Genomic DNA, 72,089 nt, shown 5'->3' with positions numbered 1-72,089 from the left:
CTTGGTGGCAGACCTAAAGAAAACTATCTACAGCAGATGAACAGTATCTGAAGGTCATATCCTTAAGAAGTGAAAAAAAAGAAATCCAGCAAAGACCTGACCTGGCCTGATACTGCTGAAGCCTCATCAGAAATGGTTTCAACTGAAGGGTGTCTATCACGAAGCCACTGAGGTATGTCAAATTACAAATATTTTCAATATTTTGGTCTACTTATGCTAAACAACAAATTTCTACTTTTGTCTTGTCTTTGGATTTAAACTATGTTTTCTAGTTCTGTACATGTAAACAAACCAAAGATATATATTTTTGATTCCAAAACTTTGCTTTTGTGGTCCTGACAATGATTTTACAAGTTTGCAATTTTCCCATATAATACCAGCTACTAGTGGTTCTCATTTAAGTTTGAACCTTTTCTCAAGCAGTTTTCTTCATTTTTAATGTTATAAATTTGTATCAAAAGTTTCAAAAATAAATAAATCTTTGTGTCTTTTGAATTATGTTTGCTGTGGCAGGCAAGTAGGACCCCAAAGCAGGACTCCAGAGGCAGGGACAGAACTTGGTAAGTGCTTGGTCTTTCGCTTTAACAGCTTGAGCGCAATACAAAGCTGGAGCTAACACAACAACACCAAACACACTTGAACTAGTGATGGGTCGGTCGCAAACAATCCAGCTCTAAGAGCCGGGTGATGAGTTTCTTTATTCTTTTTGTTCTTTTTTTTTTTTTTTTTTGTGGAAGCCGCATGTGATTGGTTAAGATGTGTGGCAAAATCTGCATGTCTACACGGAGCAACAGGGTGGGGGCAGAGACACACCACACAGTGAGTCCACACAGATCAAACACAGAGGGAGCGTCTCCTGCAAAGTTTGCTCAGAGACCGGAAAGAGCAAGAGGAAGTTGCGCTTTGCATAGAGGCTACATGGAGGAATGGTGAGTAAAAGTAATTAATTTTACACATTACAACTGCAATCTGAGGAGCCATTTGGGAGCCGAAAGAGCCGGCTCTTCTTTGGGAGCCGAGCCAAAAGAGCCGGCTCTCTGAAAAGAGCCGAACTTCCCATCACTAACTTGAACCTAACTTGACTGGAGCATGAACATATTAAGGGTTGGATTCGGAACAACTTAGTTTTTCAGCATGACAGTGATCCCAAATACACTGCCAGTGCATTCAAAGCATACCTGGATAGAAAATGGGTGACTTAAGACTATTCCACAGTACTGTATCTAGAAGCTATGAGATGGCTTATCTGTATATTTCAAATCTAATTTAAGGTTTAAGTTGAATGAACATGTGTTGTATAATCTGCTGAACACATTCCAGATTTTGTCTCGACAGCGGCCTTGCAGATGTTTGGAAGATTCATCACACGTTCACACAAGGTTGCAGTACAATCACTTTGTGAAATCTTCCCAGTTTTCTAATTCCCTCTCCTTCTAGAACTGGCATATTTAGCAATAACCTTAAGATTATTGTTTTTTTTTTTTTTTTCTTCTTTTCCCTCCATTTGTAAAAATTATTTATCACCAGAACAGCCCAAGGAATTGTGAAGCCAGGTGTTAGCAGATGCAATGTGCAGTGGCTATGCAGCTGTCCCAGGGAGAGAGAAAATTCTTTCACGCGATAACAGATATGGGGAAGCATTTAGGTGTCAAATGTGACACTCTTTTTCATACCCTGTGGCAGATGTTGCTCAGGTATACACAAAGAGTGGGAGCAAGGCTGCACAGTGAACAGAACAACTAGGACACTTTCAACTATTTCACCCTGTTGGCACATGGTTGCAAAGAGACTGAAATAGTACAGAACAGAGAATAAAAAAAAAAAGGGTGCATGCATTCATTCTCCACTATTTACTGGAATAAATGTAACAGCTGAGCTGACAGAGGGGTCAGCTGTTGTATATGTGTTCCTCTCTTCAGCACTTTTGACTAGAGCAATAGTAACATCACCATGCTGACTAGCTGGCCTGCACTAACACAGAATTCCTGGTATGTTGCCCTGAGGATATATTCATACCCAGAAGATAATGTGAGCAGTCTGCAGCTGCAGAACTTCGGGCCAGGAGAATAGACAGCAACAGTGACCCATGCCAGATGGGCTGAATAATTAGAGAGACTGTTCTGAAATGGAAAGGTCACATTTTTTTTCTGTTTCTTTGGGCATACAAACTGTTTTCAAATTTACAATTACATCTTGGATAAACAAGTTTGTTAAGAAAAGAAAAGACCACAAAAATTGATTTGATTTGACCACAGACATGCAGATACATGAGAGTCAACCCTGACTATTATTGGTAGATATTGACCCAACACAGCTTATTTCAGCATATACTGTACATTGTATGATACCTGTACTGTAAATATCCTAGGATTGAGATAATCAGTCCAACCAGATACTGACTCTGGATGGCATTACGTTGGCCTGTGAGGACTCTCTGACCAGATACATCCTTTTATCCACATATTAAACAAATATGTAGGACTGTTTTCTTGCTTTTGTGCAATATCTCTAAATTTAGAAACATCCTGTCTCAGAGTGATACTGAAAAAGTAGTTCATGCATTTGTTACTTCTAGGCTGCAATATGCTGGTTGCTGGGGGCTTCCTGTGATGCACTGTGTTTGCATTTAATCACTTTTTCTCCCACAGTGTATTTTCTTCTTCATCCTTCCTCACCCTCACCCCCAACTTATCACAGGAGATGGCTGCCCCCTCCCTGCGCCTGGTTCTGCTTCAGGTTTCTTCCTGTAAAAAAGGGAGTTTTTCCTTCCCACTGTCACCAAGTGCTTGCTCATAGGGCATCTTCTGATTGTTAGAGTAGAGTCTTTATCTTACAATATATTTAATATTTGGTCCCATGGATCATTCTTGTATGCTGCCAGTAAAGGTTACTTGTTGCCTATTACTAATGTAAATTCATTCATAGTTCCTAATGAGTATAACTTGGTTTGAGGAATTTGTGAAATGGTGGAAGCTTGGGCCAGGAAGTAACAACTGACACACTCTCCAAATGGTTTGTTTACCGCCTGTGTTAGATACAGCAGTTTTAGGGGTGCTACTACTTTAAAAAAAAAAAAAAAAATGGTTTAAGTGTCCTCCACATGCCCAGCACGTCTGGTTTTCTTCTTAGTTTAAAACCCTCAAATCAAAAACAAACTCATGAACTCCCACTAAACCTCTTCCTTCTATTTAGTTAATGTTATTCCCCTTCCCCTATCCAGCTGGTGTTATTATATCATGCAGCGTGAATCATTAAAAATGATGTATGGTTTCTAGATAAAACTTCCTTTGAATTAGTAAATTAATTTTGATATATGTTGGCCAAATAATTCATCGTTAGCCACACTGACACATACACACACAGCACAACTGGATCTGTAAATTTGTTGTGATAAAACAGATTTAGCTCATTCACCAATACTTCCCTGCTTTCCTGACCATCATGATAGTGTCTTGCCCAACAACATTTTAACCACCTACCTCGCAATTAGCGGATGAGCAGCTCTGCTTCATGGGGTCATAAAAATGCCATCAAACTGACAGAAAACAAAGCAAAGCAACAAGACAACATATAACAAAGATTGGGAAATATTACCTAGCAGCTCACACAGATTCTCCGTAGGACTAATTAAGGCAGCTGATCAACGAGGGAGCCAGAGAGCTCAGATCACCTTCAAATAAACACCAAATTACTATCATGAGGAATGGCAATGCCTGTGTTTAAAACAATGAATGCTAATTGCTTGTTGTCCGTTACAAAACTTAGCTTTCATTATGATCTTAAATCAGGCGGTGCAGTAAATAACATTGTATCCTCTGTTTAAGGTTTAATTGTTACTTTGGTAGCTGGTTATTACTTTGTGTGTTTTAGTTTTCAGTCGTCTGCCAGTTAATATGTGCTGCAGTGCAAATTTAAGAGAACACATTGTTTTGGGGGGAAATTGCAAATTTTCTTCTGTTAGCTGAGGGAAAACTTAAAAAGGTCACCATCACTGACAAATTATTTTCCCAACTTTTAGTTGTCTTATGATTTTCCTTTCCTGAAAGCTTGGCCTATTATTATTCTAATGCAAGTGCTATGACTTTTCTAACTCATATATTCTTGAATAAGCGCACACACACACACACACACACACACACACACATGCTTCGGAAATTAATCATGCCTATTTGCTTTTTCTGCCTTTTGTTGTTTTGCAGTTTGTATGTTTATTCATTTGAAAAGTAAAGGAAATGTATCAATTGTGGCTTTGACATTCTAAGTTGTATCATTGTCAAGCACCCAGTAAACATTCTGGTGCTGAGTTGAATTCCTGACAGCTGGCGGTCTACTCATGGTTAAAATGAAATGATGTCACTCCGAGGTACTTCTTAACCATCGCCTGGATGGCATTATTAGACTTTCTACCAAGAGAAGGTTTGTGTTCAAGAATTGTTTCCTACAATAAAATGAAATAAAATATAAAAATATATGAAGAATGAGGGGAAAAAAATGATTTGATCCCACAAACTTACACTTTTTAGCCAGTCATAAATCCTACTGAGCTAATTGACTTCACACCTGATTAAAAAGCACTCCTTGAATTTATGATAATGGTATCACAGATTGAGAGGTGATTTGATAAGTTCAACATATAACAAATGAAACAGAAATAATTTGTACAAAATCTTTAATATCTTAAAGGTGTTAGCTATTAAAAAATAAATAAATAAATAAAACATGCTCCAGTAATACTAGTCTGTGTACATGTGGAGGATGTTATCTCTAATTTCTCACTTTGCAAGAGACGACCTGACTGAACCTCTATACTGAGTGAAAACAGCACCCATCCATCCGTTGTTCAGCTTTTGGCATTGCACTGTAACCAGTTTTGACCAGGGACAGGACAGTGAGGGATTCAACCATGTTTGCTGGTCAGCAGTCGTTAATGGTGCAGGGCATTTTCCATCCTTCTTTTCTGAAGAGCTAGTGCCACTGATGACAGAATACCTGGTGTGAATCTATCGCAACAAGGTGCCACTAGCAGCATGATTATAGTGCAATAGTAGTAACACAGCATAAGTCAAATGTAAACACGAAAGCAGCCTAGGTAGTGTTTTCCCTGGAATCTTTAAGTATAAAGCAACTTAATCATGTAACACCACAGGAGCCTGCACAATATGCTGCATCTTAGGTCAGGTTTTTGAAGCTCCTCTTACCCACTGTGTAACTGCATCAGTAATTTTTATCCACCGTTTGCTCTTCCTGCCACATGGAAGGCAGCGAGCGAGTGCTCCACGCTCGGTCGAGTCTTTTGGGTCACACATCACCAGCTGCTGGTGTCTCCCCCTCACATGCCTTCATAGCCATAGACAGTGTGCTTTTGTTAAGTAGTGAAACGGGTTTGTTGCCTCCACCTTTAAGTGGTCATCGCAGACGGACACGCTGCTTTAAGAGGTGTCTGGACTTTTATGTGCACGCTAAGAAAAAATGACTGCATAAATTGTTTACGGTAATACTTGAAATGCACCATTTTAATTATCAGTGCATTGTTGTTTCTCTGAAGTAGTGCTAAAGGTTAAGCAAATGCAATCATGGATAAGATACTGCAACTTTTTGAGGCCTCTTTTTAACCTGAAAAAAGAGATGATGAACTTGGAAAATCTGAAAACTGTCAGCTCCTTTTTTTTTTTTTTTTTTTTTTTTTTTTTTTGAAGCTGCTCCCATCTTTCTCAATAATTTAATTCTGCCATGCAGCCAAATTAAGATATAAAGTGACCCAGGGTTAGCAGAGTATTTTCTTGCAGAACAGATTAGAAAAACAATCTCTGATGTGTCTTGGGGCCAATTTAAGTTTAAATTAGCACACTCCTAGTGGTTTAATAAGCAACTGTGGTGTTAATTTGGTGTAACTTCTAAGCTGAAACGTGTCATAAAATTGATATTGGATTTCATCGGAGTTCACAAAACAAAGTTACTCCAGTATTTGCCATATATTTCATTTACATTTTTCTTCATTAGGCAGAGGAACAGTGTGCCAGTTGCGTTATCTCATAAAATAAAGACATAAAGGGAAGCTTCGAAGCACACACCTTTAGTACCCCCTTTTGGTAGCTGATAATAAAAACAAATTATTCTGTCTGTGTTTGGCAGCCCACTTGGGACATGGTATCTGCACGTCAGTGGGTTCAGAACGGAGGAGCTCGAGTCCTCTAAGAGCCTTTCATTATTATAATTGCCATGTCTGTCCATCACATAGGCACTCCCAAAAGAACATTATCTCACATTGTACAACTATATGAGACTTAACTTGAGGAAAAATGCACATTTCCATTTGAAGCTCGAGTCACGTCATGCATAAAAGATTAACATACAGCTTCCGTGTGGTCCATGTTGTTGAAGGGAAAACAAAACACACACTTTCTTTAATATATTTTCCATTCAGCTTTCTGCTCAATCAGGGTCACATAAGGATAATCACTTGGCTTATAATGGAACAACCTGATACACTAAGCTCTGCAGTACATTATTGAACATTGGCTACTCCAACTGTTCAACAGCTTGGTCTTTGTCAAAAGCTGTGCCTTCAGCTGCTCTTTTGATATCTTTCATAAATACCATGTTAATTATCTGTTCTTTCATATGCAAACTGAATACACTGACTCTTCATAGCGAATTCCATATCACCCATATCACATCATGTCAAATTTTTTAATGGCATTTTGATGTATTCTTTATTGTATCCGTTGGTCAGTTGAGCTTGTTATGACCTCGTTACAGAGCTCAGATAGAATTCAGCAATTAAACCACATCAAAACTGAAAATATGTATATAAAGATGTGCAAAAATTCAAATGCCAAATGGATCGTGTCTCCTTGGCGTGATGGTAACTGTGGCTTCGAGTTAGACAGCTTACCAAGAGTGTAAATGAATGCTGCAGGTGGGACTGATCAAGAGAAAGAGAGAGCAGGCTCCAGAAACAACTGTGTAAGGACCTTTCAGTTAAAATGCTGGGATTTCAGTCCTACAGCAGAGAATGATTTTGTTGTGATTTGGTGATTCACCCGTTTGATTTCATTGTCCAATGCAAGTATTTGGAAATGGAGCTTTTAGATTAACAGTAGCTAAAAGAGGAGCAAATGAGTGCATCCATGTGATGCTTCTTTGAATGCAATCTACCTGAGTAGGTGATTGTATTGAAGAGCGGGACCATTAGTAAGAATGACTACTACTATGCACAAAAAAAGGCAACCCTAAAGTGGATTTTAAAAAAAATATAATTATAGCATCAAGAAGAGAAACTGCATTTGATAAACTCTCATATTCATGGCAACAAAGTGTCAAAGCAAACCACTACACGCCCACTATTACACCCTTTGGTGGTATTAGAGATAGATAGTTGTATGCATACAAAGTGTATTGAAAGCCAGCATTTAATTGGGTTTATTTGGTAGACATTCTTGTAAGATGAGATTTGGTCAGTGCACTTTCAGTGTGCGTACCTATTTAAATGCAGACATGAAGCAACCCGCATTTCTGCAGGCAAGAGATTCAGTATAACACGGGTTATTGTCAGTGAAGAGTAACCCCTTTCTCCTTGATACGATGGCCTAATTAATGGCAAGGATAATTAACTGAGTCCCATTTCATTGGACACAAAGTGCAAGGCAACAGCCCCATTATCCTGTTGATAACTGAAGTGTCCTTCCTTTCATCTCCACTCTTAATGCCATCAAATACCATTACTGATTGTCCAATTTACAGAGTGCTCAGGGATCTCACTGCTTGTTGAAGCGCAGAAGTGCATCACAAATAGGAGGTGAATGCTCAGTGAGGTGCAGTGAGTAGTGGGCATAACATAGCGATGCATTCCAACTTACTTTTTAAAGATGGCCTCGGGAGGTTAGATGTAGCAAAAAGGCACTATAGGATACTATATCCGATGCCCCGAATTTTTCACACCTAATGGTGTGGTGTGGAAAAGGTGAGTTTATCAGAGATTAGCCCATGCTGGGAGTCACCCACATTAAATTATTTCAGTGTGTAGCATCGGTGATGATGAATTCCAAAGAAAGCTACTGTGTCGGGATGGCAGCAGGGGCAATATCCACATACAAAAGATAGTAGAAATGGAGGTCAGAGTCAGATAACCTTGGTGGCTCAGGTAAATGAACCACGAACTACTAAGAGTTTCCTGCTGCAGTGACATATCACTGTCCAACGTAACTTTTTCCCCCCACCAACTTGCCAGGGGGCTAGTTGATGAGACTTTTACTGGCTACTTTTATTGGTTTAGGAGGAATAAGAAAAAAATCAATATTTCTCTGTTGCTTTTGCAGTTTAGGTAATTAATTATGAGTTGGGAGTTTGTTGCAGTCCCCTTTTCAGTCTTGGTCTTGTTATTTTAAGGGGAAACCTTGAGTCTGATGGCCCATTGTGTGGTGTGTTCAAGGTCTTCTCCTTCTTTGGTTTTTTTTTTCTGGGGCTTCCATCGCTCTGATTCATGTTTGGTCATTGTAAATCTTTTTGTAGCACTAAAAATTATTTGAAATGCAATAGCGTTGATGGTTTTATGAGTTATTTTTTTTAACTGAGAATATATTCATAGATTTATGTTTTTACATCAAATTAAATTAAGAGCACACAAAATCTGCAAGATTTTATAACTAAAGTTTAAAAAAGGAAGACACAGAAATACTTGAATAAATATGTTGCTGCTGTCAACCTGCAAATAAAATTGATTGATTTAAGCTTGTTCCTAATAATTCATATTAGCTTAACATTATCATATCACAAGTACACTATGGTTCTGTCAAACATGCTTGCAAAAGGATCGCAAAATCAGCCTTTGTACCGCAAAACACCCTAAGCTGTTTGAGTGGAATGTTTCTTGCTCGTGCTCATAAATATATTTTTGTAGGTAAAAAGCACAAAAGCAAGTGACATCACAGGTAAACTTGTGACTGCGACTAGCTGAGACACTCACCTGCTCTCATGGGAACACAGGATGTCCAATCTACCTGCCAGACATGCTTTTAAAAAAAAAAGATTATGTCCACTGAACCCTGCACACATGCCTCCCAAAAACTCACTTTAGGTTGAGATTCCACCGCCTACCTAATTAATTCACCAATTACTGTAATACACTTCAACTTACATATGTCTTCAAATATTTACGAGTCTTTGAGTGTTGTTCTCTGCGTGCTTGGCTGTCCAGGAAATTAAGCCAGAAATGGAGTTCTAATTGTGCAGAAAAATTCTATTTTAATTCAAAAACTTTATCAACTAAAAGCTTGAAATTACTGTAGCTGCTTTTTGAGGCATTCAACTGTGGATTCTTTTATTCTGCAAGAGTTGAAACCTTGGGATGAGGTCTCATTTGCTACAGTGGATTTTGTATTCTGTACCTCATGGTTACTGTTATCTGGGCCATTACATGCACAAATACATCACCCCACGCTATTCCTTTTTTTTTTTTCTTTTAAATTAAATATTCCAATATCACTCCAGAGCTGTATGACATGTCCAATAGCTTATTGTGTATGACCTGACAAAAACAATTGCCACCGACAATAAAAATGTGTTTGCTTGGCATTAGCTGTAGACTGCACATCATTTGTGTCCTGTAACATAATGTGTGTGTGTGTGTGTGATTGTTAGCTCTAATTTTTCCAGCATTGACAGGATTAAAAGGCAAGTAACTTGTTGCCCAATGCCAGATATAAAGAGCTTTTGATGTTTTTATTAATAATATAAAAAGATGGGCTCAGCATAAACAATTGCTCTTTTTATTGTTGTTGATGAAACAGTTGTGACAGTCGTGGAAGAATTACCAGTGTGGGTTTTTTTATGTTCTTTGGGGATTATGTGGAATCAACACAGCTGCAGTGAAGGAGGTGTTAACAGAAGCAGATGTTATTTGTTTTAATACTTAGTGAAGGGGGGGGGGGGGGGGGGGGGGGGTTCCTGCTGCAGGCATCTTTGCAGACTCATTCTTTAATTCCTGCACTGCCTTTATATGTCCATTAACCAAACTTCTTCGTAAACACCCATGTTTGAGGTGCAGATTTAAAATTTTTAAAGTTAGGCCTTCATTTACATATACTAATCTCTCATAAACCCCACAGTGTGTTTTATTGACTTTTATTGAATAAGATATTTTTTCTTCTTATATTTTCAGTTAAGGTATAAACTGAGTGCGCTGCGTCAGTCAGAGAGGTATTAAAACTCCAAAAAGAAAAAAAAAAAGTGTGTCCCTATCTTGTATGTGGATCAAACGCCGTATTGTAGTAAGGACAATATGTCTTCAAACATTTTGCATGCACATAAATACTGCCAGATTCTCATCTAGGGCATTTTATGCTAGCTAAAAACAAGATATCATTAGATTGATAGTGCACAAGAAAACACAATACATTACTGAGACCTTGGCTGTACGCATTAGCATTCGTAATCTGTCCACGTGTGTCACTTGGCCCTGAGATGAATACACTTCTCCAGCTTGGGTACGTCTCATCTCCGTGAATATAAAGGTGACCAGATTACTCGTGTTTTGATTACTTCAAGAGATAACATATGCATTAAAGGAGCATTTCTGAAACTTTCAGCAAGGTCAAACTTTAACTACAGAGCATGTTGCAGGTTCATAAAATTGCACCTGCGGTTTAATATCTAACAAGCAATTTGATGTGGTTAGAGATAAGTGGGACATGATGTATAGCATATGCCAAGTCACATCATTTGACTTATTTGTTGCACCACATTTATATCCTGTTTCCAATAAATCTTATATTGGCACGGCCTTATCGTGCTCAACCTGAAACACACATGCTTTTATTGAAAGAGACACTTGAAGCAGCATCACATGGGCGGAAAATACAGCCCGAGTGCTTGTAAACATTAAATGAGCAAACCCAACCTGCACCTTATTCTGCAGAGATTCAGGGGTGGGTGGGGGGTGGGAGGTGGGGCATCTTTGCTCTTTCAGAAGTGCTGATCCGGTTGTAATAATGGCAGGTGCTGAGCCAGGAGAGGTCTTCAGGTCTGACACATTAAGGTCATATTACCTTCCTCTATAGCCGCTCAGCCTGTGTGATTGAGCCGAGTGCTAAAGATAGCAGTTTGCCAATACAAAAGCCCAACTTTTGTCATGTTGACGATTAAAAATTCATGAATCTTTAATGTTAAACATGAAAAAGGACAGTGACACAGTATAGGTTTGAGACATTTGTCTTTAAAACCAAAGTAAAATCATTTAACAACCTGCTAGTCTGTCAGTGCTATAATACATTAATACTTTGCTGGATTTAAAATTGAGTTTTAATGTTGATGTTGCTGAAAACAAATGCTGTGATTTCAAATATTCCTGTTAAGTTTGGACAGACAATATCTTATTGAAGTGTCAGGCCAAAATTCAATATGTCTTCTTGGCATATAAATAATGCATTGTGGGCTCTTAGGGTAAAAAGGAGAGGAGGTTATAAATATGAAACATATGAGTTGTATTGACACAGCCTAGCCAAGCTGGCACCCATCACCAGCAGGAGAGCATCCCATGTAACAACAGACAAGTGTCCTCTACCATCTCCGCCCTTGATTGCACCTCTGGAGGTCACAGTAGTATGCATATTTTGTGAAGGTGAAATCTGCTCATGCTGGGCCTGCTGTAATTGCTGTAAAATATGTTCACTGTATTTTCTGACACACACACATGCACAAAAGAGAAAATCTTTGGCTTTAAGTTTGCTTTCTCAACAACCGCTATCATAGAATGATCTAAGTAATAAAATTCCTTCTCCTGACAGAGTTGTCCTGTGTCTATGTTAATTTTGTTTTGCTTAAAAAAAAAAAAAAAACTGCCTGATTTCGTTCTCATCCTGACATTCAAACACTAGGTTCAATATTTTATTAATTGGGAAGGGAATAGGACTCTATTTGAATCCGAGGAGCTGCCATAGTTTGAGCTGCCTTCAAGAGATAATTGTTACCTGAATCAATGATATTTTGTTGCTCAGCCCACACAATTCCAGTCACAGAAGCAAAGATTCAGTTCACTCATTGGGCTACATGCAAAGCCATATTGATAGTTCACAAACCAGCTCGAGTTAAGGAGCTCAAGGCCTTGGTGGGGGTGGGGAGAAAAGGAACTGCCTGTTCTATAAATCAACAATGCTGATAGTCACTTTATAAAATTATATTATAAAAACACAAAACACGATCGCTTTTCATTACATTTCACTGAATTTTAAAGCATGCACCATAGAAAAAGTGCACGTGTTACTGCAGTCAGGGTTAGAGGAAACTAAAATACTCTCTACACTAACTGTATGAAGCTGTACACTGAGCAGAGCACAATCCATCTACAGTACCGCATACTGTGTGGCAAAGTCGGAACAGCAGCGTGTCATCAAGGTGCAGCTTCCGACTGAAGATAGACTGCTGCTATCAGAGACAGAGACGAATTAATTAGCCCGCTATAATGACTGAACACACGTGGAAGCGTAATAGCCGAACAGCTGAACAATTCAGCCTGTTTTCAGCTCATCTGGCTAAAGAATCAATGAGCTCATGCTATCGTCCATCCATCCTTCCACAATTCACAAGAATCACTGCTCCTCCCACAGTTTTGGTCAGATTTTAGTGAAACTTGCACACAATGATGACCTAAGAGGTCTTTACCCAAATTGTGCTTAAGGTCAAGGCCCTATTTGTTTGACTTAGTTTTATGGGTGCTACACTTCCTAGAGTATTGGTTGGATTTTAGTGACTTCCCAGCATGCCTCATTACAGTAACCTGTGAATTGTGTTGGATGGTGAGCTGGATGAGCTGCTAAGTCACTGGTGTTATGGTTTTATTCATAAGAATGTCTAATGTCAACAAGAGGCTGATTTCATATATAACCAAGCTTAACAGTTGTAGCTTGGGTCTGAGATAAAATATCTTAAAAATACAAAATTCTCCAGTCTTTAGAGGTGGTGGGGGTCACTTTAGATGATGGCAGAGTGCTCACAACACTACTTGGCTACTCAGACTCTGATCTCTGTTTGGAAGTAATTGAAATTTTGGTCAGTAGATATCAAAATTATACATCCTTAACCGTGCTGACTGAATAATAAATAGGCTAATGAGAGAAGCAAGCATCCTGTATCCCTGATGATTCTTTTTCTGTTTCATGTTGAGGAAATGGTTCTGATTTTTCAATGTTTTCCTCAGCTGAGTTCACTAAGGGTTTAACCTGCTTGTGTTATTTTATTTATCATGTAATATGTAAGCATGCAGACTTTTACAAAGACACATTCATGTCGAAACCAAAGTATACACACAAAGGCCTGTGTGAGCCTTTTTAAAGGATCAATTAAGTGTGATTTTGGCTACAATTGAAAGGATTTCTTATTCCAGTTTTCCTTTTTATGTTTTTATCACACACATTAGATAACAATAAGTAGAGAAAGATGATGCGTTTGCATCATTGTGGTTGGTGTTGGGTCATTTTAGAGAAAGATCACAGCTAGGATTAAAGTAGGTACTTGGTAAAGCATGGGGAAACATTGTGGTCAGACCTTTATCATCAGTGTTTTAATAATGAAATAAACAACCACCTTTTTACCAAGTTAAGGTTAAAGGTTTTGTGCGTGATGTCCTTCCCAAGAATCTGGAATGTTATTGTGTGAGACGAGACTAAAGGTTGGTCTACCATAGTAATAAATGACTAATATTACACAGAAAAACAAAGACAGGAATTGGCTCATATGGGCACCTATCTGCTCTCTTTGCAGCTTCCTGCTCGGTTTGGTGTTCACCTCTCTCTCTCCTCCTGTCTCCTTTGCATAATCCTTTGACTGTGTTTCTCTTACGTTCAGTACACACATCATAGTTTTTTGACGATACCAGTTTTCCCATCTCTGACACCCTCTCACCCTCTCAGTTTTGTCACTTTACTGCCATTCCCAATTTTGTCATTACACCCTCCTGCTGCTGCGCTGCCACCCTTGAGCTCCTTTCTTGACATCATCCTGGCACTTGTATGCCACATATTCCTCACACCAAGAAACCCAACACGCGCACACACACACACACACACACACACACACACACACACACACACACACACACACACACACACACACACACACACACACACACACACAAAGATTGTGCATTAATGTTTTCAAATATCTTAACTAAATATTCTGGCCTTTTAACAGCCTTTTAAATAAGTGGTACTTAAGGATGAAGCATGTTTGGTATGTTAACAGAATAACAGCGAGACAAAAGCACTGTGAGGAGGTGCTTTCAGGGCTTTCATTCCCCTTCTCTTTCTTTCTTTTTTTTTTTTTTAATTTAGATCCATCAGGAACTGGGAGGTCAAAGCCATGAGAAAACCAGCCATGAGTAGACTTTTTAAGTAGGCGGTGGATCAAAAATGTGCAAGGATAGTTCATTCACTAATGCACAATATAAGAATAATGCCAGATAAATACAGTTGATACTGCACGCGTTTTAAAGAAAGCAAACAAAACACTGAAGCAGTTGTTTGACAAAGTAGTTCAGCAAGACAGTAGCTCATCTGTGTGTGTTACACAGTTGGTAAACAGATGTCTTCTATTCCAGGAAGCAGGTTTAGCTAACAACTCTGAGTTTGTAAACCCTGAGATGAGGGAAACTCCGGGTTTTCCGTTCCAGATGAATAAGTTTACATTTTTACAGGCAGTGAAATCTTTGGTGGACATTAATTTCTCTAATTAACGGGAACACTTTTACAGGCATTTAGTTGTCAGTATATAAGAGCTTTCTAACTCTGTGACTCTGTGGACGGTAATGCAGCTGTCAGACTGTCTTTGCACTACAAACATTTATGTTACACACTGATCAATTATTTCTCATATTATAAGCAGTCACAATGATGGAAAAAAGTCTGTCACAACCATCGGATCAGGAAACTGTCTGATTCAACTTGTACAACAGGATGGATACAAAATGGATAAGGATCTTGGACTCAGACTGGTTTAGGCCTGGATCCAGTTCAGCTCTGCTCATTTCCCAGTTCATCTTGTCCGAATCCATTTTGGATACATTAGTGGCTCATTTTGTCCCAACACGATCTGTAGACCTAATTTAAAAGGTCTCATCCTTCCAAAACTATAAATCGAGCTGACCAGCATATAGACAGCTCCGTAAGGGTCTGCTCTTTATTTACCCGTTGCCATGGTGAATGATAGCTCACAGCATACTCACAGATGGTTGAACTGACTCTGATCAGCCTTTCTGGATCGGGAAACTCAGAGATAATCAACTCAGACTTTATTTTTAACTCAGAGTTTGTTGAACATGCGTCCTGGAACAGGGCCCCGGAGTTTTGGATTATTCAACAAGATCTCATCTTTCTCACGTTTTATAGAAAGAAACTATAACTTGGCTCATGAGAAAAATAATCGCCAGAGTAATAACGACTGAAAAGATTGATTGGTTGTAGCCATAATGCAGTTATAATGCAGTAATACACATTTTGAACTGACACTCACCATTACTGAGTCTCCACTTGTCAGTCTATGAGGTTGAGAATATTAAGCACTTCTGAAAGTTTTCCCCCCCTAACTACTTTATCCATCTCTCATCTGTATCTTTTGAGAGACAGTAGGCAGATGCTTGAATACCCCTTAAGGAACATTTCTTCAGAAGCTGAACAGGAACGTCAGCTCATAGACTCTGGGCTTTGTGTCTAAACAAAATCAAAGCTTTGAATTTTGTTTTCTTCCTTTTTTTTTTTTTTTTTTGCTCACCTTGGGATAAACGCATACTTTCACACCTGGGCAGATTCATCTCAAGATCATAAGAATCTTCTGTTTTTGGACGGACTTTCTTTTCAGTGATTTCCGCACATATGTGCTGCTGTGAACTACATTATGAAAAGGCACTAGTTAGTAAGAAGAGAAGAAAAGAGACTGCGGTATTGGTGGATGTCTGTGTTGAGCTTCGGGCAACCCATGGAGCATTTTATCTGGCTGTGCAACCTGGCCGGATGGCATTCTCTTGGCATGCCATCCTTGTGGTTGGCCACTTGGCTTGTGGCCCAGGGATATTTGGCCCGTTGCGCACAGCAGAATCACCCCATCCCCCTAATTCCCATCTTTACCTCTCTCTCACTCTCTCACCCCCTCTCTCGCGCTCGCTGGCCACTTGCCTAAAGACAACTGCAGTGCTTTGTGTGGCCTAGCGGGTCTCTTTATACTGGCTTCATGGCCATGGCTGTTTGGAAGACAGTGCCATGATAGCTACAGACAGCCACGCAATTATACAACATAGCCAGTCACTGCAAGGGTGGTTTTGCATTGCATGAGGCCCCATCAGCTGTGACTTACCAAAGCACTGGTGTAATTCAGTTATAGGGATGGCCTTGGTTAGTGCAGAATTAGGGGACATACAACAGCTTATTATCCACCTCTCTGACTGTCTATCAAATTGATAGCTCACTCTTACTGGCATCTCATTGACATTGTATTAAATGTCCTGTGTCTGCCCTGCTTAATTGAACACAGAATTACCCTATTTGGACACGCTTAGCAGAATGGAGCTTAACGAACGTAGAAAATAAAAGATGAGATCAGAGCTGACCTCTGGAACACACTCCATACAACAAAAGCTTGAGGCTGGAGTCACAGAGATTATCTAAAGAGGGAGGAATGGACACTTTGTAATCTGTCAAAATGCTGGCACTGCACAATACGCAAACTTGATGGTCATTTATGATATGATCTATGAAGATCCACTGTGTTTGTCAAGATTTTGTTACATTACAGAGTGGTATGATGGCAAATACGGGTCCTAAATGTAAACTTATTTAATTAGTTTTTCAAGGGGTTAAAGATGGTCAGTAGAGACTGGTTTCTAGGCAGATTCTAGACCTGACACCTCTCAAATTGTTCTGTGTCTTCTTTGACAGTAAGTACTCGTCTCTTTTGTGGTTCCGTTGTAAGAGGGGTCAAAGTAAGGACACGTCAAAATGAGGAAATGTAATCATCGCTACAAAGGCTATATGGTTTGGGGAGCATTTCATCTGTGTATCCTGAAATAAAATGTCGATGATCATAAACATTTATGGTGCAACTGATATAACACACCTAATGAAAAGACCTCCTGAACTGTTGCTGCAATTTCAGCACCTTGTGTTGTATGGCCACTGCTTCATCATTGTTTCAAGCGCTCTCTTAATGAAGCGTGAATTCATGGAGGTGTAGGTTTGATCATTGCATGGCAGAGACCTAAATGGAGAAACTGTCTTATGACAGTGCAAGATCTATTTTTGGTCCTCATATACATGGGAATGCATCACATCTGACAACTGTCATCCTATAAGATAGGTGGTTACTTTGTTACCAAAATTGCAAAATAGTATCAAATGCAGAGGGACAGTCTAGCCAGGGGCATTTGTGTGTGTGTGTGTTTTTTTTTTTATTAAAATAAATAAATATTGACATTTACTGATTAGTTAGACGTAATAAAACTAACAAAAAAAGAATTTTTCTTTTTCTTTTAAATGTATGCCAACCTATTCTTAGATGTCCTCTGGTGTTGGACTTTGATGCAGCTGGTAACCAAGAGCAAATCCTCCTTTTTGACAAACTGACCACATGAGGAAGTAGAATGGCTGGCAGTGGCATAAATCACACAGCTGATTTAATGGTGGGATAGGCTTTGCTGTTGCGCTTGTTTTCACTCGCTTGCTTGACCACGTGCTTATTTCAGCAAGCCGACACCAAACTACACAATACATTACCAGCTACCTGCCACCCATGGACCTTCTGCTCGACCATCTCCGATTTGCCTAAAAATATAGTTTCATATATCAAATGCTTTTCAATATGACCTCCTTCCAGCATGTTTTTTCACTCTTTGGATTTTGTTCTATTTGGATTAGACTATCAACTGATATTTTAGTTTCTGTGATACTAAAATATCAGTTGATAGTCTAATCCAAATAGAACAAAATCCAAAGAGTGAAAAAACATGCTGGAAGGAGGTCATATTGAAAAGCATTTGATATATGAAACTGATATTTTAGTTTCTGTGATACAACTTTTCATACTTGCTCAATCCAGTATGAGAAATTAACTAGATTTCTTTTGCAAATATGGGACTTTTTAACTGTTTAAACTGGCCAATGCTCAGATTTTTTTTTTTGTTTCATGTATTTGTCCAGATTTAGAGATCCTGGTTCATTTGGTAGCTCGGGAAAATTTCAGGATTGTGTCTTTAATAGTTTTTTTGAGATATTCAAGTCCAAGCATTGCCTTCAAAGTGCAAAAAAATCATTCTGGAAATGGGTCGGCAATTTTTCCAAAAACAAACCAAAACAAACAAACAGAAAAATCCCATCTTGTTACATAACCACAGTAAAGATTTGATATATGAATAATATATTTCACATCATTATATTTGTGCAAATATCCAGGTAAATAAGAGGTAGCTGAGCAGAAAATGTTCTAAAAATGTCATGATTCAGATTAAATGAGCCATAAGACAAAGAACACCCAAAGGAGAACTTTGGAGCAGCCAGAATTATTCATTAAGTAAAAGTGGGAAAACACCTGTCCACGGTTCTAAAGCACGCACGTAGTATTGTTAAAAGATGAGGTGATGCAATGCAGTGGTAAAAATGTCCCTCTCATAACGTTTTTGAAATGCATTTCAAATGCAATCAAATGTAAATTACACATATATTTATTAAAAAAATATTAATAGTCGTAGTCTCAGCTTGCAATATGCTGTCATTATATGAATGTTAGTTAAATATAAGCTTTAATTATTTGCAAATCTTTCATTGTTTACATTTAACACCACTGCCTAACTTTGCTGAATGTATAGGTATGTAGCTCATACTGAACAGGTAAACAAGATCAGACTGTGTGTATGATATTGATGCTTGTGTGTAAATGACTTAGCACCACTCTTTTTTTTCTTCTTCTTCTTCTTTTCTATATTTGTCTCTCTGTTTGAGATCATTGGCTCTGCTTTAGGTTAGTGTACGGAAATCTGTCTGTAGCATCAAGGCTTGCGACTCCACTCCGTGTTGAAAGACCTCTGCTGCCCTCTGGTGCGTCTGTGCTATTCTAGGAAAAAAAACAAATAAAATCTTGCAACCCAAATGCATTGAATTAATCCTTATAGTTTTGTTGGTATTGAAACTTTAATTCCTGAAAACAGCAATTTCCCATATGTAGTATTTTCATTGAATCTAAAATATTAATTAGATATTATTTCTTGAAAAAGTCATTTCCATTTAAATTATAACACTGACCCTTGTTCTCCACAGTTAATAATGATCCATCAGTGGTTCCACTCTTCTAGAAAATCTTTTTGTTAATTTATCAGCAGACCTCAGGTGGAGGTCGTGCCTCCTCTGCGGCATTATTTACTTTGATACAGCATAATTTACATGTCTCCAAGGAGATAATTTTGCACACAACTGTATACCATATAGAATTCTCACAGTAGATTTCACACATATTGCATAATAATAAGAAACAAATCACAAAGGTGTTGCAGCATCTGCATGTTGTGGTTTGAGTTTTCCAGTAGATGGAGCCAAATACTAATTAAAGAGGTCTCCCATGTGCTGTACTCCTAAAGCACACTATGAAATAACACGTTAGGAGATGACAGGCGGATGCTGTAATTCCATTCACAGTGCTGAACACACATCTGTTTGATAGATTTCCTGTTGAAAACTGTGTTATATCCACCATAAAAGGATAGCAAATTGGCCCTCAAACCCACATTTAATACATTCTTCCCAGCCTAATTGACTGACAGGGAAAAGACAGGCTTATGTGCACCTGTATTGTATGAATCCTGACAGGACAAGATTTTGTTGGCAGTGATTAAAGAGTCATTATGTATCATCTCAGGTGCTATATGTGTGTGTTTGTATGCATGCACACAACAGAGATAGCATTCACCATTTCTGAAAGCAATTACATTTCCCTTAAGGAAATTATCCAGATGGGTTTGAAATATGCAACAATTTGTTTGGTCATTAAGATGCCTATTCAGAGCTGCTTTTGCTTGTAATTATAACAAACTAGGCAGTATGCCATGTCACTGATGCATTCCCTTGTGTTCAGAAGTAATTTTCCTTTCCTGAGGGGGAAAAAGCTGCCTTGTGTTTTTTAATGTTCAGCGCACACTCGTGACTACGAGCCACTGATGCACTGAAATCGCTCTAAACCTCGGAAAGTTTGCATCTCCTATAAACGTGCTCAGGACAGGATTTCTTTAGTCATGAAACTGTGTAAATAATGTGGCATTCTCGTGAAAAATGCACGCTTTGTAAATGGTTCAGAATCTGAAAAGCCCCACACCTTTTTATAGAAACGAAGCAGGTGTCATCATGTGTCAAGACCCCAGGAACCAACTAAGCTTCGCAGAATCATGTTCTCCTCACAAGGCCATGCCGGGCCGTGCTGTGACTTCTCTGGCTCACATATATGTGACAGTCTGTCATAAGGTGTGCAACCTGGCAACAAGGGGCCAAGCTATTTCTAATCCACACACTACATAGTCAAACCCAATATAAAATAGTTGCAAAAACATGAAATTTGACAAAAAGTAGCATGAATAGAGGCTACAAAGTCAACCTTAACTGCAACAGTAGTTTTTCCAGCAGTACATTTTAATAAAAAAATTCTGTTTATGATTTCTTTAAAAACATTTTGCATCATATTACTGAAGTCCATATACTGTACAGTGGGGTGCATATGGGTATTTCCGTTGCTTACAGTCAGTCAGTGTGCTCAAGTGGGGTATCTGGGGCTTTACAAGTAGCCAGATGGACAATTACATAATCAATATATGTTGGGGGAAAAAACAGCTTTTCAGTTGCATCTTAGCCATGATACACAGCGAATGTGAGAAACTGCCTTGAGTGTCTGCTTGTTACTTGTTTGGGGAAATGTTGCACAAGAAAGGACATTTTCTAATAGTCCAGGCACTGGTCAAGGAAAAAAAAAGCCTCAGGCAGTCTGCCAGTGCTGTCACATCTTGTCTGCATACCAATATTTCACCTGCATTATTGATTGCGGTACTTTGAATCTTTTAGTCATTCTAGCCACAATAGACCCATAAAAAACATCATGCATTATGAATCATGACATCCAGTCCTGTTTCTTACAAGCCTCGCAGGGGGCTCAAAAACATCCTCAAAGCTTAAGTCTTGAAGTTACAGCATCAACCTGGTGCCTGTAGTCTGGCTGTGATAATCTTCGAGCAGCTGGCCACAAACAATGGGATACAGCTTTAGTGAGTTGGAGCTGGACTGGAGGTCACGGGTGTAGCGCTTTCCAACAGGAAAACCACAGCTTGTTGGTTCTAGTATTTCAAAATCTGAAAAAAAGAAAATGCCAAAATCAGTGAAAATATCATGTAAACAGCCTAGAACCCTGAATTCTGTGGTCATATTCTACAGTAGTGCAGAGTCTTGTCATCTTCCTAATATTCCCTGTGATGTTCAAATACCTTTCTTACACTGTAAATAGAATGCAACATCTCCCACTTAAGTGCTAATCGTTCAGTAATATGTGAAGTAGGATGAGTCGGGGGAATTAATTCTTTCTGACTGGAAAGCCGATGGAAAGCCAACTCTGAGAAATACAGCTGCCTACTCGCCATGTTTGGAGCTCGCTGTGGATGAAAAAGTAGCAAGACATAAAACATAATGTTGATACACTTTTAATGAAAATGTTGAAGAATAATCGCTTCTCACTGGGCACATGTATCTGCACTGCAGGCCAAATGCAGAACATTTCCTATGATTCATTGCATTGGACAGAGAATGAAATGCTTTAGCGAGGCAAAATTATTTCATAGCCCTGCTTCCCGTTCACTGATGAACATTTATGACTCCTAAAAGTGCTTAATGTAAATTAGTGTATTTATAATGGTTTGAACCCTTCCAAAATTAACTAAATCTATCAACAGAAGAAGAAAGATGTACCGAGCATCTGTGCATTGTGTTGAAGCGACAGGAGTTGAGCTGAGGCCAGGCTGGACTTTTGTGTGGTACCACTTTGTTCCCCGCCATGGTGCAGCAAATCAATGGAACTCCTATTTAAACAGGTAAGTCACGAAGATCACACACCTGTTTGTTACACCAACCTGGCAGGAAGTGGAAGGTCGGTCTAAGATGAGATAGGCGTGTGACTACCCCCTACTATTATGTGTAACTTTTAATGTGACACGTTATAATGGAAACACTTTATGCTTTATGGACCACGCTCCTTAAAAACATGATCAAGCAATCCATGTTTTGCCATAATATTATAATGAATCAGTTTGTTCTTTAAGATGAATTGCAGCTATTCAAACCGAGATCTGCCATCAGTTTATTGATCGTTCGTGACCTGATCACAACAGCAGGCTGAAATACTTTGTTTGATGGATAACTGTCATCATTATTAGTAGATGAAAGATGATCAATAAGGAAAACACAAACGCACTCATCTCTCTTTTATCCAGCAGTTGTGCTCTGTGGTATCTGTAAGGCAGTCCAGCTGAAACTAAGCTGGAGAGTTAATAACAGCTGCTTGCTCATAGGTTTGTACAGACCTTGGATTGAGGAGTCTCCTAAGATAAAAAAAAAAAGGAAGGAAGAAAAAGTGTCTGCTCTCACTTACAGAACAAGCCTTACCATAGATAAAAAGGCAGACGCACCACTCGCTCATGCCGGCTGCAGTCTTGGAAAGCACGCTATACTTTATAAAGTGTTTAACACAAAATGTCTATTCAATAAAATAAAAATTAATCCAGTAAAGAACATGTTGGAGGTGTCGGTTGAACTTTTTTATGAAGTATTCGTCTGCACGCAACAGATTCTTCTGCTTAAAATCTCTGATTTCTAAACACTGAAGGCTTCACAGAGGTGATGTTTATCGCCTTGCCCCTATATCGCTTTTGTTTGCTTGTACAGTGGTACACAATCGCCACTTAACATCGTGCAATTAATAGCTGTCTTAGTCATCTTTGCATTTCAAGTAACTCTTTGTTGTTAGTGATGATGGACAGCTTGTACATAGTTAAAGAGTCGGGACTTCTACAGAAGTATTTATAGGTGTCTTTCAAAATAGGTTTAAATATTGTAATTTTCAGCTTGAAATTGAACCGCTTTGTTGTTTTGCGTCATGAGCTCTTCAGTCGTCATGTTTTTCATTCTGATATGGTAATAGCCGTCCTGGGGATGCACGATGGTATGAAGCAGCCGTTACTGTGGAACTATGTACACCGCAACTTTTCTATGCTCATCTTTTCTTCAGAACTAAGTTCCTTTAGTTCTGCTTCTTCTGTTTTGAAGGAAAAAGTGTTTTCACAGTTTCGGTAAATAAAAATGTAAATGACTAGACACACATTTGACAACTGCTTTAATTTGCAAGTAGTGTCTCTTGGTGTGACTGGAATACTGGAAAGTGCTTAAAAATAGGAGTGCACCTACATATCTGGCATTACAGCAGTGAGATTGTAGGTGTTGAGATCTGTAACCCAATTAAGCAGCATGAGGAGGGCATCAATGGGAGGCATCTCCAAAGCCACCCACTCATTGCCAGCCACTGTTATCTTCTATTTAAAAAAAAAAAAAAAAAAGGTAATTAAAAATAATTTGGAGATTAGTGTAAAATTAACTACATGGTGTTTGCTTAGTGTACTGTTTCTTGAGAAATACAGTTTGCTACTGGTAAGGAGTAGGATTGTTCGGATATTTCAGTATTAAGAGAAATTCAGCCTTTTACTGAAGTCCAAAATAACCGTGTTGCTCATCAATAAATGTCCAGATAGGTATAACACATAACAGACTAACAGCTCTTCTTTTCAAAATGAATAAATTAACAGATAAAACCCTCTTTGTGCACTAGATTGTCGATATTTGTCTAAACACAGATTAGTCAGGATGTTGATTTATACCATACCTACCCGCTTCTTACACTGTCAGACACTTTCCTCATCATATCCGTCAAAGCCCAATTTAGCACCTCTTACATGGTTGCTGAATTCAGGCAGCTTGTCAATAACATGTCCAACATGTTTATGCTAACAGGATTTCTGTGGTCATTTATGTAATCACATTCCTCACAGAGATAAAAAGAAACAAACAGAATTTAATGAACCACATTAGCATCTGTCTCAATAATGGAAATTATGTAACGGGCAATATAGTGGCTTCTTTTTGTACATCGTTTTATTAAGAAAATAAGTATAAAAATATAAATATAAAACAATATGACTCAGCATTCAAACAGCATGAATTCAGTGTATGACAGTTTCCTACAACATACACTTTCCGTTACATGTTACACCTATATGATGAAATGAATTCACAGTTTGACAAATAAACTGCACCAACCATTCACATGAACATTGCTTGTCAAACAGATAGCAAATAGTATATAGGATGTCCATCATTAAAAACATTTTGTACATGTACAGTATTTAATGGAGCGGGCTCGAAAGGCCACTCGACTCCATCCCTATCCCACCCAAACCCAGTCCAGTACCATTTAACATTGATAGTATACAATACTACTATCGCTCATGTCAATTACAAAACACATTGTCCACACCATTGTTCACAAAAAAAAAAAAAAATCCTAAAATTCAAAGGCAGCTTTACTGATTATGACCAAAAACAGATTTATACTTTGTCTCCATTAAGAGAAAATTCAATGCAGTTCAAGTCTTAATTTTCATTTCAGCATCCACATGGATAGCTTTTGTGTGTGTCTGTGTGTGTTTGTGCCTGCACACACATTTATGAGAATCAAATAGACAACTAGTTGACTAGCGAGCTAGCTAGCAAACTAGACAAACAGATAGATAGCTTGATAGGCAGACAGACGGTCAACTAGCTGGCTAGCTAACTAGACAAATAGCCGCCTAGCCAGCTAGCTAGATAAACAGACAGAGAAGAATGCGGTTGAAAAAGAGAGACTATCTTCATCTAAGTTTCTCTGTCAGGGCTCTTTCCTATGTACATCTCTGCCAACTTCTTGAATTGTGGTCCCCAGTTGCTGAGGTAATCATAATCCTGGTCCCCCTCAGTGGCAGCGGACTCCAGTGAACTGAGGGATTCTGCCAGTGACCCAGTGCCCTCATAAGCGTACGTGGCCAGGGAGTCATAGGGGGGTGCTGTGGGATCCGAATCATTCTCCTGAAGCCTCCCATTAATGAAGTCTCTGACATCCGTGTTATCCTTTATAGGTGATGTCCTCCGAAAGGGAAACAGCATTTCGGGTATGATGTCCCTGCGTAGCTTGTTAGCATCCATCACCTCTGGGTTGCGCAGCGTGCCAATATCAAAGGCCTGAGTGTCCTCCTCTCCACCCCCTTCATCGTTGTAGCTGACAACGTTGTCTCTGACATCCTCTTTGGAGATGATCAGAGGCTCCTTCTTCCTCTGTCTCCTCAGGGCAGCAAACAGCACCACAATCACTACACAAGAAACAGCGGGAAATGCAGAGAGAGAGAAAGCACAGCATAAGATGTCTGCCTCCTAACATGTGTCATGCATTAAAGAGCACAGGAGAGCAAAGGCACATAGGGGAGACACATTTGCTACCAGTGACAAATCCTCAACACTGCCTCAGGCATTCACCTCCTATTATTAAAGATTCAGTGAAAAAGCTTTTTATTTCTCTTCCCCTTGAATGGTACATTCACTGTACAAAATGCACGATGGTTAGAGGACCCTTTTTTCGTACTCCAACGTGCATCCTCATCATCCTCTTCATTTTTTTTTTTTTAGCACTAAACGAAAATTTGAGATTGCAGAGTGAGCATGTTTTCAATGAGTGGCAATGTTTGGTGGGATTTATTCTCTTAAATTAAGACATCATTATTCAGATAAAGATGAAAGGACCTCTTATTGAGGGCAAGCACAATCCTATTTCACTGTACACCTCTTCTTCATCCTTCACCCTTTTTTGTTTTTTTCATCCTCACAACAGGTAGCATAGTTTTCTACTTGCCTCCCACCTGGGCGTTAATTACAATGCCTTCAGTGTGCCTTCAGTGTGCATTGTATAGTAGTGGGGGTGACTGTGAAAAATGTTCTTTAGGAACATATGAGACTGACCAGTGTCATGTTTTTTGGAGGGCTGCAGAGAGATACGGACCAGATCTGACAAATTGTTCCAGCTCAGCTCCCGCCTATCGGAGTCAAGCAGAGGTGAACGAGACAGTCTGTCAGGGGGCTTCAAGCGCAAAAAGCGTTGGATAATGAGCAGATGTCATGATATTTTGCTCAAGAGGAGAGCACAGAGTTTAACCTTCAGCACACTAAATATGTGCGAGGCGATCTGCCCACCACCTGACAGAATTTAAAATTTGGAATTAAGACAGACAGACAGAAGAAAATCTGGTTGCTTGTGTTAGCAATTTAGTCACTGGAGGAACACACCAAACTCCAAAGCAATATTTTGACAGAAGGAAGGAGGAAGAGGGTCAAATTCATCTCATGAAAAAGGTTAGGGAAAGCGGAGTAAACACATGCACATTCATGAGGACAGTTCTGTTTTTGTCTTTTATTTTGCCCTCAGCAGTTTGCGAGGCTTAAGTGCTTCTATCAAATGTTGTGCTGGCAGAGAAGGTAAAGTTCAATGATAGTTGAAGCCCATTACTTATTGGACATGCCCTTAAAAAAGTACTCCCACATGTTTTTAAAACATTTTTCTCAGTAGAACTGTTGCTGCTGTTCCCTGAATGCGGATCACAAGGACGGCTGACAGAAATGCTTTATTACTTTAGGAAGGAGCACGCAACCTTACTTACCAGAGAAATGCAGACTATTTTGTTAAGTGGTTTTATGTATTAATGAATGGTGCCCAGAAACACTGTTGTACTGCTTTCTGAGACAGAAGTAATGACGTCTGATTGTTCACATTTTAAAAGGAAGCTAATAAGACCCTCTGTTGCACTTGGCTCCTGTATATGCCGTTTAAGATATTTTAAAGAGTTTGTCAGCGTCCTTGTTAATATTTGGTTTCCATACCAAATTCATAAAATCCCATAATTCCATGTTTTTGTTTTTTTTTTCTGAATAAGCAACCTCTTGTGGTCATGCAGTTATCTGTATCTTGTTACTTGCATCCACAGGACTCCCTTGAGGAGAACATTGCGGTGGGTCTTTTTGGTGTTAAGGTTGCTAACCATAGTTTCAGGCATAGCTCAGATTCCATGACAAATGGAACCAGCTAGTTTAAATGCTGACATGTGGCATCCTTGTAATGGTTTTGCTGGAGGTTTCTACTTTAACCATTGCTTTGAACTATTTTTGTATGATCCATCTGCACTGTGGTTTTGTAAGCTTTTCATTGTTCCCAGCCACTACATAAGAGGTACGGGCATTTCCCTGTTATTGTTAATACCGTATGCCATGTGAAATGCTACTATCTGCTAATCTTTAATGTAGTTTTAATCACTGTTTAATGTATTAAGATGCTAAGCTACTGCCAGTCACAGTGGGCTCCATGTGGGCACTTAACAACATGTACTTGAGCAAACGAGTCACTCTGGTCCATGTTATTGACTTTTTCAGCCAAAACTGCCTGCAGCGTGACACGTGTAAGACCTGCCTGGGATGATAATTTTGCATTTTGGAGCTATGCTAACTGCTAAAATGTTGAAAGAACAGCAAGTTCTTAGCCCAACCGTGGTAGCAATGGTAATGCGGTTGGGTGTGGACTTGGCACATAACTAAACATGTGAAGTGCTGGCTTTTATGTGACCTTCACAGCCAGGTAGGCCTCTGTTTAAAAATAATAAATCTTCCACAGGAAGTGGCAACGCAGACTGTTTGCTAAACCCCATCCTTGAAGACTATTTACTCATTCAGAACCACAGTGACTAAAACTAGGATCAGCAGCGCAGTTAGGTACCATTAAGTGGAATTCTGTTACTTTCAAATAGTGCTTTACTTTTAACAACCTTTCCAAAAGGCAAATAACAAGAGCAAAATATTAATGGAACGAATTATTCCGTATTTGTATTTTCTAACAAAAATAATAAACATCAGCCGTTTGTGGTTACATCTCATAACTCAAAAGTGCTTCCATGGCCACAGACCTTATCTTTTGCTAACCTGATTATGCTGTGGTGTTCTGGGTTTTCACCAAAAGCTGTAACTCCGAGCACCTTTTTCCTGGTTCCTTTTTACTTAAAACATATCAACAGTAATGGTAACTCAAGCTGCCAAAGTGTTTCTGTGGCTAAAGATGGTTACGAAGGCCAGCTTAGGTCTGGCAGGGGGTCAAACTGTGCTAGATGGGCCACTGAGGTTGTAGTTCATGTGTGGAAACCCAGGGTACAAAAAGTCAGTTAATGGCTGACACATCTGATGTGTGGGGGCTTAGACGTTATCTAACAGGTAACAGTAATTCTCTGGTCTTTTTTAGTTGAATCTTAAGGACGTCCTGCTGAAATGTAGTACTTGATACAACGTTACATTTTTCCCAGCAATAGTCCTGAACCTTAAAGTCTCCCTCTTATTGGTCTTATTGGTTGAATCTCACCCCTGTGTTAAAATCTGATATACCTTTAGCCTCAGTGTTTTCCATCAAGTGGACGCTAAAAGCTGTCTGTTTTCTACTTTCTTCCTCACTGTTTGACTTGTTCTTATTTGTAACTATACATGTTGCACCCCTAACACTTTAAAACCACTTCTGTTAACACCTAAATACTACTACCACTGTATATATATATATATATATATATATATATATATATATATATATTTATATATATATATATAAATATATATATATATATATATTTTTTTTTTTTTTTTTTTGGTAGTTTTACCTCAAAATATAAAATTTGCATTGAATTTCTATGGAAAAATGTAACCTGCATGTCTGTTATGCTGTTGCAGAAGGCAAAGCAAATGCAGGTAGCAGGAGAGTAACAAGGGGTCTAATGTATGTCCAAAAATGGTGATAGAGATGGCCCCACAGCTATTTTTTTTATTCTAAATCACATTTATTGTAAGCGACTTGAATTGAATAGAAGAACTCAGTTGCTATTATAATAACTGAATACTGCTGTTGCTAAACAAAAAAAATGAGAATAACCAAATATTCATGATCCCACCAACAAGCCTTTCACCCTCAGTGACCAAATTGGTCAGTACCCAAAAGTGCTTGTTTTACTATTTGAAAAAGAGCATAAAGTCTGCCTGAAGAGGTTGGAAGGGTAGTGGAGGCATAAATCATGGGGGCAGTATGTTTTTGCTTAGAATGATTTATTTGTTGGACTCGAGACTCTTCACTCTTTACACTAAACTTATAAAAAACAGAGACCAAAGGCATTTTTATGCTCATATTTACATGACGAGTCGAGGCTGCTTAAATTTCAACACTTAAACTAGAGGTTGGAAGAAGGCTGTGGCTCGATCGCACTCATGCACATACACATGCTGATACAAGAGGGGACTTACTGAGGAGAATGATGACACAGAGCAGTATGGCCACCAGAGCTCCAGTTGTGAGACCATCTGAGAAGGGCAGGACCTCGGGGTTGCACGACTGCATGTTTCCACGGCTGTCGCAAGCACACACGCGCACGATCAGCGTGCTGGTGCTGCTCTGAATGGGGTAATCATTGTCAGAGATCACTACAGGCAGGAAGTACATGCTCATCTCACGCCGGCTGAAGCCTCCTCTCCGTGTCAGGATATTTGCAGTGTTGTCTGTGGAAACATTCAGAGCTTGTCAGTTACATTTTTTTAATTTCTTATGTGAAGGAATTATAGTCTCCTTCATTTTTTCTTTCTTTTCTGTAGGGAATAACTTTGCAGGACCATTCCCTGAGAGGTTTGAATGGAAGGTTGGAAGGACAAATCATTCCATAAACATAGTAGCATGTTGTGCAAAATTAATAAAGTACAGCTCACAGTGGTCATTTGTCCCTGCCACGAGTCTGTGTTCTGTCACATTGTCTCATACTGTACATGTCAGTATTTATGAGGCTAAATGGAGAAAGTTTTCCAACCTGTTACTGCGCGGCTGCTAAACAGCCATTGCATTTCTTGTTTGAAAAGCCGTCATGAGCACTACCACCTGTTTGCAACACGCTGTAGCTCAATATATCTGATTGTGAAGGTTGGCATTTCCACTGTTTATTGTGTACTAAAAGATAATTGCCAATCAACTAAAGCTCTTCAAGAAAGAGTAAAAACACTGCAGCATCAGGAAAAAACACACGCGCCTTTAAATTTTGAATCATTGTTGACATAAATGAGGATGCATTTATGGGTATTTGTTGAACTGAAGTTAAAAAAAAAAATAAGAATAGTTACCTTCCCTGTCATCAATGGTAAAATTGGGATTGGTGGGACTTATGCTAAAGACAAACTTGTGTCCCACGAGAGGTTCATCTGTGTCAACAGCACTTATCGTCTGAATCAGCTGTGAGGAACAGAACAAAATGTTAGAGCAAAGCATTTGAAAACACATGAAAGCATGTAATTAATACAGGGACTAGATATTTGACAGTTGCAGGAGTTGGGATATTTAATGGAACACAATTGTGGATAAAAGAGATGTGGGCGTGAAATGCCTCTGACTCATGCAAGGTGCATACAAATATATCCAAGCATATACCCACTGTTCACTTCACTAAGTACAACAACTGTTGTACTTAACATGCGATTGTCTAATCAGCCAATCACACGGCAGCAACTCAAAGCATTTAGGCATAGAGACATGTTTAAGATGACCTGATCTGGGAGAAAATACCTCGTTGATGCCAGATGATGCCAATTTTCTATTGTGTCAATGACTTATACAATGTATATTTTACACATCAAACCATGATAATCACTGAAATAATCACTGAAATCACAGATACCTGTCCTGCTTTGACGTTCTCACAGACGAATGTGTCGTAGGACATGGCGAACTCAGGGGCGTTATCATTGACGTCCAACACCTTGATGAACACAGGCACCCGAGTTGTCTGACGTGGATTATCTAAAGTGATTACATACCGTACATTATTGTGGTTGGCACAGTGGGAAAAATCAAAACTGTTACAGATATCAAAAACAAACACACACTTATTTCAGTGGCCACCACAGAAATGTTGTGCCATTTGGACGTTTCTCGATCCAGTGCTTTCAGCGTTGTGATTGTTCCATTCACAGAATCAATGTTGAACAGCCTCTCCAGATCTGTGTGTCGATCAATGGAGTATCTACAAGAAATAATGTAAGTTACTCATACCAGTGATATAGAGATTCTTACAAATATCCAAATAGAGTAAATCATGTTCCCTGTTATTGCCTACAACAGACGTGTAATATTGTGGTTGTAAATTCAAGTGCGGTTAAGATGGTTCTGCTTGCACAGGGCTGCCTGCATGAGAGAAACACTCTAACATCGTTATCTACTTAAAATTGTGTTTTACAAAGTGCATTAATTCCTTCCAAAAAAAAAAAAAAAAAACACTGCTTTCCAGGATCCACATTGTCAAAAGATGATACATCTTTCCTTGATCCTGCTCATTTGTCATAGTCACCTTTCATACACAAGTGAAACCTGAATATGCAACACAATACGCCATGCGGCATGGGCTGAGAGCAGCATATCTGTGTGTCAGAGATGGGCAGGCGCCATATGTGTGGAGCGGCGGCAGTGAGCTGTGTGAATCGATACAGCAAATTAGGCTCTTTCACTTTGACTTTGTGCAGTGCCACAGAGGGCTTACATAATTCCGGGAAATAAACAGTCTGTATTCACTTCACAGTGCTGCCGCCATCTTCCGCAGGGAAATCACCAGGAGGGACCCGTGAATAATATTCTTCCCCCTCCTTCCACACTGACACATGGCTTGGCTGATGGATTAGATTTAACTAAGTGGGCACATTTTAATCCTCACTCTATAAAACTGATAAGAGGAGACTTTGTATTTCGACCATGTGTTATTTGTTTTTGTATTGATTTTATTCTGGTATAATTAAAGCTGGGACAATGAGTTTTGAAACAATCAAATTACTACAATAAACCATTACACCCAGTTGGCTGGTTAGGAAATCTTTGCTTAACAGGCCATTGATTGTTTTGCAAGTTTACCAAATTGTGAATACCTAATTCCAAATGAAAGGGAATTTGTCGTTTACGGCTAGAGGAAAGCTATTTGCCATTTTGCTCTAACAGTCTGGCACTTCTCTCTGAATCCTGTAGCATACTTGACTGGCTTGTTGTCAGCGTCGGGGTCCCTGGCTGATACCACGCCAACGAAGCTGCCAGAAGCCGTGTCCTCATGCACCTCGATGATGTAAGGGTTCCTGGTGAAAACTGGGGGCTCGTCCACATCCTCTACCGTTACCTTGACTGTGGCGTAGTCTTTGAATTGCAAACCATGGATGAACCTTGCATCCAAGTAGGTATTTTTCACCTCCACTCTGAACTCGTAGTCCCTCTTACTTTCATAATCCAGTGCCTGGAGATGAAAGCGCATCAGAAGTCAAGCTGTAGATTTTTCCATTAAAAAAAAAAACTGTCCGCCTCCAGGATTTTGATGGGCAATTCACTGCTTTTCATTTGTCTGCCTTTATCTTATTCATACTCTAAATTCTAAGTTACAAATCCAAGTGAGGAATACTGATCTAGGAGATTTTGTGGGGGGGATAAAGAGAGTTTCTTGCAAAACACTTTTTTATATTATTCATTTTACAGGCTTAGGTTATCTGATTTTACACTGCAGTGCAAAAATAAGCTCTCATTTTTTTCCTTACATTAAAAAATAAATACTATGTGGGGCCTTTTCTAATCTGAAACTACGCTATCCAGACTTAACATTTGAAGTTAAATTATCTTTATATTAATTGGGAGAGAACTATTATATATATATATATATATATATATATATATATATATATATATATATATATATATATATATATATATATATATATATATATATATATATATATATATATATATATATACATATAATGTTAAAATCAAAGGGCACTTTTGGTCTTTCAAACCTTTCCTGATTCCAGAATATTCAAACCAATTGCAGAACAAAGGGGAAATAACTGGACTCCCTTTAAAAGTCATATGGACAATAAAATAACTAAAATAACTAGAACTAGTGTTGATCAGGTTACCTGAACAGTGACTGTGTAAGATACACGTAAAACAAATAGAAAGAAGGAGAAATAGAATAAAACAAACATGACTTACTTTTTTTATTATGATGACTCCCTCCTGTGTGGTTTGGTCAGTGATAATATTGAAAATGTCATGACCACCAACTATGGTATACTCCATCTCAGCATTACGGCCCACATCTGGATCATCAGCCTTAATTCGTCCAATAGAGGCGCCGATCACTGTAGACTCAACAGCAGTCACACGGAAGGAATCTAAACATGGCAGCAAATGGGAAAAACTTTGGTCGTGTGCTGGCATCATTAATGCATCATCACTTTGGCCATTCATATATTCATGGCAAAACTTCACTCGTGCTTTAAAATGCTTTGCAATGCAATAAAGTTGCAGAGGAGGAAGGCCTCTCACGGTTCGCAAAACGTGGCGGACTGTCGTTTACATCTGAGAGAGTGATGCTGACTGTGGTGGTTCCTGAAAGCCCGCCCATCTGCCCGGCCATGTCTTTAGCCTGGATCACAACCTGGTAGTTTTCCTTGACTTCTCTGTCCATACCAGGTAGGGCTGTCTTTATGGTGCCTGGAAATAATAAAATAATTTAAAAAAAGAAATAAAAAAAAAAAGAAAAAGAAAAAGAAGTGAGTTTTTTTTTTTTTTTCCACCACTTTTGCTGTTTTAAAGATAAACTTTATTTTTGGGAAATTTATTTCCTCTCTTACTGTAAATGCGATGAGATTATTATCAAATCTGTCTCTGTCCCAACCATGTCTGCTGGAAAATTACATTTATATGCCTCTGATTTAGTTTGCCAATTAAGTTTTCAAGGGAAATCTAATTGCTGCCTGGATTATGTTTCTTGGCAATGTTTTTCTGGTGTCAGAAGTGCTACATTTATGTACCAGATGCAAGTTGTAAGACTGTGTGTATGCAGGCAGTCTGTTTCTCTGTGTTTTTTATAGGATTACATGACATAAGAAGTTGGTTAAAGTCCTTAATAAATGGAATTTTTTTAGATTTTGCTATTATATTTTAAGTTATTTAGAGCTTTTCATAAGTCTTTTCCATGACCATAACTAAAGTTCTTTGACAGCATCCATAACATTGTGGGGATCAATACCTTTCAGGAGCAGTTTTTAATTGGCTCACACTATGGAAGTGATATACAGAGCCCTGCTGTTATTGTTGTTGTTAATCTTTTTCAAATTCCTTTTTGTTGTTGTTTTTGTTGTTTTTTCTACATTATAAGGTCATCATTGTGTAAATAAGACAGTTTACAGATGTTTGCAGTTGTTTGGTGCTTTAACAGAGCTTGGCTGCATCCCTCTCTGTTTCCATCTAACACTGAGTGAATGCTCAGAGATGAAATTGACATTGATCATCCTATCTAGCTCTGTTTAGTACAGCAGCCCATCAGTCCACTTCCCAAAATGTCAGGTATTACTTATATCCAATTTTAGAAGTGCTGTACGTCAATAATGGGACTAATGGCTTTGAAAGGGCTTGTCTTTTTAATCTTTTATGAGTGACAGACACAACGTTTGGTTTCTCCCATGATAAGTTCAAGATAAAAGATTGCATGACTAGAAGCACCACAGTCTTCTTGTAGATAATAAACTCTTACTTTCCTGACAGAAAACTTAAAACATGAGTGCTTTTTTTTTTTTTTCATCCAAATACAAACAACAAAATTTGAAATTTAAGATGAAATTAGTGGGGAAAAAAAAAAAAAAACTGCACTGATTTGGATTAATAGCCTTGAATCCTTTTTCTTCATACTTAATTCTGACAAACACTGCGAAACAAGAAGGATCTCTTAGAAGCTGCTTCTAAGAGATCCTGCTGGGTTTGGCTCACCATTTTCCGAATCCACAGAGAAGTAGGGCTGTCCCTGTAGAATGCTATACACAAGCTTGGCACTGTTCCCATATGTTTGATCATCAGCGTCAGTGGCAGTTACAGTGACAACAGATGTACCTGCAAAACAAACAGCGAAAGTCAATTTTAATTGACTCTGTCACCGTGGTTATTAAATCAAGACATGATCAAGTAACTGACTTAACTTTTGAAATTTAGTTTCCATTTGTATGGAGGAAGTTTGCCGCAAACCTCATAGTTGTTTTCAGAAAAGCAGTGGCTCAAAGTGACCATTTTAAATGCCACCGGTGGCCTAATATGTTTTCATCTTTATTCAGTGACAAGGCTACAAAAAGGAAAGCATGTCAAGATAGTCAATGAAAGCGGCTAAACTGTGAATCAAAATTAATAACTTACACTTGCAGACTGTGATTAGGTCTCATCTGGTACCACAGGGAAAATTATTACTTTGATAAAACCAAGGTAATTCGTCTATTTTAAATATCAGTGAGACTAAAAAAATTATGGTTTGTCAAGCCTTATGGAAAGAATACTCTCCCTGTCTTACAAATCCAGCCTGCTAAGAAAAGGTGTAGCACTAACATACGCATCTTAGTTTTCAGCTCACGCCGTGTAGTCTTGACTCATGGCACACAAGCTCTGAACCGTCTCGTGTGCCGGTTAACATCATAAAAAGTTTGTGAAAAGTTGAAAAAAACATAGACACGTCTAAAGTGCTTCATGTGGTGTTAATTTTTTATGCATACCCATGATGTAAAGCAGGACTCATCGCCCTTTTATCACAGCCAGTTATGGAACAAATAAAAATTGCATGGTTATAGCAAAAAGTCTTTAAGTGAGTCATCAACTCATTTAAAGGCACCCCAACAAATCCACAGCGTTCATTTTTCTTTGTGTATCGCTACTTTTTAATTTAGTGAAGCAATATAAAGTTAATGTAGGAAATAAAATGTAAGGGTTTTTACAGTTTTTTGAATTGTTTTCTTCTCTCCTGTCTGGTAAGGTCATATTATCAAGGTTTTTTTTTTTGTTGTTTTTCATTTTTGGGTTGGTTGAAACTTGTCTAGAGTTACTAAATATCACCACTGAGGATCTTAAAGATGGATAATTTATGTCCCACAAAGTTCAAATGAATACACACTTAAGCTTAAAAAGGACTCAGCTGTTCTCAGATTTGCTGTCACTGAAATCACTTCCATTATTAAGTCCTGTGTAATCCACCCAAGCGTTTCAGTGGTGCCACATCGCAAATACTGTCCTTGGCATTCAGGAGACCTCTGCCGTGTCCTCTTTGGGTCTGACTGTCTCCATGCATACTAATGAACCCTCAAACATCTGTCCCACTTAGTCCCAGCACTGATAGCATAAAAGGAGGCTGCTGATTTTTCCATGGCTGGGTGGCTTGAATAACCAGTGTGTTCAGATTGAACATATAAGGAAGTTTATTAGTTCAGAGACAGGTAGTGGTGACCCAGACCCGTCTTTTGCCAGGCTTTGTGGAGCTAGAAGTCTAAGAAAACTGCATTATGATGGAATATTCTTTTCCTTTTTTTTTTTTCCACATAGGCAATTGGGTTTTGATTTACCCTTGATTGTTCCCGTGTATTAATTTGCGGTTGCATAATTGCGGATTGATTTCAACTTGCATGCATTAGTTTGGTAAGCTTTGTTTATATTCATGCCAACTGGCTTATTTATATTACTTGAATGGAATGAAGTGGAGTGCAATGAAGCAAATCCTTAATTGGAAAGACTGTGACAATCTAAACTTTTAATATTTCTACTGCCTATTAAAAATGGCAAATGGCATTACTTGTTATGAATGCCCAATGAGCCTGACCATACAAATAACAATCACGAAACAGCAAATAACTGTGAAAATGTGAATACAGTGTCACATTAGACCAGAGCAGCTGACTGATGAATAGTGGTTTGCTTTTTCTGCATTGCTTGAAAATTGTTTTTTCCATATTCTATTAACAATATAATGGCATCAATTCTTGGACAAATAAATATGGACTAATGGTTTTCTTTTTATATTTATGAGCTAAATATGATCTTTAGTTGGTGCAGTTTGGACGATTTCAAATCACAGCTATCAGTCCAATTAAGAGTTATTGATTCGATTTTGTTTATTGATCAGTTAAGGTTTTTGGTGTTAAAATTAAACAAACCATGACTTACCCACTTCAGACATTTCAGGCACGCTAGCGAAGTAGATTTCCTTTGCAAATTTTGGCGCATTGTCATTGATATCATGAATTTTGATGTTAAACTCAGTGTCAGGCTCCAGGTCTGCGTTGGTGTTCCTATCAACAACCTTGGCGTGAAGGGTGTACATCGCCTTCTCTTCTCTGTCCAGCCTCTTCGTGGCATGAATATCTCCAGACTTCTCATCAATCAGGAACAAGCTGCCGGCCCCGTCTCCAGTCAGGATGTACTTCACGGTGCCATCGCCTTTGTCCATGTTGGAGTGCAGCTGAAAATCAGAGAGATCCATATTAAAAATTGAAGTCAATCATGAAGCCAGACCTGTACAAACCGCGCTATGTTGTATGGGCGTGTAATTGGAGGAGTTGCACACTCTTCCATCATGGACCGCAGCTTCAGCTTTCAGTAAGACACATTGATTTTGTGTAACCAGTGGCTATAAACTACAAAGCTATTTAAAATTTAATTGCATTACTTTTGAACACCTCTCCATACAATAATAATACAGTGTTTCCCAGTTGCTAACATCAAATGCGACTGCTGTTGTTAGTATTTCAAGCTTGTAGAGATTATCAAGAGAACTCTGCTTCTACGTATCTCCCCAATTAAATTCTGCTCATATTTTTTTTTCTCTGACTTTAAAAAAGAAAAATCTGAACCATCACATGCAGCACTGGTGGTGGTGGTAACAGTTTTGAACTCTGTACCCCCCCTTCCCCCTCATATGCCTCAATTTGGCCAGTTTTGCTCTTTTTTTCCATTTTTGCCCTTTGCCCCTGGTGAAATAACGATGTAAACCCACCGAGGAATCCGCTTCAGTTTCTGAAAACGGTGCCGTGGCACCCAGGACGTCAAGTGTGACATGCTCCATTACTCCAGATCAAATTAGTCGTAGATTTTTCTTCCAGATTGCGCGTTTGAAAAATGATGAGAACCTGACCCACAGCAACAATTTCTAAAATTAGTCACCTCTGACCTATCCATCACCTTGAAGCATCTTCTAAGTGTCACAGAGGAGTAATGGAGGCATACTGTGACAGACACTTGATTCAAGCTCATTACTGTACTGGATCTGTCAGCGGATATATTTAGAGCAGAATCTCATGGGTTCACATTTTAAATGACAAGTAGTTAGGGACACAGAATGTACGTCAGTAACTCATTAATATTAATGTCTGCATGCTGTGAGGAAACTAATTATTTTTTTTCCTGCAGTTGGAAGAATAATGTCAACAGTACAACTCTGGATGGAAATCAGAAATGTATTGGCACAGTGGTAGCTATTCTAAGGTACAATTAAAAAATGAGGATGCATATGAAAACAAGATGCTGTCAAGTTCAGATGAACAATAGCATTTGGCGTTGTGTTGGGAAATATTTTCAAGCAGATGAACTCTATTATCCAAAGGCTATTAAAGAGGAATATCAATCATCTTATTTTTTTACCACATACAGTTGCGTTGTGAGACAATCTGTTCATTGTTGGTGAATATGAGCCGTAGGCCAGCAAACCAAGGATTTAAGACGTGTTACGGATGTGAAGGCTGCTGCTGCTATTGACGATGAATGGCAGTGTAATTTTAGCAGGCAGGAGACTGTTTGTGTGAATTTTTACATTCAAATGGGCTTCATATCCGGGCTATGTGCAACTGCTCTCTTTAAAAAAAAAAAAAAATCTATAATTCCACTGTCACCTTATCTTTTACTTTGAAATTCACTTTTTCATATAGTGGGATGTAGGCTGTAGGAGGGTTAGCTCACTATGCATCGCTGAAATCCTCTGCAACATAAGAAGAACATATTTTATTACTGATATTCGGTGTGTGCTAACACTGTGATAATTAGGCCAGTGCAATTTCAGACCATGCCACAGCGCGGGAATTGCAATTTTTTTTTTCTGAATCTTTTGATGATATTCTCAGAGTTTTTTTTTTTTTTTTATCTGATTATTACCATATTTTTCAGGCTTGTTTGTTAATCCAGTTAAAAGGAACCTGAGAAGCAAAAACAACAAACAATGAGCCATCAAAGGAGCCTAAACCTGTGCAGCCAGGCTGTCTCAAAGATAATAGGAATTTTAAAGTCTTCTCAGAGCCCTGCATTTTACATATTTCTCTTAGTCAAGAATGAACCCCTCCAAGCCCTTTCCCTGTGCACTTGTGCCAATTATTGGATGTCTACATAATGTTGCCTTCATAGTCATATGGGTAAAAGAAACATTTTCTCCCCATGGCCATATAGATTTCTAACTTAGTGGAGCTGCAAATAAGGAGGGATTCTGCACAAGTAAGCAATGTTAGCAAGAGATAGCATCTAAAAATAATAGTGCTTCTGTTCTTCTATGTCAGCAAGGCAATGAGCCAGCAACATGGAATTTTAGGATTTTATTTCTTCTGGGATGTCCCGTAGAAACTGCTCTCAGTGTAATTCACTTATATTATTGTGTATTAAAAGTACGAGGGTTTTTTTTATTGACGTGTAACCAAAAAAAAAAAAAAAAAAGGAAAAAAAAAACTTCCATTGATACTCTTGAGAAAGTGTGGCACAAAGTGTTTTTCACACAGCCCTTACAAAATCGAATGTTTGCACTGCCACACTATATTTGCAGAGATTTAGTGGCTCTCCTTTCAAGGCCTCGCAGCACAAACACAGCCTTTTCAAGGCCTTACAACAGAAGCACAGAAGAGAGCCTTGATGAGTTAAATCGCCTTGCACAAACACTGAGGAATTGTCAGTAAAGCAGCAAAATCATTGGCAATTCTTGTCAGGTCTCTGGTAAGCATTGCTTGGTGCTGCAAAGAGGAGATAGCAAAATAGAGTGTAGAACGGATACAGAATAATTACTCTTCCTCCTCTCCCCCCCTCTGTCTCTTAAGGCATAGGCAGGAATTCTTTACTACAAGAACCATGTACAATATGCAGGTTAGAGTTAGTGCTTACGGTATCTCTGTCCTGCTTTGTGTTTTCCGTAACTCGTGCAGGTTCAGCAAAATTCATGCAGGAGAGTGTTAAGCAAGGCCTCGCAAAAAGCCAAGGATGCTTATAGTCATAATATTAACACCACAAAGTGAGCCACCTTGTAAATTTTAATTTAGGCAGCACATTTTGTTTACAAGGCACAAGACAATACAGTGTACCGAGAATTTAATAGGATTTAGTTAACTTCAGACACACCGTTCATACGATCCAGAATCCAAAGTTTGCGCTTGTATTGCTCAGCATTGCAAGTGTTCACACTTCACAGCCCTGCTTAAGAAGTAGGGCACCACAGCTGCAGACAAGTGAGTGCTCACACTCATTAATGCCCCCGTGAAAGTCAGTTAAAATGAGATTTGGAGGATTTACACTTGGATTCTACACACATGCACTACATAGAATATATAAAATCACAAAATACACTATGCTTTTTAGCAATTTGACAACTGCTGCTGAATTTGGCTCAAAATATTCCTTTAATAATGAAGTTATTTGTCTCCATCATCCTGTGAGGTATCAGACTGCACTATTCATTATGTAAGCCTCAAAGCTGGATGTCTTTTGAAGTCCTGATAAGCAATATCATCTGCATTTATTACAGTGCATTTGCAGTCGCGCGCTGCTTCCCTTTCAGTGGAGAAGTGAACTATACGAGTGTGAGACTGTTCTTTACATCACATTTGATTGCCATTACCGAGAAATCAACCTCAAGTGAGAGTTGGTGAGTGTGTGTGGGCTGATTGGAGAGGTTTGATTGAATGTGAAATAAACAAGTTCTGCCACAGTGTGCTACAACGGCCATTAAGTGATCTTTATGTGAAAGACCAACGAGGCTTTGGTGGCTTTGTGCCGAATACTGGAGAGCATTTTGCATTTTCAGCCGTACTTGCCCTTCTTTGACTTTTGTTACGTTTTACATCGATCGTGTTTTCTACTTTTCTTTTTGCATTGATTTCTTTTTTTTTTTGTTTATCTCTCTGTGGTATATTCTTTCTCTTTCGTTCAGTCTTTCTTAAGGTCTTAAATGTTTTTTTTGTTTTGTTTTTTTTATTAGTCATGTAAGGCTATATCTATCTATGTCATTTTCTTCCTTTCTCATTTTTTCTTTCTGATCTTCTCTGGCCGTTCTTGTTGGTCTTTTGTACGTTCTTTGGTGGGTTCTTATAGTTTTATGTTAAGACTGTATATTTCATTTGTTTCTTTCTTTGACATCGGTCTTTCTTTTTTGTTCTTTCTTATCTGCCTGACTTTATCAGTTTAACTTGCCAGTATTTTATATGGTCTTCTGTTTTCTCTTTTATTTTTTCTTATCAGTCTCTGGTACGGTTTTATGTTTAGTCTATCTTTCATATAGATTTTCCCGTCATTGCCATTCTTTCTTTCTTTCTTATGGTCTTCTGTACAGCTTCCATATGATCTTATGTTGTTTCTATTCAGTTTCTTGAATCAGGCTTAATCTGGTCTAAAGTTATTTCTATCATTTATATCATTTTTGCTATCTTTCTTTCGTATTGCTGTTTCTTTTTTGCCCATCTATCAAACAGTCATATTTGCTCTCAGTAAGTTTGCAATGTCAATCTTTTGTATTGATCTTTCCTTCTTTGGTCTTTCTTTCTTGCTCTGACTTGCCAATTTTGGGAAAATGCTTGATATTTTTGCTTGATAAACGAGAGGAACCAGTGACTAAAGTAGTGACTGATTAATTTATTCATAGACAGCTAATTGATTGAACTTGTTCACTATTAAACTCTCCTTAAACTTGGTTCAAGCTATGTGCCTCTCTGCTAACTGCTTCTCTGTCTGTGTATCAGTCTCTGCTACCATCATGGCTTTTCCCTGTGGTTAAACTGATGGAATTAGTGATTTGTATCAGCTTCCTCCGTAAAGCAGAACGGCAGCGTGTGCTTGCCCTATTTTCCCCCTCCAGTAATTTATTACAGGCTCGTGTTTTTCTGACAGTTTAATAGTGAATGATATTGGACACAGGAGGAGTGCAGAGCTGGCGAATGTGATTGCTGTCACGCCACAGAAGTTGGGTGCCAGAAAGCATCAAAGAGTCAAGAAAAAGCCACATCACACCAGACACTGACATATCACCGGATGGCCCCATTTATAGTTAGCATTTCCTTTGCTGCTTCATCACATAATACAACAAGGTGAATTTCATTGGCCCTCTTGATTGATATGTTTTCTTCCTCCTCCCTCTCTTCTTTTTTTTTTCTTTTTCTTTTTATTGTTCCTTTCTCTCCCTTCACCACATCAGAATGATGGTTTCTGCAAAAGAAGTTGTCATATCCCCCGTACTCAACCTTGCACAAGACACTTGTTTACTCCAGAGAATGAGGTGTCTGATGAAAGCCAGCTTCCTCTTAGAAAATTGACTGTCGACAGTCACCTCATTTCCCTCCCTCGAGTTGATAACTCCAGCGCTCCCCATCACACCTGTCTTTATGGTGCCAGTATGGGTGAGCTGACAAGAAGCTGTCTGATCCAGGTGGGTGGAGAAGAGTAGCATTGTCCTTAAACTTTTTTTTTTTTTGGTGATCCATAGGCGAGCTCGTGTCTTACAGGAGCTGAGATTGATTTCAGTCATATGTTTGTTTTGACTTGGATTCTGTATGGTCTCGACCTGATATTGATATTAAATTCGTCCGTGTGAACAAACGTGTTTAAATACTTAGTTGCATGGTGGATGTATGTAATCGGTGCCTGTTATAACGTCCTTGTGTGCACTGAAGCAGTTATTTCTGGAGGTACGAGTGGCCACAGTGTTGAAATAATCTGGTCCGCAGGCAGTTTCAGCTTGTGCATCCTCTGACTTACTGTCTGACTATGATCTGATAATAATAAAGCCAGACATGGTTGTTTATGGTTTTTTAAAGATATATGATTGTGATATTGATGCTATCATGAGAAAGCTGCACTTTTATTTTAGCTGTAACACTCTGTTTTTACTGCACAAGGTAATTAATAGTACCGTGGAAGACTCAGAGAAAAAGCGAGTTTGTGTACACTTGTTTCTGTCTGGTAGCTCCAGTTAACTGTGCCTGTAGACGCCAGATTTCTGGCAGCCCATTCATCTTCAGCCAATTACATCAAAGACTACTTCAGCAAGCTAAAACTCCTATAATTAGTCTACAGACAATGTGTTTGGACACTTTACCTTGCCAACGTATTGATGGTCATTTCCTGTATATTCCTCGAGCAGAAAGAATTGATTCCACATCCATCCACGTTTGGACCGCTGAAGAATCTTGCCATCACTCTCTGGCATCCCAAACAGATTCCCAATATTCCCAGGCTTGAAAGGAAGGGCAGTAGTGGGCCACAGGATAGACACCATGAGGAGGTGCAGAACTTGATTGGTTATCATGGTATCCAATCAGATGGGAAATGTCCTAAATGACTTCCGAATTATGGTGATAAGCTTCTAAGAGGATCAACACTGGAAGGTGGTGTCATCAGAACAGACATTGTATTCCTTTCTTTGATCTCCTTTAGATCCCTGTGAAGAGAGGAAACTGAATTCAAGAAATAGATCATGACACTTATCTCTCTCTTTGACAGAATACATTAAAACCACTGAAATAGCATGAGCATTACAACAGGGCAAAAGCAGCAGCTCGCCAAAAAAAAAGTCATTGTATTCTGTGTCTTCCCTTCAGGTTTTACTTTCCGAGGCCGAGAGCTGCACTATTTATTCAATCACCTTAAAAGCTTCAAAGTCATAACTTAATGTTGAGGCTTGTCTAAGAACTGTAAGCTTCAGAATAAATGAATATGGTGTCATCATAAAATAGTGTATGTATTTTTCTTGTAAAATTGAACTTATCTAATGATAAAAGTGGAGCTGAAACTAATGCAGTAGAACCGATTTGACAAACTTCTAAGTAAGTGATAAATGAAAGGCACGAAGTACAAAGAATTTCGAGACATTGTATTATAAATGTATCAGTAGAAGACTCCAGTTATCCAAGTGCATAACCAATGGAGTGGATGTCAAGATCAAATTCAGTTTAATGAATCATGCTTCTTGTTTTGTATCAAAATGATCTTTTACTTTGACATATTCATTTTGCGTAAGAGTTTAATGACATTACTTTTTTTTTTCTGAGAAGCAGTTATTCATTTATTACATTTTTTACTTTTAAGTCTTCACCACAGCAACTTTCCCCAGGGACTCGAAGCATTTAGAAGAACATGTGGTTCAACCACAAGGAACAGTGATGTCACCCCAAAAAAAAGTCCCTTCAGAAGGGACTAGTACTTTAGAAAAGTGCATATATTTTGGGGGTGGAGCTGCAGCACCAGTGATGCATTAATGGTCATGCAGTGGTCTTCTTGTCTTCAGCCACTTTTTCCCATTTCAGTATAGTAATCGTTCTTTAGACCACAGTAGAAACACAGTAAACCAGCAATGATTAGTGTGCAAGGGAACTCTGAGTCTTGTTCATTTAGATGAGCTACTTCACACTCTTTTCTTTTTTAGGTGCACTGACATTTATCCTTTATTACCAACACTGGCATCCTATAGAAATCATCTTCCTGTAACCTATCCAGGCAAATTTGTATTTTTTTTCTCTACAGGCAGATAATTTAAGTTTAGTAAATCCAGCGGACTTCACAATCAAACGTGTCTCCTCCACACCCTGCATCTTAAAGGACTGTGCTGCACTTTACTAATTATACGTTGCATTACTGATGATATGCAAACATTGATGAGATGCTTCAAAGACGGTGAGCATGTTTAAACAGCTTAACACAGGCACCTCTGGGAGAACCATGCTTCTGACACGAGATATTACTCCAATGGCCTCTGTAGAAGCTCAGACTTCTTCCTTTTTAATGTTCTGCTTTGCACTTGTTCAGTTACATTTTACAGCCTTCCACTAACATATGTATAAACAGATCGTCTTGCTAAAGGGAAGTGTGCCTTTTTCATCTCTTCCATCCAGTTCATCCCCCTTACTCACTTCCTCTGAATTTTTAGCTCTTCTTCATTTTTGCATCCTTTACTGATGGATAATTTCATAGATTTGTATTCCCTGAAGATGTTATGATGCGCTCTAAAAGGAGAAAATCCATATAGACATGCACTGAATTTCCAAACCCCCCCAAAATTATCTCCAGGTGTCTGTCAGACTTTGTGCATGTGAAAAGGTATTTTGTGTTATTGGCAGTCTTCATCCAATACTTCACTAAAGGCTGTGTCCCCACCGACTGGTCGTGATAGGTAATTTGGGTGTGCATGCATAATTTATGGTCTTTTGTGAGTTAATCCTAATAAATCTTACCTCTCTTCCTAAAAGAACCCATTTAGCAGGGTTCCTTTATAAAGGTTAAGGTACGAGAATTACCCTGGAAAGCACTCGTTGTGTACCTCAGGCTGTTTAAAGGCACATGTGAGTCAGTTCCTCATCTTTTGTTCAGAGCTTTTAAAAAACAAAGGACTGTGATGTCAGTGAAGTTTGTTACATGAACAAAGATCTGATAATATCAGCTAATAAATTAGTTTTATGTTTCAAATGGTGACAGTGAGGTGGCAAATTTAAATACATGCAGTACTGTGAATAGAAAATCAAAACATGTACGTATATGAGAGGATCTGAATTTGAAGCGTTCTGTTTATTCAGTGGCAATAAATTCAATCTGTTATTTCAACAATGATTTTTTAAATAACTGATTAAAGTTTTTTTTTTTTTTTTTTTTTTTTTATGGATAAACCATGCCATTATGGTTTTAAAAAGGTAGAGCAGAAAGCTATTAAAACTATGTAATAACTATGTAACACCAGCTTCACTGGCATGGTACAAGTGACCCAAAATTTTTCAGAAACTGGGAAGATGTTGAACAACAGACTGCACATGCGAATGGAATCCGGCGCACTGAAAGTACAGCGATTTTAATTTTGTCCAAGTATTGCCATAATAGCAGAGATAAAATGTAGATAGCCTTGTAAATTGCTGATGTGCTACATTTTTTATGTTAGTTTCTTGCTCATGATGTGACATTAGTGTGACACGTGCATTGCCGAAATCAGGAAACGCCGCCTCGCAATTAATCTAGTCTGATGCTTGTGATTGCATTTTCTAATTATCATCCCAGCCTGTCCTTGAGTTTTAATAGCATTCTGGATATTAATCTTTGATGTGGTGTGCCTATTAAGCATTAGGCCAGTGTTTCTTTTCAGAATTCTTCCAAACACTCCATTAAAGGATGAGTGAGCACGCTGAATCTATGAGAGAGCCTATAGACGCAAACTAAATTATCTCAACTTATTCGACCTGTTAAATTGTGGAGTTTATTAAGAAAAAGTTGTTTATGATTAGATGAACTTGCAGGCAGCTTATGTGGCTAGGAATTAAGGCACGAAGATGTGAAGGGACAGAATTACTTTAAAGTGTTGTCTAGGGTTGTTATTCTTAATCTTGGCTAAGACACAGTCTGGCAGAAGCTCTGCTCTGCTCCATTTCTGTAATCTGCAAATTATACATTCTTGTTTTGCTGAATAAGAATATCTTTGATCAGATCTAAACTAGCAGTTCATCGGGATAGGCTTCCAAGAAAAAGCACAGGCTTGCACATTACTCTGTGTAAAATTGTGTGCCCCCCAAAACTGAACATACAGGCTTGCCCAAAAAGCCCGGACCAAGCATGCTAACCATGCACTTTTATTCTCTGACTTTAGCGAGACAATAACTATAGGTGCAATATGCAGCAGAAGTCTGACTAGTAAACCTCTTTAAGAGTTCTCTGAATAATGAACTGATAATCCTCTGTACATTGGAGAACATTGCTGCAAATTTTGGCTGCTGCTTACTGTAAATGCTTGTAGTGAATGGATTTGCCATGTTTTAAAAATTAGAGATTCAGTTGTATAGTGCAACCTAATGCTCAAAAATAAAAGCAACAAGAAAGAACTTAACCAAGAATATATATATATATATATATATATATATATATATATATATATATATATATACACACACACACAGACATGCACTGTTACATAAGGGTAGGGCAACTTAATTAAGAATCAGCTACGTGAAACCTCCTACACAAATATCGACCCACTTTGAAACCACAGGCTTTCCGACCACATTTAAATTAGAATCTTATGTTGCACAATCAAGGAACTCTGCACGTGAACATATTTTATGAACAAGTGCAGGTTAGAGGTGCAGTAATTGGAAAAGGAGAAAACTAAGACGGACAGAGGGCATAGGAAGGCTGCAAGGTCATCGAAGGGGTGTCAAGATTAGTCTTGGTGATCTTTTGCACTTACACAGTTTGTCTGAGGACATGATCTATAACAAGTATATATATAAATATATTTTTGCAGCGACAAAACTAACGATATATGTGAGGTGGATGCTAGAAACTAGTGTTATGTGATTGGCAGTTTGAGTGGCTCCAGTGATTGCTTGCTGGTATTGACAGAGCAGCACAGACAGAGCATAAATCTAGCATGAGGGGCGTTGATGCACCAAGCTGCTGCACCTGCACAAACTTCCACTTGGTGGAGCCCTAGACCTTCACAAGTCGGCCTCTGCCGGCTGCAGTCTTTGGCAAACCTCAGCAAGCTTTACTCATGTTTTGAAATCCTCAAAGCAATTTTGTGATACAGTGCACACTTCCTTGTTGAAAAGCTACTCCAAGGGGGTTGTGGATGCAGGGTGGGGGGGTTCTTTCTTGAAAAATGGTACGTTGACAGTGAAAAGGTAACAAAAAAAAAAGCAGTAATGTTGTTAAAAGGAAAGAAAAAATCTTGTTTATTTTGACATGCCTCTAGGAGAGTGTATGCATTTTAACAAGGTGGTAATGAAGTCTGGCCAAGTAGCCAAAGTACAGGAAAGAAAATACAAAAACTAGAATTAAATTCAGACTCAAAATGAACAGAGCAAATTTCACATTTTTCCTTTCCCAGTTCACTATTTAAACATATGTAGTGTTTATCAAATATGTATTCATGTCTGATTCTTTAAAGCCAGCTTTGCAAATGCTCATGAGAGCCTCTTTGCCTCTGTGGGAAAATGGATTTCCACCTCTTTTCATTCTAACGCTGAAAGGTCACTCCATATCTGACAATAATTCAGGGACCGTGTTAGTGGCTAATTTGCACTAAACAATAATGGCGTTACATGGGCAACCTGGCGCACGCGACTAAACCCTCATACATCACTCTGGTGACTGTGAAGCCGTCTGCGTATGAGGCAGCACACAGAGGGAGTAGGCTGCTGCTGCTGCTGCTAGAAAGGCTGAAAAAGAGAGTCAGGGTTGGATTAAGTTTGTGCTGTGGAGGATATGCACATATACGTACACTGTAACACTGTTGGCTGCTCTTGCTGCGGTGCTCGAACACCATCATAAACACCTTCATGCATTTTTAGAGATATGAATGGTACACTGCCTCTCCATCAAATCTCCCCACAGCACATCACAAGTGTGAGCTGCACTCACTGCCTCTCAGCAGACAAATACATCTCCAAACACACGGATGCACACACACACACACACACACACACATAGAGACACATACATACATATATATATATACCGCATAAGTGCACTTAGGTATATGCACTGACAATATCCATGCATATAAGCTGTGCAGGCAACCATGGGTGCACAGCATGGAGAACAGCATACTTTGAATAAGTGACAAAGTTAATACCAGACTATTAAAGCATAGTATCTTAAAGTTGCCTATTAAATTCTGTGTGAAAGGTGCCACAGGCTGCAAATTTTAGAATGTAAAAAAAAAAAAAAAAAAGGCTAAAACTACCTGCTTTTTAATTAGACGGGATTCTAAACGAGCCTTAAGTTACATTTGTCAGAAGGCAAATAATTTAAAATCTACTTGGGTGCAACGATGTGGAGTTTTTATCATTTTCAAGTGAAACTTGTACATTAAAGAAAATAAAATTTCAAAAAGAACCATTAACATCAATCAGGTTATGAAACCAAAACCAAAAAAAAAGCACACAAAAAAACAAACAAACAAACAAATCATTTTGCAGCTCATTCGATTCAGCTGTTTTCCACCTCTTTGAAGTTCCAACACTTTCCATCCACACTGCTGCATTAGTCTGGCTTTGTCACAGTGCAAGGAGCAGATCATCCCCTAGAGTCTGGGAGCAGACAAAATATAAATATACCCTTAAACGTTAATCAGAAAAAGCCCTTACCTTTGATTTTCACAGCTTAGCATCCATCTGTGTCACTGAGTGCACGGTACTGTGTTCCTACTCCTTAGCAGTGCTTAGCGGTGGAGATTCTGACTCCTCACGGCAGTGCTTACATTCCAAGACTGACAACAGCACAGCTGGTGCGAATGTGTATGGGAGTGTGTGTGTGTGTGTATGTGTGTGTGTGTGTGTGTGTGTAAGAGAGAGAGAGAGTCTCCTGCTTACTGCCCTCCCTCGCTCTATGCTTCTCTCTTTCTCTCTTCCCTCCCTTGCTCCATTTCTCCTCCTCGCTCTCTGGCTTCTCTCCCCTTTCCTCCTCTACACTTTCTTTCTATCATCTCTTCTTGCTTTCTCTGTGTCTCTCTTTCTCTGTCTCTCCCTCCCTCCCCTTCTTTCCTCCTCCTCCTCCTCCTCCTCATCTCTCTCTCTCTCACTCTCTGTCCCCTCCTCTCTCTTTCTCTAGCCGTGCATCACTTCTGGCGGTGGATGTCACCGAGGCTGAAGCTGAGGCGACTCTTCCCCTGATTGGCTGCCATTCACAAGTTAGCGATAAAGAAAAAAGGGAGAGAGAAAAACGGGACAAAAAAGCAGAGGGAGGGGAAAAGTGGGGGAGGGGTGAGGGAGAAAATACTGCCCTTACATCCCAACGAGCATCAGTTGACTGTGGAATAGAGAAACAGGGGAGGTTAGAGGCTGAGGAAGAGGGTGGACTCTTTTCCTACTGTGAATGCATCTAGAAAGCTGTGCGTAAGAGGCGGCAGTGAAAGTGACTGCTCTGACGGATCGACTGGATGATGTTTGATGTCTAAAGCAATCGGCCCCATCTAATCTTCTTTCAATGACAGCGGAATGAAGGAGAAAAAGGCCATAACTTGTAAATCAGCCACGCAGTGAGGGGTCTGTGTGTGTGTGTGTGTGTGTGTGTGTGTGTGGGGGGGGGGGGGGGGGGGGGGGGTGCATTTGTGCCCTGTTCATCTTCATCTTCATCTCTCATCCCACTGACTTGGCCAGGAGTATGTGGCAGGTGCACGGGCAATCCAAGCGCTCTGTCATCTCTTCTCATTACATGCCCCATGTTGGACGCATATCAATATATCTCCATACAGTGTGTGCTATTGAGGGTGATATAGCATTTTAATTCAACTGAAGGAAATGGAGAAGGGACCAGTTTGTCATGGAGGTGTTTGATGCTGAGGGCTGAGACAGAGAGGGACAGGGAGCCATACCTTAGTATCGATGCCTATATCAATCCCCAACATGTACCTTGAGCAGAAAAATGACGGGACTGAGTGACTTTGAAATGCATGGGATGCCACTCAGAGCCACCCCTGTTGATGAATAATTTAAGGAAAGCAGCAATTTTACTGGCCAGCCTCATCTGAGCTGAAGTTTTATCTCCCAAAATCAGTGTGAATAGATTATCAGCTCAAACTCTCTGCACCAGATAAATAAAAATGCAAACAGGCCAAACTAATTAACATCCAAATGAGCAGTGTGGTAGCCTCCCTGTGATACCAAGCCAAGTCCTCTCACATCATAATTCACTTCCTTGTTGTGTTTGCGGTGCTGCGAGATTAAGAAGTAGGTGTGCTCTTGTGTTTATGGCATGTGTGCATGTGTCGACTTGTGTACTTTATTTGTATGTATGACTGGGGGGGAGGAGAGGTATGTCATGTTTACTTATACACATGTGTAAATGGAAGAATATGCATTTGTGTCTGTGTGTGTACGTGCCGCCAGTGTGTGTATGCGTGTGTTCGTGTGTGCGCGCACGCTAACAAGCTGCTAAAAATGGAGGCTATTTTGTACATCTCTGCATAGAATTAGTATTAATTTACTTGCTATTTACACCCCTGGGACGTTAATTACGCTGTTGTTACACAGCCCAAACAACTCTGCAAACATCAGAGAACAAGCATTGTACCCAACTGCTTCAGAAAATATAGAAACATGTTTTCAGAGCCAAAGTTCCACACTACCTTATAAACATACACAAACAAACCCTCCAATCTTCTCATCTTAATTTCACAGGCCTTCCAAGCAAACAATTTCCAAATTCCCTTTGTCTGATTTTTTTCTCCTTCCCTCCTGATGAGGACTCCATTACATTAAATCAAAGTTTTCCAGGCTGAGGAAACAGCTAGCTTAAGTAAGGGTGTCTCCTGATCCTCTCCCAATTCTCATTGTCAGCTCCCATCAGCATCACAAGCTTGTTGCACTTGCATTCACCTCCACAGTCCTAGCTGCTACTGATTAGTTCTCTGATTTCCCTCTCCTCCCCAAAGGTACGCACAAGTGCGGATGTCTTCCCACTGTTTGCTGCGCTAGCACAACAACTGCAGCTGCAGATAGGTTATTGATATAGCTCTACCAATGACAAGACCACATTAGCCGAGCGCTGAAAGCTCAAATCTCATCTTCGGTTGCTGCTTTTGGCGGTCAAATGAAGATCTTTTACAAAGTGGCAAAAAGGTTTGAGTGTACAGCTTTCTGTGCTTACCCTCCTTACATTAAACCCTGCTCTCGTGTTTGACATTGACAGGCAGCATCTGTCAGTAGGTTACTAATGGCAGACTCTCGTCCGCATCTTGATCATTTTTATGTTTATGCATTCAAAGAGCATGCAGAACATTTTCATGTCCTCACTTGAATTTTTCCATCATTTTGTCCTCTTTTTTTTAAGCATCAATTCAGATCTTTTCCTCTGAAATCAAAATAGCTACTTTTGACTTTCCAAATGTTTTGCAGTACTGTGCAAAAGTCCTGTGCCACCCCTCACTTCTTTGTGTTTTGCTAGGAAAAACATGAAAGTGGGTGCAGGGATGGTATTGCATGGTGGATCAAAATCTGCTGGTACTTTTCTGCATTTATGATGCATCAATTGTGACAAGCTCTCCAACAACACTGGCTGAAATGCAGCCCCAAACCATGACAGAGCCTCGACCGTGTTTTACAGATGGCTGTAGAAACTCCCTGTTGCACCTCTCTCCTGACTTCCTCCATACATGCTGATGAATATTTGAACCAAAAATGTCAAATTTGGATTAGTTACATCATAAGACCTGTTTCCCCTGATTTTCAGTCCAGCTCTTGTGCAATTTGGAATACCTCAGCCTTTTCTCCCTGTTTTCCTTCCTCAAGAATGGCATATTGACTGCCACCCTTCTATTGAGATCATTTCTGAGGAGGCTACAGTTAACAGCAGATGGTTCAGCTGAAGGGCCAGATGCTAACTCAGGTCCTGTGTCAGGTTTTTGCTGGATTGTTTTCTGTTTCTTGAGGACATGACTTTCAGATCCTGTTTTTTCTGCTGCAGAGGGGTTTTTAAGACCTTCAGCTTCTTCTTTTGTCCAGTTTCTTCTAACTTTGTTACGGAGGCACTGCACACAGTGCCAAGATATGCCAAGTGTCTGGCTAACAGCGCTTTGGGAAGCACCCTTTTGGTGCAAAAATACTTTGTTATGCATGTCAAACTGTGTTATCTCTGGTATATATATATATTTTTTTTAATTCAACTAAAGAAATGGCATAATGTTGCAGTGATTCTGTTTGGTGCGTGTTATCTTGTCTCTTATAATGTTATATAGCCTACAGTACCATTCAAATGAATGGGAGAATATGTCCAAACTTTAGACTGGTTAGGTTGTGTTAGGAATTCCTCTTATCCCAGTTAATCCTAACACTTGCAAGTAAAGCATACAACCTTATAACCACAAGCACAGAGTAGTCGTCAACTCTACTTTGGTGATCCTGCCTTTAGTACAAAATCTTTATTCAGCACAGGCTATTCTCTCATTAGATCAATAAATGGAACACCCATTTTACTGTGGGGTGCGACGCTTCACCCTCGAGGGGACGCATCGACACCGACCGCCTGACTGCATCTGACTGCTGTTCATGTTTAGACATCATCTGAAACATTCCTGTGCTGTACCACTACAATAAACAATGCATGAATGTCATGAATGTTACTTGTTCGTGAATTTTCTAACTAGCTAGCAATAATTCCATTGATCAAGTGTCAAACTGATAAACTGTCAGTAGAAGCAACATATCTGCCTTTCAAATCAGTGTACGGAGTTGAAATGCAGGTTTGAAGGAGTTACCTTCATTCATTTTTGTGCTTATTGAAAGATTCTGCTTATAAATATTAATTAACCCACCAATCACACTGATGAAAGCAGAAAGACTATGAAGGTGTAAGACACTGGACATGTTTAGATGATGAAGAAAAAGAAGAGTGATGGGCATAAGAAAGGGAGATTAGATAATGCCCACTGTACCTGAGGTTGGATGTACATTATGTGCATTATCCAGATGAAACAATGTAGGCCTGATTACCACAGAGATGAATGTATATGTTTCATGGTAATTACTGTGAAACATATAGGCTCAGTTTAACAACAAACATAAGTATAATCATTATAATATCTTGTATTGTTATATAAAAATGTGTTCTTTAGGTGCTGTTAGACACATTTTATAATTCAGATCCAAAACTATGCAAACACAAGGACTCAATTAAAAAGGTTTATATAATCACACAAAATTATTTTTGATACACAATGGCGTGAGGGACTGACAATGAATCCAGAAGGAGAGAGAACATGAACAGTAGAGGAGGACGGAGAGAGAGTGATGAACAGAAAGAATGTGATGTTGAAGGCAGAGAGACAAAAGGAGATGAGAGAGAGCAGGCGGTGGAGAGCAGAGGGACACAGAAAAGCAGGCTGAGAGAAAAAGCACAGGACCCTTAAAATGCAGAAATGTGGGAAAAAAAGAAGTAAAAAAAAATATTTTTGGGGTGGGTGAGCGATTCTGAAGAAAAAGGATGGTTAAGAGTGAATAATTGGAAGAATGAATGACAGCTAGCTAGCCGCTGGCTAACACCCAGTGGATATAAATGGTCACCCAGTCGGTGATATGCTCATCAGTGTGCACAAAGGTACTGTATGTACTTAGGCCTCGAGAGCCCTTCTGGTGCTGGCAGACACATAGAAACCTCCTGGCATGGTATGCTTTGTCAGTGTGCTTTACCTCTGCTGCTATATCTTCATCCTAGGACAACACTGCGCTGGCTTATTTACAGTATTGTTAGATAACTAGTTTTGATTGTTTATAATCATTATACCTCTTAAGGATTGGAAAATTATTTCGCCTTTGTTTTATGAAATTTATAAAAATTGCCATTTAGCATTAAAAAAAAGTTACAAATAAATCCTCCCAAAAAAAACAGAACTAATGCGTTTAATTTGCCAGTTCATCTGCAATTCAGTCCACCTGACCTATGGTTGTGAGATCTGGGTAATAACCAGATGATGTTGTGGATACAAGCAGCTGGAATGAGTTTCCCCTGTATAGTGGCTGGCTCAGCCTTAGAGATAGGGCGAGGAGCTCAGACCTCTGGAAGGACAGACGTCTGAGGTGTTTCAGGCATCTAATTACAATCCCTGTTAGGTGCAGAGGTTGGAGGTTTTCCAAGTATGCCGAATGGGGAGGAGATCCTGGGGTACACCCAAAACTTGCTGGAGAGATTATACATTTTATCTGGCCTTAGAATGCCTCAGGCTCTCCGGGAGATATTGAAAAGTGTTACCAGCAAGAAGGACATCTGGAATATCCTGCTTAGCTTGCTGCCACCTTGACCTGACTTCAGCTAAATGGAAACTGACGAGTAGATGAATGGATAGAAGTACAGTATATGTCAAATAAAGAATTTTATAGACCTACTGTATAACAATGATAACAGAAATTTGACTTATCACTTTTTTGTTGCAGGGAGCAGTGACTCATATTTAACAGCTCCTAATTTTAATAAAGTGCATCAGAGCTGACACAGGGACTGCCATCAACCCAGAAACCCACCCCTAGTGTCACAGCTTTGGTAATATAATTTTAACTTCAATAAGAATCAAACTGAAATGAACTCTGTGTCATGGTCCCTGGGTCGTTAACCCAGCATTTTGAGTTTTGTCTTTTCTTTATTTTTTCTAGGTCTTGGAAAGAGGTTATCTTCTTGTTCTCTCTCCTGAGTCCTGCATATTGGGTCCATATTCTACCTGCCACACAGTCCTCCCTGACACACAGAATCCATGTAAATTTGTCACATTTACATCCATTCATATTTATTCTTCTGTGAACTTTCCTGTGTGTAAATAATTCTGCTTTTTAAAAATACATTCATTATGGGATGACATTTCACAAGAAAGGAGATAAGTATTATAAGGTCACTTTTTCTCCCCTTTAGGATTCGGATTCTCGTTGAGTGCAGCATGTGTCTCATCTTCCCCTGCAGGGGTGTAATATTCTGACAAAACTGTTGCTTCGCTGGAAAGATGAGCAGTAAATTAATGATGCCATGCATTTGATAGAGCTCCATCATTTTCAGAAGCTGATTGGGGTTGTGGGTTATTATATTGTGAATGTCAGATCCATTCTCTCTGATTACAAACCATGGAGCATGTAAGCACAATACCTCATACCATCAAGACTGTGCAACTGTTCAGTTCTGGTGATGATATCCAAACTGTTTCCCTTACAAGAAAAGGAATACTCATGGAATTTACAATAATTAAACAGTCCTGGTGCGTCACCTTTGACTCAAAGACAAAAGCGGTATCGAATAACTGAGGGATTGGCTGATACCCTTATCCCCCCCTCTTGTCTACATGTCCCTGCACTGCTGTTTGTTTTATTTTAAATCTCTCCCTCTGATTTTAGCACTGTGTACAAACACAAATGAATTCAAAAGTTTACTTTCATTTTCAGCACTCCTGCTCTGGTGACAGTACAGATGACACTGCATGGGGGGAGAGATCCGAATCCTGTTCCCATCTCACTTTTCATTATGCCGCCAAGTACTGCTGTTTCAGCATGAAAACTCCTTCTAACTAAGAGAAATCTGAGTGCCAGATTTTATATTACAATATATATATATATATATATGTATACTTTTGAAGATGCATTTACCTATTGGTCCCTAACTTTGTCTTCAGCACACTTTCACAGCACTCTTCCCTGGACCTGTTTTACCACAGCAGTTATGTTGGCTGGAAGGAGGCATGGCCTCCACAAGGCTTAAATCATAATTAAAAAAATCTTTGAGCATGCAACACCACAGACCACATGAAAGGTAGTCTAGCCTACATTAGTATGCATCTATAGCAATTATTAAGTGAGATTACAGCAAATCAAACCAAAGTGGGTATCTGCTGTTTAGATGTGAATGCACTGTCCTCTGTCATTTACTACTACTGGAGATTGATCTTGATTAACAAAATGTTTTACTTTTGGAAGTAACTTCTCTCACTGGTAGGTGCAAATCCTCTCTGATGTACAGTGACATTTGTGCTGAGTGACGTGATGTGTAGGAAGAAGTGCTGGATGATGGTTTCACAAGAAAAGCCCTGAGGATGCTCCTGTCCCAGCCAAAGTGATGACACTTCACTCAGTCTGTGAACACTTACTTATGGTAGCGCTCAGCAGGCGATACATCTGCTTTTATTGACTAAATTGGCACCATCATAAAAATTTCACAGTCTACTTCCCCTTGTGGGCTTTTACCAGATTTTGTAGTGCAGTCTTCTGGGGACATCCATTCATTTGTAGATAAATAATTATGCTTGGGCTCCTTTTAATAAATTAATATTGTACAACTGTAATTTTCCTGTCACGTATTTCTTAAAATTAAGTACAGTAAAAATAGTCAATAATTTGTTACAGCTGACAATGTAATTTCTCTAATTCTCTGAACAGTTTGGACGATGGTGTTTTATGTCAACTATTCTTCCCAGTATAGACAGGAAGACAGAAAACATAAAATGTGTATCTGAATACAGTATGAAAGGTCAGTCTCAAAGTCAGTGTATGTGTGAAGACTAATTTAAATGAGTTGAGGCTGGAGAATATGGTGAAGACATTTAATGAACTATTTGCAGTTTTGACTGAGTTTTTATTTAACATAAGGAAGATGAAGCATTATTGCACTTTTCTTCTGCTTCTGTGTTAATATAAACACATTTTAAAAAGAGGATTTTTTTGCAATCTTAGTGGCATGTGGTCTTTTTTTATTGACTAAAATTTCTGTCGTACAAAACATTTCTGCTAATTATTTCACATCAGGTGTTTTTTGAATGGGAAAATAATAAAGGTTTAACCCTAGTCTGACCTACAACCTCCTTCACAGAGTACGGTGTGCTGCATGATATGAGATGCAATACCAGCACCGTCATGATCTGTAGAACCAAGGAGAACAAACATCTAAGATTTAATATCTTGGATATTTTATTACAGATCAAATGATGGATGATGAAGATATTTATAGGCGATGCTGGATGAGATCATTGTGGGTTTAATGGATGTAAGGGTTTGCACCACGTGTTACCAGTCTCTGCTGCAGAGACACTGGTATAGAAGTTTCTCACATGATGTCACGCGCACATCGCTCGAGGGCTGTCTGTAATATTGGATGGGATGTAACCACTGGTTGCTTAGGGAGCAGTGTGTATTCACTGACTGATTGGCGAGTGGTTCCTGGAGGTTGCTGACTGTCACTAGATGAAATTGTTTTCTAAGAGAGTGCTGCACTAAAAACCTGGTTATGATTGCTATTTGATCAGTGGCAGATTGCTGGGGTCACCTGTAGTTTGTGTGGAAGATGCCCACTTATCTGCAAGCACATTCTAACTACTAGCAGTGGGTTGAAAACATGTGACACAAACTGGAAAGTAAAATGTGTCCCTCAGCACTGTACACAAGTAAGTTTGTAGACCATGCAGATTATGGATGATTGATGAAAGCAATTGCAAGGAGGATTTTTTTGCCACACAGTCAGAGAATAAACATTTTTCCCTCATGACTGGTGGTTGCAAGGGAGCAGCTCTGCCCAAGGACGCTACCTATAAGGGGAGATTGGACAAATTTAAATCACATATGCTTTTGTTTATCATGGAAGTTTATGATCTCACCTTATAAATTATACACCTATGCAAAGTTAGTATGACATTAAACAAGATACAATTAGACCTCTAATTTCCTGCTTCTAAATTCAAATAAAAGTTGCGGGGGGTATTATTGTACTCAGCCCTAAAAATCTTAGTAACATGGTGTCTAATCAGATACAGTACTTACTCTGGATGGCATTACCTTATTTTTGACTATGATATATCCATCAATGCACATATTAAACAAATATGCAGGATTGGCTTCCTGCATTTGTGCAATATCTATAAAATTAGAAGCATCCTGTCTCATGCATTTATTACTTCTAGGCTGGACTATTGTAATTAATTAATTATTATCAGGCCGTCCTAAAAACTCCCTGAAAAGACTTCAGTTGATCCAAAATGCTGCAGCTAGAGTACTGACAGGGACGAGAAAGAGAGAGCAGATTTCTCCCATATTGGCTTCTCTTCATTGGCTCCCTGTTAAATCTAAAATAGAATTTAAAATCCTTCTCCTCACATTCAAGGTCTTGAATAATCAGGCCCCATTTTATCTTAAAGACCTCATAGTACCGTATCACCCCAATAGAGTGCTATCAGACTGCTGGCTTACTTGTGATTTCTAGGATACTTAAGAGTAGAATGGGAGGCAGAGCCTTCAGCTTTCAGGCCCCTCTTCTGTGGAACCAGCTCCCAGCTTGGATTCAGGAGACAGATACCCTCTCTATTTTTAAGATTAGGCTTAAAACTTTCCTTTATGATAAAGCTTACAGTTAGGGCTGTGTCAGGTGACCCTGAAACCGTCTTTAGTTACACTGCAGTAATTGTGTCAGCTGTGGTTGTTTTAAAGTGCTTTATAAATAAAGATGGTATGTATGGTATGGTATGGTATGGTATGGTATGGTATGGTATGGTATGGTATGGTATGGCCTAGGCTGCTGGGGCTTCCCACGATGCAATATCTCTTCTTCATTCACCTCTTTTCATTCTCTCTCTGTTTCTAGTTCATTGCATTTAATCAGCATGAATCTCTGTCTCTCTCCCACAGCGTGTCTTTTGTCCTGTCTCTCTCCCCTCAGCCCCCAACCATTCACAGCAGATGGCTGCCCCTCCCTGAGCCTGGTTCTGGAGGGTTCTTCCTGTTAAAAGGGAGTTTTTCCTTCCCACTGTCACCAAGTGCTTGCTCATAGGGGGTCGTTTTGACTGTTGAGTTTTCTCTGTGTTATTGTAGGGTCTTTACCTTACAATAGAAAGCACTTTGAGGCGACTGTTGATTTGGCGCTATATAAGCAATACTGAATTGAATTGAACGTTGAATTGAACCATGTTAGCTGCACTGAAGTAATATGGCTATCTTCATTTGGTGTGATTTTGTCATCTGATGCTGCTCCTTTTTTGATGGGCAAAGCTTACTCATGTGGGTCTTCAGTGAAACAGCACCAGCTTCTGTCGTTGTTTTGTCTCAAGAGAACAATTTTTCTTCTCACCTGCTTCCCGAGTATTGATGACATGAGGTAACTTTGTCCTTTGTATTGCACTTGTTGCTCTACCATGTGATACACCCAAGAACAGCTCCCATTAAGAAGTAAATCTTCTAAACCTTTTTTTTTTTCTTTCAACCATTGTTTACCAGTGTGACTTTACAAAGCCTAAAAGCAGAGTAAAAAAATCATACAAAGTGGTCCCTTTGTTAAAGAAGTACTCAAGTGATTTGGTAATGCACTTCCATAAAACCGGGGGACTTGAGAGAGACAGATTTATAATGGAGTGGGGAAAATCAAAGCAGCAAAAGCTGAGAAATTCTTTCATTTCATAGTATTGTTCAGGCACCATAACTACTGGATCCTTTATTTCTCATGTGGCAACATAGTGATATACTACTGTAGAGCCATCCTACCTCATAAATACCCACTTCTTTGAAACTTCATCTCCAGTTTGTAATTAAGGCTTTCATTCACTATTGTAAGGCCTAAATGGCCAAAGAAAAACGGGCCATTGACCAAATAGTTAACATCAGGTTAGTGAACATAATGTTTCAATTTCCTGAGGTAACTTATTCATTCAAATGCATAAATATGTACATATTCTTTCTTAACAATATCATTTATGCCCTGACTCAAGAGCATTTGTATAAAACAGCAGTTTGTATTTGTATGGATTTATTTTAGAAATCTCTGTCTTTTGGGGGACATTGTAATTTGAGCCATTAATATGAGTGATGATGAATAGTGTGGAAATTAATACTAGCCTGAACACCATCCACCTCTTGATTCTGAGCTGCAAACTGATGATTTTTGAAAACAGTCTGAAAAGAGAGCGTGCCTCAGCTTTTCCTAATCAGTATGTAGAACAAAAATCTGCATATAGGTCGTCCTTAGTAGAGAAAACACAACTGGTTATTATCAGTAAAATTAACTCTATACTGGACAGCACCAAATTTACATATTAATCAATGATGCTTCTTCTTTATATGGAAATTGAATGGAACAAAGAACACAATGGGGGCTCGATTTTAAAAATGACTGGTGATGGCTTAGACTTCTCAATTCAGTCCAAATCTAAAGTCCTGCAGTGTAACTGGAGAGAGGTTTAAAAAAAGTGAAGGTGATTTTCTCATAGCAAGAAAGCAGACATAGAAATAACATAGAAGCACCAACTTAAAATTGATTATGCAGGCTTGAGGGCAACTCTCAGGAAGACATATAGCCTCAACTAACCCAGTGGAGAGCCTCGAGTAACTGAAAAGTCTTTTATCACCAATCAGATGGTAGATGTTGCTTTATGCTATCTGAGCGTCTGTACATGTTTACAAACTGACACCTTTATGTTCTCTGGCAATATCACTGTAGCTGCCTCAATTACTCTTCTAAACATCCACCATGAAATACACCAAATACTGAAACACATCTACTTCAAAATGAAGTTTGTTTAGATAGTCTCATATTTATATACTTACATGTTTTCTGTGCGTCAGTTGTGTTTATTCTTTACCAAGTAAAGTAAATTCAAGTTTTTTAATGAAGCCTACTTTTCGGTGTTTTCAGTCTTTGCTGACCAAAAATTAAGTATTTGTAGTTGGCAAAGATTGGGATCGAAGTGCTTTCCATTACTTCATAATTTTTTAAGAAGCTACCTGTACTGGTTGTCAGCTATTTGATCAGGATGCTCCCTTGAGTGGCAAAATGGAAAAAAAAGCACAAGAAAGACCAGAACAAACTTCCTGAATTATAATTCATGTGCCATAGAGTCTGGGAGGATCTCAGTAGAGCTGGTGTGAAGGGATGGCATAGTCCTGGATAAGCACTGGAAAGTGGGAGGATAAATAGCTTTTTGACACTTTTCACCAAGAACCAAGTGTCATATGTTTTACAATAGTCATAAATCCATTGTGCTATATTTTAGTAAGCTGCTTTATGAATTGTGTTTCAAATTATATGTGTGTATTGCAGTAACAAAGATGTTTGTGATATTTGTGTACTTGTGTATCAGCCCCTGTTGGTTATGTTTGACCATCACAAATGACTCATATTTAAAACTACATGCTATATTTTAGTTTATTTCTTAGTTTATGAAGGACAGTTGAGTTCCTTTCTTTCTTTCCATTCTACATTGGGTGATGTATAGTATATTGTTCTGTTTGTTATTATTGATTGGCTTTTACATTATGTAACTTCTTTTTTGTGAAAACCTACTGTAGGCGTGGACATGCTTATGTGTTGGAGGCTATTATAAACAAAGCCATTCATCTTTTTTCACAGCAACCATTTTTATTGTTCTTGTTGTTCTTTTGTTACCTTTATAAAAGACTTTGTGCTGCGTTGGCTCTACATCATCCATGTAGATAAGTCCTATGGTTTACCCTTGATATAGTTCCTATCACAGATTGGTAAATGGTAAATTAAACAATTAAACACCTGGACGTTGGCAATGATGGGATACAATAGTTATTTTTTCATCTCTGCAGGTTTCTATTAATAGATACAGTTACTCTTAATCAAGAAAACTTAGATTAGAAGCCCCAGTCTAACATTGTGGTCTTTCTAAGCTGTTGCATTCAGCTGTATTCAGTTTGGCTGTTTTTTTCCCTTTGTGGATTACATGGAAACTGTGTTGCCATGGTGCATTTTTGATAGGTTATGGGACATGACACAAAATAACTGTTTTCAAAGGCCTTATTCCAATTCAGTTTTGTGGAAAACAATGTGTGTGTGTTTGCGTCTATCTATCTATCTATCTATCTATCTATCTATCTATCTATCTATCTATCTATCTATCTATCTATCTATCTATCTATCTATCTATCTATCTATCTAGAGAGAGAGAGAGAGAGAGAGAGAGAGAGTAAGAGAGAGAGAGAGAGAGCAAGAGAGAGAGATGAGGAAGAACGCAATGGTGATTATACCAAGTGGCACCAACATCAAGAAGAAGGAACACGAGAAGCTCGAGAAACACCAAGGGCTCAGAGAAGAGCTAGTGAGGATGTGGATGAGGACATTCAACAGAATGTAAAGTGACAAAGCAACAAAATCATTATTTCCAGGACTAGTAGATTCACCATGTTAGCTAACTAGGACTCGCCCATACCTTTGCCTATTACCACATATACCACAAGATGGCACAGTGAGATAATGTAGCATTGCATCTGCCAAACATGAAAGGAAGAAGAAGTAGCACTGCTGTCCCTGAAGACAAGCAGCAGCATCTGAAAAATGGGGTTCCAAAACCTGAAGTTCTTGTAGTCGCCACTTGAGACTGGTTCCAGAAACAAGTTAACTGTCACAGAATTCCATGAAATGCCTAAATTTGTTATTTCAAAAAACAAAAACGAATATTAGTTAGAGTAGAGGCACCTTTGAATGACAGATATCCCAATATAGGGGAGTTGTAGATTATTGTGCTCTGCTTGGTGCCACCAGTTATCTGATAACTTAGCATTTCTCTTTTACATCCAAACATGTTGGCAGCCAGAAACTAATAAATCCAATATTTACCTGTGTAAAATTGAGCACCTAGGCATGCAGACTGCTTCTAAAAAAAAGCTGTAAAAGAATGGGTCACTCTCAGTGAATTCCAGCATGGTACTGTGGTAGGATGCCATGTGTGCAGCAAAGCCAGTAGTGAAATTTCCTCGCTACTAAATTTTCACACAGTCAATTGTTTGTGATATTATAACAAAGTGGAAGCAGTTGGGGTTGACAGCAACTCAGCGGTAGGCCACATAAAGTCACAGAGCAGAGTCAGTGGATGATGAGGCACTATCCCCGCTGACAAAGGGCAAGAGGCGGGGTACACCCTTGTACAGGTCACCAGCCTGTCACAGGGCTAACACATACAACCATTCACACCTATGGGCAATTTAGAATCACCAGTTAACCTAACCTCAGTCACTGCATGTCTTTAGACTGTGGGAGGAAACCCACGCAGACACAGAGAGAACACGTAAAGTCCACACAGGAAGACCCCAGCCAAGGTGGAATCAAACCTTGGACTTTCTTGCTGTGAGGCAGCATTGCTAACCACTACGTCACCGTGGTGACCCGACTTTGTGGGAACACTTTGTGGGATGACCCCTTCCTGTTCCAACATGACTGCACACCAGTGCACAAAGCAGGTCCATAAACACATGGATGAGCCAGTTTGGTGTGTAAGAACTTGACTGGCCTTCACAGAGTCCTGAGCTCAGCCTGATAGAACACCTTTGTGATGAATTAGAGCGGAGACTGTGAGCCAGGCCTTCTCATCCAACATCAGTGTCTCACTAGCAAGTTACTAATATTGTGCCTTTCCAATCCATCCATCCATCCATCCATCCCTCCATCCATTTAATTCTGCTTATCCGGGTTGTGGGGTCAGCAGTCTATGCAGAGAAGCCCAGACCTCCCTCTCCCCAGTCAAATCCTCCAGCTCATCCGGGGTCTGCCCTGGGGTCTCCTCCCGGTAGGTCTTTCCTATTAAAAAAAATTTATAGTTACATGTTGTTACCGCTGTTGAGAGGCAACTATATTTCTACAGGATTTTTTTGTTGTTGTTGCCAATGTGGTTAAGTACCTTGCTTGTAGGCAGGCAACAGCTGATGTACTTGAATCCTACTTCTAGGATGCTATGACAAAGTTAATTGACTTGCTTTTATCACTAACATAGTCTCTATGTCTAACATGATATGCCAAATATGGGTAATCTCAGTTAACATTCCCAGATACTATGGCAGCTCCCTTTAGAAAAAAAAATATACATAACACGAATACATGGATCACACATAAATGTGATGAAAATTCCCAGATAAAACATATGGAATTTAGTCTTTGTTCAGTCTGTGTACTGTAAGTGAAATTTAAAAAAAAAGTGCTACTGAGATATAATTAACTGTGATCTGACACCCCACTGGAGCTCAGTTTTCTCACTTTTTAAGGCGTTGTGGCCAACAGTCTATATCCTTTATTGAACTCCTCCTTTCCCCAAGTGTTTCTCCGACAGCTAGCACAAGGTACCATGTAAAACTACTTTGAGAACAACTCAAGCTCTGCAGTATACCTCTACTCCTCTTTCTGACAAGTGGTGACACAGTAACTGTCGATCTTTCCTCCCCCATTATGGAGGAGGTTTCACATTTCTCTACTCCAGGCTGCCAGCCTTCTTTTCAGTCTCAGTATTTCTCTTTGAAACTTGCCATACTCAGAGAAATCAAATTATGACGTATTGAACAGCACCACTCTCAAATAGTGGCTTCTTTGACAATACTGCAGACAACTTTCCAGACCTTGTATGGTGTATTTTTACTTATCGTAGCTGGCTGTTATCTAGCACTGGAAAGAAAAAAAAAAGGGGGGGCACACATGGATGGTCGGAAGTAAAAATGTATTGAAACTACTGCACAGATGTGATTTATGGCCATTTATTATAAACTTTTAACAACTGCCACTAGAAGGAGCGGGGGGTTGACAGGCTGGCTTGTACTGATGTTTTGAAGCCAATCAAAGCTATATCTTACAAATGTTTACATGAAGGATCCTGCATGGTGGAACAGTGGTTAGCACCGCTGTTCCATAGCAAAAAGCTCCTGGGTTCAAATCCACCATCTGGCTGGGTCCCTTCTGTGTGAATCTTGCATGCTCTCCCTGTGTCTGCAGGGGTTCTCTCTGTGTACCCTGGCTCTCCATTTCTAGCTTAGTGGCTCTGTATAAACACTGGAAACCCACTACTTTTTAGTTTTGCATTGAGAATCGTGTGGTAACTGCTCTTTATTTAAACAAAAAACAAAACTAATATACATATATATATATATATACATATATATATATATATATATATATATACACACACACACTTAATTGTGGGGAATTTATGATTAAGGAGATGAAGTACTCATGTGCTTTAAAGATATGGATATCTTTCACTGGCTTCCACATAGCCCACCGGGACCTGTGCTGACAGTAGCTGCTGGATGGATTTAACTGCTCTGCCAGATGCTTTTCTGGCTCAGGGGTATTCCTGGGGTAGATACTCAGGAGGAACTGGGTTTAAGCCTGTGTTACATGACTCACTTTTTCATTTTAGGATATATTACAGAATGGCTAATTCTCAGGGGCAATTTGATGGTGATATTGTGCCTGGTTTGCACAGTTCATCATAATGTTGCAGTCTGAGAAAGTTATTTTCAAAAATGTATTCATTTCATTATAGTGTGTGGCTAAATAGAAACCCTCAAGAACTTGGTGATTAAAAAGGAAGATGTAACAGAGCTCATGGGAAAAAAAATAAAATAAAGACTGACAGTTATTTACATTTGGTTTGAAAGTGACAAAGAGGAGCCACTGGAGGCCAAAAGAGTCCCAAATCAAATATATTATTACACAGCTAATGTGGAAGTTACACTGAAGTCTGATATTTAAACTTCAGGTTTTTACATTAGTCTATCACTATACAGTGACTAAATTTAGCATACTCAACATGTACCACTGCACTATACACAATGTTTAAAACATAAAATACAGTTTGGATTTAGAGGTATTGTCAGTATTCACACAAGTTACTAATACTTGTGTTAAATAATACTGGTAAAATTATATCAATTATGGTTTTGCCTCTTTAGTCTCTTTGTATATGATAAGCCCTGAGGATGGAAACGCCAATAACTTCCTGTAATTTCCATTTAGGCTCAGTTCAGTTTGAAGTGACCGTAAATAAAAACTTCCCTCATATGTTGAATCTAAAGTAATGAGTCTGTTTTGAAAATGTAAGGAGTAAAAAGTACAGATATGTGTGTAAAAATGTAGGGAGTAAAAGTAAAAAGTTGTCAGAAATATAAATACTCACGTACAGATACCTGAAAATTCTACTTAAGTACAGTTACGAAGTATTCGTACTTCATTACTTCAAACCTCTGATTATCAGTAGTAGTAAGTGACGTGTTCGCCTGAAACCTTTATTATACTACACCACACAGAAAGGTGTATGTGTAATTGGAATGAAAAGCAACCCAGAGGTTGAGGCTCCAGTAACACTTGTGGTATGAAGAATGACTTTATTACTTGACCATCACGTTTTGGCCTGTGACCTTTATCGGGGTCATTGTGTACAAAGACACATTAGCAGGCTTTAACTTAATTTGCAGTTACTCATTATGTGAGAGCTGGTTTTCAGGCCTTGGTGACTGATATTTGTGGGTAAATAGAAGTTTGTTCAGTTACTCAGTAAGATTATATTTTACTGGACCCTCACAATAATAATGAGGATTAAAACAATAAGATATGAGGCAAAACAGAATAAATGAGGTATAGAGTGAATTTTTTCATTTTATTTGCTTTACCTTTTAAAATTTGGGGGTTGAGGGAAGTCAGCGCCATAAATGCCAGTGATCCTGACTAATCCAGTTTGTTGGATTATGTTAAATTAACCTAATTTAAACCTTCTTTTAAATTTAAACCTACGCAATGAAAGACAAATCTGCATTGATCCTTAGTTATCTAACCAACGAAAGGCAAGTAATAAGTATTGGCTTGGAATAAGGACACTCATTCTAACAGGTGTAACATTGATTGAAATGCATAGAAATCCATGAAATAGAACAGTGCAGAGGCACAGGGCAATGTTAATTATAATCATTATCCACACAATTCGCCGAATGATAGTGTTCTAGCAGCTGCTAAATGGAAATCACTGAGGATAATGTTAAACCCAAGATAATCAAGCCCATCTTCATTCCAAGGGCATCAAATACAGCATGTTTTTTTTTTTTTCAAAGCTGCTACAGCTCATAAATACACATAAGGTGTCCTTTGTCATTGGCACCTTGATGGACCATTCACAACAGTAGTCAGTCCAGTTTTACTTCTCACTTCTCGTCTGGTTTTAATTTTGTGATTTTTAATCAAAACCAAAACAAAAGTTGCTTTAGTGTGTAACCTTAACCAAACAGTGAAGTGATGAAACGCTTAAAAAAAAGAGTTCTTAATTTTTTATAATTAATATTTTGTTGTTTCCCTTTCTCAAAAATGAATAGGTAACATCTAGTGAATATAGGGCAATAGGCAAAATTAAAATTTAAAACATCTGTACTGGAATTTCATGAGATTTACATCCTTATAAAGCATTCCCACAATGGTAAATAGGTTAATACTTTGGTGAGTAGGCTTGTTTTGACAAAGTCCCTTACATTGTTTTGTCATACAGTACCATTCAAAAGTTTCGACACACTCACCCATTTTCTACCACTTCTCTGGGTTTAGTAGAAGTCTAAGCAGATCAGCCTAGACTAGCCTAGACAAGCCATCCGAGAGATATAATCTCAGTGAGTCCTGGGTCTGCCCTGGAGCCTCCTCCTGTTAGGGAATGTCTGAAACACTCTCTTTTGAGCCAGCCTTTTCTAGCCACATGAAGTAGTTCTTGACATCAGCCACTTCCTCCATCTATCCCATGCAGGGGCTTGGTTGTCCATGATAGTTCCTCTATCTGTTCCTTATCACATCTGTCTTCGGCTGCTTGAGGCATTCTTGGAGACGCTCATCTTCCTGATTTATTCAGTGATGCTCCATGTTCCATCCTCTCACTTTCTGTTGCACACAGAGCTTCAGGGTGCTGGACTTTGGGTGGAGACCTGCGTGCATTATGAAGAGATTTTGTGTCTTGACATCAGTGGCATCTATATCTGTGGCCACCTTATTATTCCAGTATGTTATGTGATGACTGATATGTATTGATGGCTTAGATCTTATTCCTGCCATACTCAGGTGCTTGTAGCTGTCCTGTATATCTGCTTTTCTGCTTTCTGACAGCTCTACCCCTTCAGTCCAGATCACCTTCCCTCTCTTTGCAACCATTTGGCCACACTTATCCAGTCCAAATGAAATCCCAATATCGTCCTGTAGATCCTGGTGAGACGGATCACTGAATCAGTGTCTCACTCAGTCCTGGCATAAAACTTGATGTCATCCATGTACAGGAGGTAGCTGATGGTCACTCCACTACTGAATCTATATCTGTATCTGCTCTTAGTGATAAGCTGGCTTCAGGTGTTGAAGTTTATGCAGAACAGCAGCAAGGACAGTGCATCGTCTTGGCGCATTTTGCTCTCGATGGTAACTTGTGTGATTGTCTTGGAGTTGGCCTCCAGTGCTGTCTTCCACAGTGCCATTGAGTTCCTGCTGAAAGTTATTAGTGCACGATTAGCCTTGTACAGTGCCAAGCACTCCAGTATTCATGTGTGGGGCATTGAGTCATAAGCTTTTTTTTTGCAGTCAATCCAAGCGGGGCTCAGGTTGGTTCTGTGGTTAATGGATCTAAGAGCAGACCACAGCAACCTCCCTGAACAGGATCCAGTAACAATCACAGTGACAGAGTCTCAAATATGAAGAGTTGGACAGCACCTGGCCCTGACATGATTCACACCTACTGGCAAAAGAAGCTAACTGCAGTTGATGAGTGACTGTCAGCACAAATCAACCAGCTGCTAATGGCTAAGATGCACCCGGCATAGCTCACCCCCAAAGATGCCCAGAAGGAACTGGCCCCATCCAACTACCAGCCAATATCCTGCTTCAGTACAACATGGAAGCTCCTCAGGCTCCATAGTGGCTAAGATGAACAGACACATGACTGTATGACCAGACTGACCTAGCTGTGCACCACCTGGATTGATTACAAGAAAGCCTATAACTCAGTGCCTCATACATGGATCCTGGAATGCCTAGAAATGTACAAGATCAACAGGACCCTAAAAGCCTCCATCGGGAACTCAGTCGGGATGTGGAGAATAACACTACAAGCCAGCTTCAAGCCAATTGTACAAGTCACCATCAAGTGCAGGATTTACCACGGAAATGCACTGTCCCCACTGCTGTTCTGCATGGGCCTGAATCCTCTCAGCTAGATAATTAAGAAGACTGGCTATGGAAAAAATCAACCACGTCCTCTATGTGGATAACATCACGTATGCCAGGAGCATACAAGGCATTGACTCACTGATCTAAACCACTAGGATCGACAGCAAAGCCACTGGAATGTCATTTGGACTGGAGAAATGTAGTCGGATGGTAACAAAGAGAGGGAAGGTAATCGAAACTGAGGGAACTGCATTACGAGAAGGCAACATTGCAGATATTTACTTTAAAGTAGTTGTACTTTGGGATTCCAAGTACAACTACTTTGGAATCCCACAGGAATCCCTCCAGAGAGTAAGGCAAGTTCTGAGGAATCAGCTGAATGGGAAGAATAAGATCTGGGTCCGCTCACCAGCAAAACTCCTGAATAATATTTATTAGGGACAAACCTTACATGAGAGTGACGTTTCGGGCCATAGGTTGCCCTACCTCAGACAATCTATAGCCCGAAATATCACTCTCATGTAAGGTTTGTTCCTAATAAATATTATTTTAGAGCTTTGCTGGTGTGTGGACCCTTTCTTCTTCTTTATTGTCCCCTTTTTTTGTTCAGCACCCAACCTTTACTTTTTTCGGATGTGTGTGTCCTTCAGGTTTTCTTTCAAGAATAAGATCTGGGCAATCAACACCTACACCCTGCCAGTCATCAGATACCCTGCTGGTGAAAGAACTTGTCGAAAGGAGGACATAGAAGCCACTGACATCAAGACAAGAAAGCTCCTTACCATGGATGAAGGGTTTCACGTCAAATCCAGCACCCTGAGACTGTACGCTAAGTGGAAGGAAGGAGGCCGAGGACTAGTGAATGTCAGAACCACTGCTGGATGAAACAAAAAAGATCCATGATTACTTCAGGAAGATGACCATGACTGATCACATGCTTAATGAATACCCCAGGTAGTCGAAACCTGAGAAAGAAGAGGCACCAGAACAGGACCCATAATGGAAAGGCGGGCCTCTGAACAGCATGTACCACCAGCAGACAGAAGTGACTGATACTGAAAAATCCTACTAACTTCGAGCTAAGATTCATATGAATGGGTGAGTGTGTCCAAACCTTTGACTGGTGCTGTATAACATATCGACCTCAAGATATTATCATTTTAGTTCAATAAGTTTCATTATATTTAAATAAAGGGAGAAAATGTCCAATGTTTATGGATAACCAGAGTTATTATAATATTGTATTCATGTTTCAGAGTTAGTTTGCTCGTTTCGGTTTACTTTTGTTTTAACATTTTTATTTTCAGTGTTTTAACATCGAGACAAGATTTTTTTACCAAGCTGACGAAGACTAAAACTAATGATCTTTTCTGTATATTTTTATTATATTATTGAGTATTTAATACTTACCTACAGTTAAATTTGTATTGGAGTTATCCAAGATATTCATTCTAACAAACTGATAGAATAAGAAGGACACCACATTTTGAACGCGTGAAGCCCGAGTCACCCCAAGAACTAGCTTATTTTTCTACACTTTTTTACTGTCATATTTTTTTTCCCTCTGTCGACATTCTGAATTTCATATTTTTGCTGAGGTCAAGTCATTTCAAGTTGATTTTAAGTTTGAGTGATATGTACTGTACAAGTGCAGACCAAGTGTAAAGAATGAATATAAAATGTTCCGAAGTATAAAACAGATGCACTTTGAACTCCTGTGGACCTTCTTGCACTTCTCTTTTTGCATCCACATCTCTGCAGACTTGATGTGATCTCTGAATTGTGGGAATCAGTGGACATTCACCACAGAGAGAACAGCATGTAGCGTAGACAAGGATAAAGGAGCTGACAAATTAAAGGAAAATGTGACTAAATAAGTGGAGACCAACAGCAAATATAGATGTTTCCTTGTTCTGCACAGATTATTTAAGCAAGCAACACCCAGTCATTCTCTGTGTGCAGGGTCAGGTGATTCTGATTTAGTATGAAGACGACAAGAGCGGCGCATGTGATATCTGCATTCACATGTAAATGATAGACATTAGTAAATAAAGCTAACAATTGTGTCCTACAGCACCTATTTGTTGGCAATGGTGTCTATACACTAACCTAGTTTGTAAGGAAAAACAGAAGTCCAACTCTTCCTAGTTGGCTTGAATCGCGTTCACATTCTCAATGCTAAGATGTGATTAGATTGTCAGGAAACAGATTCCATCCACAATTAAATACTGTGAGGGATATTCTAAAAAGGCTGTGCTGCTTAAACCCCTTCATTACAAAGGTTAATGCACATTTTGGAGATATGTGGATAAAAAAAATGATATGGTCAGATGAGTCATACTTCTCATAAGTGGGTGAGTGCATGTGTGGCTTGCACCAAGAGAGTACAGGCCTGATAGCAGTAGGGTGATACAAACATTTTGCGGGCATGGTTTGTGTCCACTTGCCAT

At 39.1% G+C, this 72,089-nt stretch overlaps 1 protein-coding gene across 1 annotated transcript; it reads right to left on the bottom strand.

Moving 5' to 3' along the window:
- Nucleotides 1–24,251: 24,251 nt before the first annotated feature.
- On the bottom strand, nt 24,252–49,491 carry LOC115799165 (cadherin-10-like). Its single transcript, XM_030756185.1, has 12 exons — nt 49,380–49,491; nt 43,355–43,696; nt 37,189–37,483; nt 34,984–35,103; nt 33,541–33,708; nt 33,205–33,386; nt 32,202–32,455; nt 31,071–31,207; nt 30,863–30,984; nt 30,312–30,420; nt 29,451–29,702; nt 24,252–25,450 (listed from the first exon to the last, which is right to left on the bottom strand). The coding sequence occupies exons 2-12, from the start codon at nt 43,562–43,564 to the stop codon at nt 24,960–24,962; spliced, it is 2,340 nt and encodes a 779-aa protein (XP_030612045.1). The 5' UTR covers nt 43,565–43,696; nt 49,380–49,491; the 3' UTR covers nt 24,252–24,959.
- Nucleotides 49,492–72,089: the final 22,598 nt, after the last annotated feature.

Source organism: Archocentrus centrarchus, chromosome 20, assembly GCF_007364275.1.
Source record: "Archocentrus centrarchus isolate MPI-CPG fArcCen1 chromosome 20, fArcCen1, whole genome shotgun sequence".
Classification (NCBI taxonomy): Eukaryota; Metazoa; Chordata; class Actinopteri; order Cichliformes; family Cichlidae; genus Archocentrus; species Archocentrus centrarchus.
Note: the sequence above shows the minus strand (reverse complement) of the source record. Positions and strands in the feature narration are given on the sequence as shown.

Excerpts from the sequence above, each read along its gene's own strand:
- LOC115799165 (XM_030756185.1), bottom strand. The coding sequence starts at position 43,564 with ATGATAACCAATCAAGTTCTGCACCTCCTCATGGTGTCTATCCTGTGG. Across the intron at positions 33,387-33,540 it reads TCCGCCACGTTTTGCGAACC|ATTCCTTCCGTGTGACTGCT; the intron begins GTGAGAGGCCTT and ends TGCCATGTTTAG. Across the intron at positions 32,456-33,204 it reads GAGTCATCATAATAAAAAAA|GCACTGGATTATGAAAGTAA; the intron begins GTAAGTCATGTT and ends TTTCATCTCCAG.